This window comes from Ambystoma mexicanum, chromosome 8 (genome assembly GCF_040938575.1).
Source record: "Ambystoma mexicanum isolate Mex_15411 chromosome 8, UKY_AmexF1_1, whole genome shotgun sequence".
Lineage (NCBI taxonomy): Eukaryota > Metazoa > Chordata > Amphibia > Caudata > Ambystomatidae > Ambystoma > Ambystoma mexicanum.
Window position 1 is genome coordinate 510,696,409 of NC_090929.1, and position 72,089 is coordinate 510,768,497.

The window sequence follows — 72,089 nt, forward strand, 5'->3', positions numbered from 1 at the left end:
AGATGAATGGGCCCCCAAGTGGAATGTGAAGCCTCAATTGTGTGCATGTAGTGTCCTCAATCCGTCCCACAGGCCTAATGCTTCTGTGAAAGTCTGAAATTTAGAGGGTATATTGGGATTTTTGCCACAAAAGTGAGTTTGATCTTTGAGCGGGTCTGTGACATTGTTGAAATCTCCACCCAGGATCCAGAGATTCGCTTGGTGACTTATTATCCAGATTTTTATGTTGTTTAATAGTTATAGGGATAGTGGTGGGGGCCATATACAGCAAGGATAATCAAGTTGGCCACCCAGAGCTCTCCCACAAACAAAACAAATCTTCTGCTCGGGTCTTACTGTACCGATAGGATCCTAAGAGGTAAGCATTTATGGATCTGAATAAAAACACTCTTAGAGGAGAACCCGGCATGCACAGAGACCCTGTAGTTTGATCTTTTAAAGAAATTGCATTTCAAACCAGCCAGGTGAGTTTCCAGGAGAAGGGCCATGTCAGGTGAATATCTATTAAGGAGGTCCAAAGCAAGACCACTTTTAATACTAGTACATAACCCATTTACATTCCACATTAAGAACACCACGTTTCCATTTATGACATCAGCCCCTATGGGAGTAAGAAATCCATATGTGTCTAACAACCCCAAACCAGTCTGACATGTCCCTAACTTGTTTTCAAGCTAATGTGATGTGCCCATTTAACGTCCTAGCTAACTAAACATCCTCAACCCCCCCTCCCATACTCCAACCCAACCTGAGGTATCCATTGCCCAAACGTATAACTAGCTCGTTAGTGCTCTTTGAACAGTAGTTTCGTACGCAATTAGCAAGGAAGACCTGTAGAGAAGAGTCAGATAGGGGGATGAACGCTGCCTCCATCAGAGCTCAGTGTTTTGAGCTCTGCTTTAATAGAAAAAAAAACAAATGTGGTGCCCTGTCTTTTCATGAAGCGAGTTGATGAATGTTTGCGGCCCTAGGGTCATCAGCCCTTGCTCCAGGATGTCCATCCATCATCTATCTGTGGGGAAGTTGAGGATATTTGGGGCTTGATTGGATGCAGAGGAAGTGTATGATCACGTGTCAGTGAAGTGATGCCCCCACGCTCTTGTTGGCCAGCGTCCCTTTCCACATGCTTTTCCAGCCATGTCCATGCTGCGTGCGAGTCAGAGAAGGATTGAACCATTACATTCATAAAGATCTTAAATTGTGCCGGAAACAAAAGGGCGTATTTAATGCCTTGTGCCTGGAGCTTCTTCTTAATCGCATTGAATGATTGGCAGGCTTTCTGGATGTCTCTGGTGTATTTGGGGAAGAAAGTAATTTTTACACCGTCATAAGAAATCAGACCTCTCACTCATGACATCTGAAGTAGAATATCCCGTTCGCGATATTGTTCAGGAGTTTGCCGACCACCATATGTGGCAAAGCTCCCGGTGTAGGAGGGCGTGTAGGCATTCGATTTCAATGTTCTCTTTCAATTGAAAATAAATGAGTCTTCGGTTTCATGAGTTCGGCCAATTCAGCCAACATATTTTCTAGGAAATGTTTCATGTTGGGTACCTCAAATTTTTCAGGAAGCCCGAGGATGAGAATATTGTTTCTTGGGGAACGGCGTTAACTCTCCTCGATACAATTTTCAAGGACCTTCATCAGTTGTGTCACAGTTGAGAGTCAGCGCTCCATTGCCCAGAGAGTATCTTCAGAGTCAGAGATACGTTCTTTGGCTTCTCCCGCTTTGGAAGCAAGTACATGTAGATCGTGAAGTAGTAATAGTAACAGGCAGATTAATACATCATTTATAGATACCGCCCCCTCCGCAGCCCAATATATTCCATAGGTGGGAAACGTTACTCACTAAAGCGACCATACCCGCCTTATCCCAGGCAGGTGAAGGAGGAAATTGACCTAATGTAACTAAAGATGGCGAAAATAGGCAAACTCATTGTTAACTGACACACGTGCATGCAATAGACATGAAGCAGATATTCACTCACTATGAAGAAACACAAGGTCAATATGCATTTATACATGAAGAATATTGCTTGCAACACGTATATAGCTCACTAACATAAAAACGCGACAGTAATGGGCAGCCACCTTTTTCAAAATGGAAGCAGGTGCACACATTAAAATGAATGGAAGGCCTTGAGTCTTCATGAAACTCAAACTGTTAAAATAACTTAAAACACAGGAACACAGACCCATGCAGGGGGCAGACAGTAGCTGCGCTGACCAATCCATGGTTACCGAGAAATGAGGGAGAGTTTGGACAGCTTGGAGAGAACACAAGATAATAATTCCCATCGCACAGACATATTTCACTAAGATGAATTAAAAAACAACTAGCATTTGAATGCCAGGTGCAGAATATGTATTAGCTAAAACCTTCATAAGGAACGTATCGACTAAGTCTTTAGGGGTCAGGAAAGTCATAATATTCACACTTATATTAGCTAAAAATCTCAGTAAATGCAGGGTGAAATAATTCAAAACATGGTCCCCTCGCACTTGATCTATAATTCAAGAACATTGTCTATTCATTAGCTCTGGACACAGATAGGCACCTGCCTCGACTCCCATATATTCCCAGACATGCAGTGACATGCAGGGTCAACTACAAAGAGATCGCTCTGGCTCATGCCTGAGGAATAATAAATTGTATCTTTTTTAATTGAAAGCAAAGCAGTTCTAGGCCTCTCACCCCCTACTTCCATCTGGCTCATGTGTTGACGGCCTGTCAATTGCTCAAGGTTGGCCAGTAAGATGCCAACCAATGAAAACCCCCAATGCTAAGCCACTCATTATATATTATGCCAACCAATAGTTTATAGTAGAGGTGACAATTATTAATTATCATCATTTTAGAGGAGGGCTCAGGTGGAGCCATCAGATAGGTAATGACTAATTAGAATACTAACACCTATATAATATATGCAGAGTCAATTCCCTTAACCAATTCCCTCACCTCGTAGTTTTTGTAACTGGAATTGTACTATGACGTCAATGATGATGAAATCTTGCCTTATAATCCGTTGTTTTGTATGAGAACCTTTGAGAGATGTGACTCTATTGCTTGTATGTGGTCTCTTCTTTATATTGGATTGTTAATGTGTGGTATATATTGACCCACTCGGCAGCATTTCCCCACATCACCAAGCTGCATTTGCGCAGAAACAGCCAAATGGCTGCGCTGGCTCCTGTGAGTGCCATGGCTCAAAACTGTGTTTGCAACAACAACAAAAATGGCTGCACCGTCCGGCCAAGAACACATCAAGCAAGATGGAACAAAGGGGGCACATTCAAAGAGATTGCCAGTGTGTGCCGACATAAATACAAGGAAGAAAGTGGAAAAAGCAGCGTTGCTTGCTGCAAAAGCCAAAATCCCCAATGAAAAGAAACACTTTTTCACCTTTAAAAAAAAAATGCGGCTTTGACGCTAATTCCCTCTGTTCCTTAAAACCACTGTGATTAATAAGCCCTACCAAGCCCTGTGTGTCTCACTGTGCCTCAGCAAAACCAGGCATGATTCTGAACTGGCAAGCCCTGTCAAACCAACTCTAAAAAAAAAAAAAAAAAACACAACCAGGAACTTTATTTTGACTTACAAGTGAAACGCGGTCATTTTCTTTGCAAAAGTATCCAAAACTCAGCTGTTTTGAGAGAGACTCTAACTAGCTGAGCCATGTCTGTTTCAATGTATCTGTGCTGCAGACCAACTCCAGCATTCAAGAGAATAACCATAGCTGCAAGACAGTGTGTGAATCTGCTGGTGATGAAAAGTTGTATTTAAGAAGGAAGGCCAGCTGCATCACGTGTAAAGAAAATGGGCCTTTGCAAAATTAGAGAAAAACAAATGCCCATGTGTTGGAACAGTACACTGGTGAATGGAAGCCTGCCAGTCTTTAGCAATATGAAGGGGGTTGTTGCCGGTGAGACTCTATAACATGGGTTATTGTATGTAACAGGCTTGCTTTAATTCTGGATCTAAGATCAGAAAAAAAGGTTTAAAACTATGGTGGCTGGAGTTGCACGTTGAAAAACAGGTTTTCTGCTTGGAGGGGTGTCACCAAAAGGAGGGCTCAGCAGATACTGACAACCCCTTGATAATTACAGGGTTGAACAGACCTTCGTCTCTGCTGGGACCCTGACAATGAAGCTCCCAGGGAAGGAAGTCTGAAGTGTGAAGTGGCAATATAACTTCAATCAAGGGAGAAACCCACACCATGCTTTGAAGGAAATGACAGTTGGCAGCAGTTGAAAATAAAAAATGACCCAGGGACAACGTGACTGCCATTTGGCTCCAAAGACTATTTCAGAATAAACTTTAAAGACTTCTTTCTCTGCAGCAAGACTTTGAAAAATTGTAAAAATGTTACAGTTTAAAAGTGATTTTTTGTGCTTTCTTTTGAGACATGGTAGAACAGACTGACACCTTGGGGACAGAAAGGGCAAAGTATACATAATATGTAACCTGTGTATATAATTTGCTAAGAGATTGCAATTGTATAAATGTATGTTTTTGGCAAAATCGGATTTTAAGTAAAGTAATTGTGGGAGTTTTTGGACATTGTAAAACTCACCCTCATAAATCTGACATCATTCCCTTGGAAATCCAACCAGTTGAGAGCAAGGCGGAGAAGAGCACCCCTGTACAATCCAAGTAGTTTAGAGGCAAGCTTAGTTAACCCTGCTCAGCCTATACTTTGATGATGTCATTATGCATTATAAATAAAGGTCCCTGACAAGACTCTAGACACACACTCCTCCTGATTTCCTGTGCTGCGTTCCTGTACCGGTCATCTTCCAGATCCAGACTCGAACTACAAGGCCAAGCATTGCTGATCCTACTCCAGGACCCACTGCAAAACCGAAACAGCGCTGATCCCATTCCCAGCAAGGCCTCAAATCTATGACCTGTAGTATCCAGTGACCAGAATTGCCCATCCAGTCCTTGCCAGCCGGTGACCAGAACCGCACAGTTGTTTGACAGAAGCCCTGCCATGTAGTGACCAGACCCGGTTGACTGTCCAAAAAGCTCAAACTAAAAAGTGTATTGTGAGTATTTCATCACCCCTTAGAAATCCCTAGTATACCTTGTCTTGTCCTTATCCCATTATATAAGTCCTCCTATCCTTATCCTGATAACTTGTTCAACAGTCAGAATTCTCTGTGCATTTGTCATTAATCTCCAAGCATCCGAGCTACTTTTCTCTTCACTTCTGTCTTGCATAGCCCATATGTCATTAGCAATATTTTGATTAAATAAAGAAAACGGGTACACTGCGTGAAGAGTTACATCTGCAGCGTAACTTAGAGAATTCACGGGTGGCGTTCCTCTTTTCTTAGCCCTTAAATCAGTTTAAAGTAAAACTGTTCTTTTCACAAACCGATTTCCTTTCCAATTTCACCTTTCATTTTACCCAAAGCGTGCCTCCATCTATAGTGCATAACTCTTTTAATTTACCAGCTAGAAACGTACTTTTAATTCCCTTTTGTACCTGTGATATACATCTATTCCCCAATATAAAACCTGCACTCCAAATCAGTGTATTTCACCCATTTTTATTAATAACCGTTTGGGTAATTTTAGGAGGGAATTGCAAAAGTGTATGCTTTTGGTAATCCATTCTTTGTGATTGTTAGTATCTTTGCATTGCTGCTTTAGTAAGGAATCGTATTTGCTTCAAGGTTTTTAACACACATTCATTATTGATTTATCAATTTCAGAGTGTCATTTTACCACATTGCAAGGGGTTTAAAATCCGCTTTCTCTCTGATTTGGGGAGGGAAGGTCAGATTTAGTTTCTTATTCCTGAGTACCTGCTGCCTCTTTGCATCCACTCAGAATTGATTATTAGTGGTTTGAGTGAACAATGCGGGGGAAATTCTAACTTGGGTGTTATCTGTCCTCAATCAAAAAGTGCTCCTATTCTGCTGTGCTGTGTATGCTCCATTAAAAAGTCAGACCCAGTGCATTGCTCACATTCACATCGTCATTCATCACCCCATTGGCGATTGCTGCCCCATATTAAAAAGTGTGTGTTTTCTTTTGATTTTTAAATAAATAAATAAATATTGCATTTGACCAACCAGCTTGGTTCATGGTCCATTGTGGCCCGGGGTATTTGAAAAGGGGGTGTGATATTATTGGTGTATCATCCCAAAATTGAATCCACATAAATAAGGAGAAAAACTCCTCAGTTAGGTGCTACATACTAGGCCGAGACCAAGGTGTGCATGTCGCCTGATTGAAATCCTTAACAATAAACGCGGTTTTGCTTTTTACTTTGTCAATTTCCGTTTTTGAGTGCAGGATTTCCCAGCCTCATATATCTGCTTAAACTGGGGGTTTCCATGCCATCTTAACATATGGTAGCAGAGGATGGTTTGGTCAGAGCACTCAGATTGCCGAAGTTCCCTGACGTGGCTCAAAAGAACACAAGGTGACCTGTGGAGACCGGTATAACGCGTCAACTGAGAGAGGTTGACAGGAGCACCCAAGGAGAAATTCCTGTCTGATGCCCGTGGGGCAGAAGGCGGCTGGCTGATTGGAGGAAGTTCGATACCGCAGGTCCTCGGCTGATCCACGAATTTAAGTATATAGCATCGGCCTGGTAAAATGGAAACGGGGGAGGGAATTTGTTGTATATTGGGGAATTGTGGTAAATTAAATTATTGATTAAGGTGTACAGCCTTCGGCAAGGCCGCAGGGGATTATGCAATCCACCTTGTGATGAGGTAATAATGGTGATGAGATACCCTCAGACAAGATTGCGTTGTACACCTCATTTGGAGGTGATATTGATGACAGATTACCTCACCAGTAGCTGGGAAGACGGCCGTATTGTATTTGTGGTATATTCATTTGTGTAGTGATTGCTGGTACCAGCAGTAGGTTGTAAGATGGTTTAGTTTTGTGAAAAGTTAATTTTTGTGGATATTGTGGAGGAAGGGAAGCTGTGTGTTGGACCAAAGGGTGTGGTCTGGAGCATGGGTGGCATTTGTGGTGCTTACCCGGGCTGTTGTTGTGAAGTGGAAGGTGTGGTGTTGGGGGGAAACGTAGAAGCGTTGGCAGTAAAGAGAACTATTGTTGGGAGGAGAGTGTGAAGGAGGGTTAAAGAAGGAGTACGTTTGAATTATAATCAAGGTTTGGTAAGTATCGACAGACTAAATTGTGACGTGCTATCATGGAAGACACTCTCCTTATTCATTTATGTAAAGCATCACTCCGGTACAAGGTAAACATTATCAAGTACCACGCCCAGTGGGTGAAAGGCACTGCAGGCAAGATGTTTATGCTTTGGATGCATAAAGGTACTCTTTCGAGATCAGTACTGCAACACGTGATAACATATTTGCATGCTGCATACAAAAGGAAATAAGTTAGAAAAATGATTAGCCATTCTAGAAGTGAGAAAGATTTATGGGGATGAGACGAAAGAGCCATCTGCAGAAGAGTGGATGCTTTATCAGTATGAAGGGGAGGGCACAACGCCCTCGACTCCTCCTCCCTAGGGCACCAATCCAACTCCTGACACACATGGACTATACCCGCTACAAGAATTAAAGGAATGGCAGTATACACTAACCCCACATATGCACGCCCCCGTTATAGAATAAAAATAAATAAACACAATTCAGTGTCTGCATGCAATGAATATAGTGAACCTTGTGAGCTACAGGTAAAATTGACAGAGGCTGAGGAGGAGATCCAGAGACCGAGAGGCAGGCAGGGCAATAGGGAGGAGACACTGATTGCCCCGAACGAATGGGTGGGAAGACAAATAATGCTTACATTAGACAGAAAGAGTATGGATGACTTTACAAAAAGAGAAAGGGAAGTTTGAGAAAGACAGGAGGAGGAAGAGAAAAGAGAACAAGAGAAAAGAGATAGGAGAAAAAAGAGAGAATGGGAAAGAATATATGAAGAAGAGAAGGAAAGGAAAAAAAAGCGAGAGGCAGACAGAGAGAAGGAGAGAGAAAAAGAAGAGGAAAAGGAATAAAAAAGGCAAAGAGATGCGGAAAGGGAAAAAGAAAGGCAAAGAAAGAGACCATTAGAAATAGAAAGAAGCAAAGAAAGAAGACAAAAGGAGAAAGATGAGATTTTCAGGGGTTGTATGGTCACGGATAACGAGAGAGCCAAAGCGCAGGAATTGAAAGACAAAGGAGTTGGGAAAGACACAAAAAGGAAGTGGATGAGATACTCAAAAGCATACCCTTCCAGATGAAGGTGAGGGAGAAGCCATGCGAAGGAGGATTGGTAATTTGTAGAGCAGGAGAAGGGATGAGGTAGGTAACATAGCAAAGACAAGAGGAGGGTGTCTGCAAGGCGATGGAAGGAGCACATTGGAAGAGGTAATGAGCAGGACATATGTAACAAGTCCCCTAGGAGACTAGATTTTGAAGACAGGGAGGACGATGAAGGAGGTGAAAGTGATGAGACAATGTTTATAGATGAAGAGGAAGAAAAAGAGGAAAGTGCCACACGAGCCTACTCTACAAGCGCAATAACACTGAAAGAGACAGCGTGGTCAGATTTGGAAGACCCAGAAAGAAGAAATCCAGAACCCATAGAATATCCAAGACATCCAAAAGTGTGATCAAGCAGTTTGGAAGAGAGAACTCCATATGTGAATAGGTTGAGAACTTTTGCTGGGGCGAAAGAAAGTCAGCATGACAGATGCAGGTATAAAGATGAAGGCTGTGGCTGCACTCAAACAAGGGGTAGAATTGACACAATTCCAATTATTGAAGAAAGGGGGAGGACAGCCGCAATATGTTCCATGGCCATAGATGGACAAGAACAATTTAGTCGATAAGCAACCAACGCTGACAGGAGTGGGCAAGTGGATTCATGAATTAGAAAGAATGACAGCAGGGATGACGTTAGCAGTGGGTGGCATTAAAAGCTGACTTGCTGCCTTAATTGGGGAGAGGGCAGACGACATTTGGAAATGAGCAGGCTATCCTGGAGTGACGGCTCAGAACACCAATCATAACGGAGCACCTTTTAACAATTGTTAAGGCTGATTTATGGAGAGCACTTAGAGTACATAATCCAGATTAGTCATGCATGAGTGCAATCATGACACATAAGATGTGTGATGATGAAGATCCGGCTGCCGTGGTGTCTGTGGGACAAAACTATTTTATTTAATCACAGATCATGAAAAGGGCTGCCTGAGGCAGTGCATAGACAATTGAAAAAGATAGTAGGAATGGAAGCAAATCCATGGCCAGTGATTCAGTTGACTATAGTTCACCACTGTGGGCTAAAGCAAGAGAAAGATAAACATTTGAGGAAAGGAAACTGGAGGAAGCAAAATTAGTTCAGAGAAAGCTATCAACATTTTCAGTGCAAGGAGCAGTGTTAACCAGTGAAAAGGGGGTGGTCACAAAGGAAGCAGAAAAGGTGTAGCCGAAAACATCTCTGTGCACACTTGTACCATCTTTTATTCTTTATCTCGATTGTGCCACTTTCACACTTGTTTCATTCTTTCGTGCACTCTTGCACGGATAACTTTTTTTGGGTCACTTGCATCCCTTTTTATACTGTCCTTTCCTTCTGTGCCTCTTGCACCCTTTTCACAGCCTTCTGGTCCTCTTCAGTTCATTTGCACCCTCTTTTATACTGTCCTTTCTCTTCCGTGCCTCTTGCACCTTTTCGGCCTTCTGGCCCTCTTCCATTTATATCATTTCATAGTCCAATACACACGCGCCTCTCGTGATTGCACTGTTACTTGCATCTTTGAAGACTTCTCGTTACCTTGTACCTGTAATGTGCTCTTCACTACCCGGCTCTGCAACGCTCTCAGACTCAACGGGCTGACTCCTGTGCTGCCTATTCACACTGGCTCTTCATTCCAAGGTCAGGGTCCCACCACCTGCCCCTCAGCCACTCCTGGGCTGTCTCACCAGCCTAGGGGAACGAGCATCCACATACGGAGGTTCTGCAGGAAACCAGCACGCGTCTCGATTCCTACACACAACACCTTCTTGGCTCCCTGGAGACACGGCTCCCTCACCATGCGCCTGCCCTTTTACACACCAGTTCCTCAGCGTCTCGGTGTCCCAGTCTCTGGCCTCTGGTCACGAGTACCTCTGGCATCTCTTTTCTCCTCACAACTTGCTTCCTACTGGATTTCTTCCTCACTCTCCTACTCGCTCATACACATCTTTTATAGTAAGAAGACCAGTGAAGTGTAGTCAGGCGTGAATAGTTACTATTGAATGCCTGCCCCTGCCTGACTCTATTACTGGGAAAACTAGAGTTATTTCTATGGTAGGTATCCCTTTCTGACCACAAAAGTGATGGGTGGAAGGTTTCGAATGAATCTAAACCTACAGAAAACCAAGCAACCCCAGACATGTTTCGGCCTTGTTGGACCTCCTCAGTGAGGTGCAGCCTGGTTCCCTGTGGCGCAGCGAGCAAGGGACCCACGTCTGGGCATACCCTCTCTCACAAGGAGAAACAAACTGACCACAAAAGTGATGGGTGGAAGGTTTCGAATGAATCTAAACCCTTTCCCCATGTCATTCCTATGGGTAATCTTTACTGATCTTAGTTGCCACTTCCTCGTCTCAGTATTTGGTGGAAATGGATAGGGGGAGATGGGTTGAGACTGGAGATACCCCAGAAAGGATGAGGGAGAGTAGGTTGGGGTATTTTGGGTGCCGAGGAAATACCATAGGCATCCTTCTTCCAATCCCTTGTGACCCTCCACTCAGGTAATCCTCACACGCTTGTCCACCTCCAGGGTCAAAAGTAATGACCCTTCCCTGGCCACCTGAATGGAAGATCCCGAGGGAGTGGGTGGGAGAACACCTTCAGGTTTCTCAAAGAGGATAAATAGGGCATATTTCCCGGGTGTGTAAAAGCAGGGGAGGGATGCAAAAGTATCGGCCAGGTCAAAGAGGGGGGACAGCATATCCCCCACCTTATAGCACAGAATTGCCTGAATATTATGTCCAAGATCACACGCAGTATTAGACACAAGCACCACAAATGCAACCTACACAGCAAGGAAGGCCAATGCAAACATAACAGGCACTAATTCAAGCATAGCAAGCCCCTTGCAGACACTGAAGATACCGATACAAACGTAAGCACTTGTACAGCAGACTACAATGGCACCATGGAACACAAACATATTGACACAGACACCGACACCTAGGATATGGGGTGTCACAGTAGTGGGGGGACCCTTTCACTTTCACAGGAATGAACGTATACCCGCAATAGGACAGCCCACAGAGAGATTTGATGTATTCCATCCTATCAGTCAGACCAGATTCACAAGAGTAACCAAGACTAGGGCTAACCATAGGTGACAAAACATTTTTCTTCCTTGTAGACACAGGAACGACTCGATCTTGTGTTCGAGAGGGAAAATATCCAATATCAGGGATTGCCATGAATGCACAAGGTTTTCTGGGTTGACAAGCATGGTTCCTTTCACTGACAACTTACCTATTGCTATAGGAGAACACAATCTTTTCATACCATTATTGTATTCCCATCAACATACTGGGGAGACATTTGATGAGCAAACTGAACAGGACAATATAATTTACTGATCAGGGAATAATATGTTCCACTCCAGGGATCCATTATGAAATGCACAAGAATTCATATCAGCATTGTATGGCCAGAAAAAACAAAGATGAGTCCCATTAGACCCTGAAGTATTCCATTACGGAGTACACATAATGTTAGCATGGCTTCCAAGAATAAGGGGAAGACTATTGCGATTACCAGTTTTTGTTCATACCAGAAGTGATTATCGATGAGGAAGAAGGGCAATTAATAACAATACAGCTAGCAGCAGCAATAGTGAGGGAAGTGAGGGAAGACAGAGTAATTTTGCATGGAGTTGATGATGAGGGAATAAACTGGAGGACAGTGATAGTTCTTGATGAGAGGCACAGACTGACTGATTTGACAGATGAAGACTTGTTTACAGACAATGACTCAGATGATGAAGTCATGTTTCACATAAGCCTACCTATCAGCTAAAAATGGAGAACAGAGAAGTGCTGCAGAGAATGGCATTGGTAGACACCGGACCTCATTCAGACCCTGCCGGTCCAGAAACAAGGGTGCCAGTAAGCTTAACAGCACAGTTGTTTCCAGCAATATCTACAGGTAGTCCCGGCATGGTGACCGCCGGACCCGTAATGAGCCCCACCCTCTTTTCTCCAGGAAATTTTGGCACAAGTACCAAGCATATTGTGGACCAGTAGTCCATATGATGTTGCGCTATTAAAAGGAGTAGGAGCAGTCCAAATTAAATTGAAGTCAGGAGCTATTTTACTGAGGGTGAGACAGTACCCAATGTCAAAAGATGCAGAATAAGGCATTTATGATACCATGAACGCACTAGTGAAACAAGGGATATTAGTGCCATCAGAATCTCCATGTAACACGGCTATGTACCCAGTAAAAAAGGCAACGGGCAGTGGAGATTTATTCAGGATCAATGCCCCCGGAACAATATTGTGGAAGCATAGTTTCCATTGGTCCCAAACCCAGCCACCAAATTGTGCAATATTATGTCCAAAGCTAAATATTTCACAGTGATTGATTGAAAGAATTGATTTTTTTCAATACCCCTCCATGAAGAGTCCCAAGATTTGACCATGTTTTCTTGTCATGGAAAATCAAGTAGAAACATACTTGTTTACCTCAGGGATACTGTGAGTCCCCCTCAATCTTCAATCGGGTACTCCAGATGGCCTATGAAATGTACTCCTGGACAGTACAGTGATAACATATGTAGACGACATTATGGCGTGCAGTGAGACTGAAGAACAGTGCAAAAGAGACCCAGGGCAGTTGATAATAGTCTTGGCAGAAAAGGGGTACAAGGTAGACAAGGAATAGATGCAATCTTGCCAGGAAGAAGTCCTGTCTACAGATCAGATACTATCCCAAGAAGAAAAGAAAGTGACCCCTGAGAGAGCAGAAGCAATTATGGAAACAGTCAGACCAAAACAGTAAAGGAATTGCAGCAGTTTTTGGGCCTTTGCAATTACTGCAGTGGATGGGCCTTTGACTATAGTACGTATTTCAGACAGCTTCTAAATGAACTTAAGGAAGCACAGACGGACAACAGTGACATAGCCTGGACAGATGAAATGATCGAGGTCTTTGACAAATTAAAAATGGCAATAAGCACAGCATCTGTGTTAGGGATCCTTGATTACAGTGCAGAATTGGCTGTGCAGTAACATTATATGTCGAGCATGCCCATTTTGCAATTCTTGAAAAGCCTAAAAGCACATTAACCACATAGAGAGGCTCCGGCTAGAAGGTGATTATATAAAACACATTGATTCAAATTTTCAGATGCAGAGTAGTGAATTCAGCATGATTCATAGCAGAGCCAGTAGAACACAGAGCCAATGTGCATGATTGCACCAAGTACACTGAATATCATGACAAGATACCACACGTTAAAGAAAATTCCCTAGGAGAGGGGAAACTTCTCTTAATTGACGGATCCTTGTAAATTGATCAAAGCATGGCTGAAAGGCACACCGAGATCACAGAAGTAAAAGCAAGACTAAATGGCAGCTTTGAGGCCAAGGCAAGCGCAAGTTTGTTCGGCACAGGCAGCAGAATTGGTAGCACTCATTTTGGCACTTGAAACGCATGAAGAGGTGGCGGTAATGGTGTATTCCGACTCCGGCTACGTGATGTCAACAGCGCAGGCAGGACTGTCACGTTGGAAGAGGCGTGTCTTTTTAAACGCAGACAGCATGCCAGTGCAACATCCGCAATTATTGGACAGGCTCATAAACACATTTCAACTTACATCGGCTATCGCTGTGGTGAAGTGCGCAGCCCACACTAAAGGTACAGATTTCATTTTTTGCAGCAATGGGGCCTCCAATGTAGAAGCAAAACGAGCAGCATATTTTCCTGAAATGTCTGAATTTGATACTGCACCAAATAAATACACAAGTGCATGAAATATGGTAATGAAGGAATGTTTCAAAACACTACCCATAGCCCAAATTACTGAATTGCAGGGAAGAGCCCCACTGGAAAAACAAGAATTGTGGAAATTAAGGGGTGCTCATTATACCGCAAAGATACTATGTGGCGGCAGGACAGCACCAGGAAACCAGTTGTAACCTTGGGAATACTTAAAGTAGAATTAGATCAACTACATCAGTGCACACAGCAAAAGAGTGTCTGACAAGACTGGTTTGTACCCAACCTGGCAGAGCATGTTGCTGAATGTATTGTAAACTGTTAAACTTGCCAACAATTTACTGCTGGACACATGCTGCGAACAGTGAGAGGAGCAATACACCATCCTACTGGACCCTTCCAGCATTTGCATATAGACTATGTAGATATGCTCCTAATTTGTAACGGCTACAGGTATATGCTAGGGGTCATATGTCTGTTTTCCCAATGGATTGAAGCAGGTCTATCCACACATTCTGATGCCACACATGCTGCGAAGTTCTTTGTACGCGAGTTCTCCCCGAGGTGGGCAGTGTGCAAAGTGTTCCAGTCTGACAAGGGACTGCATTTTGTAAACAAAATCTTCGAGCACATCACAATTCTATTGGGAATTAAGCACACATTCTATTCTGCTTAACACCCACAAGCAAACAATATTTGTGATCACTTCAATGGCCTCTTCAAGGAATGTATTGCCAAAATAAAAGTGACCCTGAAAAAAGGATGGCTCCTTTGCCTACCCTTAGCCCTATTTGCATTATGTAATCAGCCTGGCTCAGACCATCACCTGACTCCTCATGAGCTGGTGACAGGACACTGTATGTGTGTACCTCTTGCTCCTCCCACTTAAGCGCAAGCTGATGACCGTAGGGTTTCAAATGTATTGGGAACTGGAATGCATAATTATTTGACTGCTATGCTTTGTGCACTGAGGGGAGGTTGAAGAAGATTGATGGAGACAACAAACAAATTGACACTAAAACAATTTTGAAACCACTTGTGTTATACCCACAGAACAAAATCATCTGCAGGAGCTTTACCAGGCACTGGCACAAGCTGCTCTTTGAAGGACCTTTCGTTCTGGAAGAAGTAACACTAACAGCGGTGAAGGTGCACGGGAGATGGGCATGGCTGCACCTCGGTAACATCAAACCCTATAAAGGTGAGCCCCCCCCTGCCGCAACTTACTGAATCTAAAGATGAAGAAGAGATGAGACGCATACAAACAAGATCAGTCAGTAAAGCAAACTGCCATCCATAACCATAAAGAGACAGTGGTCCTTTTGTTTACATACAGCAACAGAGGAGACTTAGTGAATACATTTTCCAAACAATACCTGTACAAGACGAAGAGTAGCACTTTAAAGAAAAAAAGAATATAGAAACGTAATGCTTCCTCTAACAATTCTATTTCTTATGACTTGATCTTATTCAGTGTATATGTATCTGGCTTTAGGAGTGAGAAATATAACCCTTGCTGTTCTTCTAGTGAACCTCAAGGTGTACCTTATTTTTAAAGGAGTTTTCTTGCAATATTAATGCAAGTTTTCCAGTGAACACTGCCATTTTGAAGAAACAAAAAGACTACTTTTGGGAGGAAAGAAAAATTGGACTTTTCAATTTTGTTAGATATTCTCTTTTAGTTCATAAACATAATAATGCACATGGTTATTTGCAAAGAGTTGATACATTAGGAATAATACTTTTAGCAACTTTTTGCATTTTGCAGTCCCTATTTTATTATTCTCATTGCAGTAAGAGGTCCTTTATAATGTATTGTGAGACAGGCATGGTATCAAGAGAAACACAATCTCAAATATACATTTTAAAAACCTTTATTTCTTAAAGTTCCACGGTCGGTATAATGCCTAACTGGCCCTAACACTAAAGGGATGATTTCCTTAACTGATGTTTCTAAGGGCCGTCGAAGTCTAAAAAAAAATAGGAAACTAGGATTGGTTTCAGGTGGTCTTCTCACTAGATGTAGGTTGGTCAGCTTCAAAAAGATGAGTTTAATCAAAAGGGACTGTTCATAGGATCCTCTCCATAGTTCAAACAATGTCATTTATTTAATGGCTGGGGGTTCCCTTCCCCAAGCCTCAGTTCTTTCTGTAACACACCATAATCAAAATTCTACTTTGATAGGCCTCATAGGGTTCCCTTCTCCAATCTTAGGCCTCTTGCAAGTTCAAACACAAATACACTTCTCGGGCCTCTCAGGGTTCCCTTCCTCAAACTCAGACATCTTTCAAGTTCAACTTAAGTTTAACACAGTGACCAGATGTGCCATACCCTATAATTCTCATTAAATACAAAACAGAGGCACTGTTTTGAAATTAAAGACAAGAATTTCTTTCTTTTAATTTATTGATGCCAATTGATTGATGCCAACGAGAGTTTCGACCTTTGATATCAGGTCTTCTTCAGGACGTTGTTATTATAGAGCTGGCTTATAATATCACTAGTTAAAAAGCATCAGCATCCTGTTTTATTCTTTGGCATTTCAATTATTTTCCATGCCTTTATAAGTTAAGTTTAATATCAGGCGGCAAATGCTGCGCAAACTATGAAGCCTTTCACTGCGGACCTGATTACACTATTGCTGTGTCGTCGTGTTGTGCAGAAAGTCAGGAGCACAGGCTGCAGAAGGGCATGGAAAACAGAGAAAGGTTTTTAAAAAGAAAATTGTATATGAAAAAGGTTTCCTCTGATAGCTGCATCTCAGGAGATATTTCTTGTTCATCAGTCATGCCCAACTTAGAGCCTCTAACCGTGGGAGAAATATATTACGGACTCTAAAAGCAATTCACTAAAAAAGGACTGAAATTATGAATGCTTTTGCAAGACACATCCAGTCCTTTGTCCAATCACTGCTAATAAATAAGGAGGCCATTGGTGCCAAGCCATTATAACCACACTGTACCTCTAAAGGGGGCTTTGAGTCACTGCATTATGCATATATAAAAGACGGCAGAGGAGAGGACAATGACTGCCACTCTAAAGTGGAGGCTCAGCATCTTCATGCATTGGGATTTGTAGACCTAATTGACCAAATATTGTCAAAGCCAAGACACTGGTGCACAACTTTCAGTATAACAAAGGTGCCAAACGCCACCTTTGGAAGTGATGCTTCAGAATCAAGAACACCCCTGCTGTGGTGCTAGTCAGTAGTTGTTGATGTTCCAGTGGCAGCTGTTGTTGATTAATATCAAAAACCCAATTAGACTCCAGCAAAAAAGGGCTCATTTTGCCTCTTAATTGTGGTAATTAATGATCATATCCTACTTTAGAGCACACCAAAGCAATGTCCTCCCAATGAGGAAATGCTCTTCGATCATAAATTAAAGAATTACATGTTCTTCCCAATAAGTTGTAACAATTAAAGAGAGTCTGTAAGGGCTCTCTTCCTCAGTTCGAGTCACTCGCGATAATTCTTTTTTTTTGGTACAAATGATTGCAACTGAATAGCAATAAATGGGTGTAAAAGTGCTGCCAAAGGAGCAGTTGGAATGGAAATAGTGATAGATTTGAATGCTTCTGCACATAAGCATACCTAAACAGATTACCTACTTTGTGCACAAGCGAGGGAAAGCCCTATTAGACCGCCAGGATGAAAATGTACTTATCCCCCCCAGACCCACGCAATAACATTGGAAGATGAATATTTTGCAAGCCAGATTGGGAGTTCTGCTATATGACCTGGAGTGTAGATGCGCACATAAAACGTGCAAGCAATCTGAGAGGGGTGACTAAGATATGGACCCCCAAGATAACCTATGTGGGGGAGGGCACGATATGGGGCATGGTTGAGGACCAGAGGGGGGGAATGACAGGCAGATGAATACGTCATTCATAGATACTGCCCCTCCCCCACCACAATATTGCATAGGTGGGAAACGTTACTCACTAAAGCAACTATACTAACCTTATCCCAGGCAGGTACAGGAGGAAATGGACCCAAAGTAATTCAAGATGACAAGAATAAGCAAACTCACTGTTAACTGACACACGTGAATGCAATAGACATGAAGCACATATGCACTCACCATGAAAAAACACAGATACTAGGGGCCTCATTATGACCCAGGTGCTAAGTGTTTAACGGCGCCGTTAAACACTATGGCGCCTAATTACGAGGTCCCTTTGCGGGACCCGACCTTAACGGCTGGTTTTACCAGCCGTTAAAGTAGGGACCCGCAAAGGGACCTTGGTTCTAATTACGTTACCGCAATTTGCAGTACCGTAATTAGCGCCTTCCCCATTGAGCCCTATGGGGCAAAAATGGGAATGGGGAAGGGCCATCGCGGCATGGGGAATTACCGCCCCACCAACCTCGGAATTGGGTGGTAATTCCCCATTCCGCCATGGCGGACTCCGGCATGGACCATGGTTTAGCGCCGGAGTCCTAAGGAGGCCCTAGGTCAATATGCATTTATACATGAAGAATATTGCTTGCAACCATGAAGACACAAAGACCATAACATAAGCAATGTATAATCTTAAATGCAACACAAATGATACACTTATAATTCCCATGGCACAAGACATATTTTTCTAAGATTAATTAAAGAACAACTAGCCTTTGAATGCCAAGTGCAGAATAGTTATAAGCTAAAACCTTCAAATGGAACATGTCAAATAAATCCCTAGTGTTCAGGAAAGTAATAACATTCGCACGTATATTAGCTAAAACTCTCAGTAAATGCAGGGTGAAATAATTCAAAACAGTCCTCGCACACGTGACCCATAATTAAAGAACACTATTCATTAGCTCTGGACACAGATAGGCACCTGCCTCGACTCCCCACATATTCTTAGACATGTGACGCCGTGCAAGGACAACTACAAAGAGGTTGCTCTGGCTCATGGACCAGGAACAAGGCCTAGTACCTATTTTAATGGAAATGAAAGCAGTCCTTGGTCCCTCTTCCCCTACTCCAGTCTGGCTCATGGGTTGACGACCTGTCAATTGCTCACAGTTGGTCAGTAAGATGCCAACCAATGAAAACCCCCAATGCTAGGCTGCCCATCATGTATTATGCCCACCAATAGTTTAATGTAGAGATGACATGTATTCATTATTATCATTTTAGAGGTGGTCGCAGGTGGAGCCATCAGCTAGATAATGACCAATTAGAAGACTAATGTTTAAAGATGTGAAGGCAGGCGCTCTGTTACTAGTCTTTAGCATCTCCTCCTAACGCACGTTTTCATGACTTCATCAATCTTCAGGGAGGCTGAGTTTCTGTGTTTTTTCAGGCGGGCCTGCATTTCTGTTTCAGGTGTAACACATTAATTAGCTCTGAAGATTCTGGTACTTGTAGTTTTCGCACTTCATTTTGCTGGCAGGTGACTGGAAACAACTCCCTCCATAGCACAAATCTTCCCCTTGATGGGGGGAGGGGGAAAGCCATGGTTGTGGCTCTCCAATGTAAGGCATGATGGCCCTGCTGCACTGCCTTGTGAGCCCGGGACTCCTGGAACAATGTTTAAAGATGTGAAGGCAGGCGCTCTGTTACCAGTCTTTAGCATCTCCTCCTAACGCACGTTTTCATGATTTCATCAATCTTAAGGAAGCTAAGTTTATGGGTTTTTTCAGGCGGGTCTGCATTTCTGTTTCAGGTGTAACAAATTAATTAGCTCTGAGGATTCTGGTACTTGTATTTTTCGCACTTGATTTTGCTGGCAGGTGACTGGAAACAACTCCCTCCATAGCACAAATCTTCCCCTTGATGGGGGGAGGGGGAAAGCCATGGTTGTGGATCTCCAAAGTAAGGCATGATGGCCCTAAGACTAACCCCTATATAATGTATACATAGTGAATGACCTTAACCAATCCCCTGGGTTTTGTAAATGAGATTGTAGTATGACGTCAGTGATGATGAAATCTTCCCTTTTAATTTGTATGAGAATATTTGAGTACAAAAAAGAAGGTGGGTGAGGCGCGCACTCCCGGTCCTGGTCAATTGAACCTGTTGCAAAAAATAAGTAGCTGGGTCACATCCCAAAATGGACAAATATTCACAGGGTTAGATCCCTTCTGCTGCAAATCAGGTACTCAGTAATAACAGGGTTAGATCCCTCAGCTGAGAATATTTGAGAGCTGCGACTCTATTGCTTGTATGTTGTCCCTGCTTTATGTTGGATTGTTAATAAAGTGGGTTTTGCCTTTCACCTTGTCTATTTCCGTTACTGAGTGTGGGATTTCACAGCCTCCCATTTCTGCTTAAACTGGGGTTTTCCCATGTCATCCTAACAGTAGTGAGATGTCTGAGCTGAGCCCGTCTATCTTCTTCCTATTCTGCGATGGCACTCATCACATCCACCAGGGAGAGAGTAGCTGATAGGGTCTCCTTATCTTGCATGTCTGTAGCAGAGAGGGCTTGAGGGACGCAAGGGGGTACACAGTGTACTGGTCCATCTTGTTTTGTGTCCCTTGCCTCTATGTTTTGTCTTTGACCATGATGAGGAACCCAGAAACAACGAGGAGACAAGGAATCGGCAAGTATATCTACCAGTGAGTAGAATCTGCAGAAATATTGTTCTCCTACTTGTAAAATTCACTCCAAATAAGAAAAAGTGAGGCAGGGGTCTCTGCCCAAGAGTGAAATATATCACTGTATACTGAACTGGTTGGCACCCCAGTGAGTTATTGTGCTGCTCCTGGACTATATTTAATATTCTGTCTCAGAGGTCAAGAGTACATCGCATCCCGAGGCAGGAAGGTTGCAATGATGCTGCCCCGCGAGTTTGAGAAAGCCGCTGCTCTCAGCACTGTGAAGATGACACTTTAGTTCAGCCATCCAATCCACGCAATCCAAAGGGAATTTAACCACTGGTGCCCGTCACTGATGGAGACAAGTCAATCTGCCTGCGGGGGTACCGTAAACCGAAAAAGATAATATCCCTCACATGGAGGAGAGTGACGCCCGACAGGGATTCGAGCTTCACAGCCTCTTAAGGAAGGATGTGGGCGAGGCGTGCTCTGGGGCTCCTTGCAGCTGCTTCTCGTGATGCCTCCTCCTCACCTTTGGTAAGCGCCATGACTCCCCAGCTCGTCGCTCCCTTTGCGGGCTCCTGGTCTGATTAGCATTTTCACGTGTCAGCTTTCAGGCGCCTTAGCGGGCAGGTGGCTCCAAAGTGGATAGAGCCCAGACAGGCACCCCAGCCACAAATGCTTCCCAAAGATGGCACTCTTTGTCCAGAAGCATCCGGCAATGCTTCCAGTTGTCTCCTGCCTGCCGGCACTGTTTCTTGTGGTGATAGAATCGGTTGTGTCAGAAAAGCTTCCCCTCTGCACCCAATCCTAAATTTGCAGTTAAATCCTGTTAAAACAGGATTAATTTTTACCATTCACGTCCTGATAGGCTTGCTGCTCGACAGCTCCCCCATCCCTCTCCTTAAGGAGCCTGGTCTAGATCCTAACTGTTCTGCCGACCTTCACCCTGTATTCTACCACAATGTTCCAAAATTCTAGAGGTAATAGTATTCAATCGACTCACTGTGTTCCTTGATACTCACAGCCTCCCGAACCCTCTTCAATCTGGCTTCCAACATCTGCATACTACTGAGACAGCTCTCCTCAAGGTCAGCAAGGTCATCTCTTCTGCTTGTCATACAAACCCTTCATCTATTCTTTTTCTACTCAACTTCTCTGCGGCCTTCGATACGGTCGACCATTTTGACCTTCTCTCTACATTAACTCTCCTTGGCATAAGAGATAAGGCCCTCGCTTGGTTTGCTTCATACCTTGTCTTCAGACACTTTCAGTTTTCCTGGAACAGCCTCACCTCCCCACTTACCCCCTTACTGTTGGAGTTCCACAGGGCTCTGTCCTTTGTCTACTTCTTTTCACTCTCTATACTTCTGTACCCTGATCTCCTCTTACGGCTTCTCCTATCAACTCTTCAATGATGCCACTCAGCTCGTCTTCTCCTTTCCCTCCTTATTCGACCAGCAGTTTTCAAAAATCTCAGACTCTCCACCATCTAATACTGGATGGCGTCTCACTCGCTTATGCTCAACTGCCACTAAGACTGAAGTTCTCTATTCTCCAGCCACAAAGGCTATCTCTTCCATCCTCTTCTTCTCTTCTCTCCTCACTACCTTCCTTACTCTGCTTCTGCTCGTCACCTTGGCGTCATCTTTGAACCATCACACAGCTTCTTGCTCTTCTTCTCCAAATCTACCACTGCAGCCAGAGTCAATCGCCTCAATATCAGAAAAATCTGTCATCTTCCTTTCAATACTGCTAAACAGGTAATCTCCTCATTAGTACGTTCTAGATCTGACGGGATAACTTCAAACCTTGTGGTGCCGTGCACTGTGTGCAATTTCCGTCTCCTATCGCCCCTTCTCCCGGAAAGCACATTAGCACCTTCCGTTTACACTTGGTGTTGGAAAAATAGAAAAGGCCCGGCATCGGGCGATTCAAAGAGTCCTTTACAGTGTATTCCTATGGAATCTGCCTGCTTTTTGGAGGTGTAGAAAGCAGTCATATTCCACGGTATTCCATTGGTTTAACCGAAGTATACAAATGTAGCTGACCTTGGACCATGTGTTGTTTTGAGATGGAGCAGCAATGCATAAGGGGCACAGTCTGGTAACTGCCCCGGGTCTGCCTCAAAACAAAAAGAAAATTCAGCTAGTTCAGAAAAAAACGTGCAAAGAGAGGTTTTAACCTGTAACATCCCTTTGCTGGCCTTCTAGCATCAGAAAACCCATAGCCTGATGAAGGCCAAAAATCCAAGGTGGAAAATCCTCCAGCTTGGAAGTAAACCTGTTTCTTCCAAGAGCCACAGATAAGAGAGTGAGCACGGACTGGGTTTCTCCTTACATACTGTAACTCTAAGGAGATGGCTAAAGTGAGCCCACCAATCACAAGAGGGGGCTTCGGACAAAGGGATCAGGTGGCAAACAATCCTTCGAACTGCCATTCAACCCAGTGTTATAAGAGGCGTCACGAGATCGCTGGTTACCTTTTCTTCCTGGGGAGCGAGGGGATGAGGCTGCCAGTCTGTCGATGGATCTTCGCAAAGATGAAAGAGCAACGCGGGGAACCGACCCAACACCCTCCTGACAGTAAATGACAGGATCGAGCTGAACCAGCTCCCAACGTCACGGGTAGCACTTCTCTGTATTTGCGTGACGTCAGGACAGTGTAAACACTGACAGAGAAGGCCAGGTGAAGTCCACTTCGGTACCAGCAGTTCGAGGGACAGATCTTTGGTAATTCCTCGGTGGTAGTAATGGCACAGATACCGGCAGGGCACAAGACCAGCAGAAGGAAATGGGGAGGCAGACCATTCAAGTAGGAAAGGAAGAGTAGGGGAAGAGAACGAACACCCCAGGACTGGACCCCTTCCCAACCAAGGAACGGTGCAGGGCTAGAGAGGAACCCAGGCAGGGAACCCCCAAAGACTAAGTACCAGACTGGAACCCAAAAGGGCAAGTAATAAGGCAGGGCAGGGCAAAAGGAACAAGGCAAGGATAAGGAGCACTGGGCTAGCACGTGGTAGAAATAGGAACAGGACAGGAGCAGAACAGAGATTCAGGCAAGTAGGGCTCCTGGAGCGCAACCACGGAACAAACCGCGTTGAGACGCGTTGTTTCCGGGTCTGCAACGGCTATTTATAGCCCGGGATCAAAGTGAGGCTTGGAACGCAAGCCGCTGTCACTGCGCATGCGCGAAACGTCGGATACTGATGTTCCGCGCATGCGCAGGACATTCAAGATGGCCGCGCCCAGGGAGCCGGGAGCCCGGACCGCGGTACGCCGAAGAGAAAGGCGCCAACGCGGACACAATCTCCAGGAGGGAGATCGCCGTGGCCGAGGACCCCGACCCCCAGAACAGGCGAGTGGCGCGTGCCGCGTGACACCATACCCCCTCCCGGACAACCCCGGGGCACCAGGTTTCCAGGGATAGCGACGGAAGAAGTCCCGAACCAAGCGCGGGGCATGCACAAAGGAGCAAGGCTCCCAAGTGCGGTCACAAGCCGGATAGCCTTTCCAACTGACCAAATACTGAAGCACCCCACGCCTAATCCGTGAATCACAAATCTCCCCTACCTCAAACTCAGGGACCCCCTGGACCAACACCGGGGCAGGACGGGAACATGGACGGCCAAGAACATCGGGCACACAGGGTTTCAAAAGGGAGACATGAAAAACAGGATGAATCCGCCAAGAGCGAGGCAAAGACAAACGAAAGGCAACAGGGGAAATGCGTTGAAGAACGCGAAAGGGCCCAAAAAATCGGGGAGCCAATTTCACGGGCAAATTGCGAGCAGGCAGATTCTTGGAAGATAGCCAAACCATATCGCCAACCTGAAGGTCGGGCTCAGGACTCCGCCGTTTATCGGCCTGAACCTTCATACGTGCTTGTGCCACTGCCAAGGTACTGGCCGCCAGGCGATGTTGATCGCGGATGAGAGCCACCATGGCATCAGCCGACGGAACAGCACTAGGAGGCATCGGACGAAGAGGCAGCAGCTTGGGGTGCAGACCAACAGAACAAACGAAGGGACTGAGTCCGGTAGCAGAATGAACAGCATTGTTGTAAGCCACCTCCGCGGTGTCCAACCAATCTGACCAATTGTCCTGAGTGGCATTGGCGTAACATCGCAGGTACTGTTCTAGGGATTGGTTAGTACGCTCGGTTTGCCCATTGGTTTGGGGATGGTAACCGGAACTCAGAGCGCGCTGAATGTCCAAATGACGACACAGTTGATCCCAGAAAGAAGAAACAAACTGCGAACCACGATCCGACAGAATCTTCTCAGGAAGGCCGTGAAGACGATACACCTCATGTAAGAAACGACGAGCCATCTGGGAGGCAGTGGGCAGCTTTGGAAAAGGTATGAAGTGAGCCAATTTGGAAAAACAATCCACCACCACCATGATACACGTATTCCCACCAGAGGGTGGTAATTCAACAATGAAGTCCGTGGCGATAGTATGCCATGGGTACGGTGGCGTGGACGTAGGTCGCAGTAGACCAAGGGGTTTCTTGCGTGGAACCTTCACTTGAGCACAAACAGGGCAAGAATCCACATATTGCTTAACTTGTTTGGCCCATCCTGGCCACCAGAATTGTCGTGCAACCAATTCTTGGGTGGTATTGACCCCACGATGACCACAGACAACGGAATCATGACAATTCTGTAGGACAGTCCTTCGAAGATTCAGAGTGGGGACGTACAGGCGATCCTTGAAGAAAAGCAATCCGTCGCGTTCACAGATGTCGTAATGTCGTAACACCAGGGATCTGGAGGGATCCGCCCGAGTCGCTTCTAAGAGTTGCTGAAGTTGAGGAGTCAACATCGATAGGAAATGCTTCGAAGCAATCAAGGGTTCCTTGGTCTTGGCTCGGTCTATGTCGTCCTCCAAGGATCGGGACAGGGCATCGGCCTTTATGTTCTGAGAGCAAGGTATGTAAGTCACCACAAAATCGAACTGAGAAAAGAAAAAGGCCCAACGTGCATGCCGTGAGGTTCTGCATTGCAAGGAACGTAAAAATTGAAGGTTACGGTGGTCTGTGCGCACTTCCACTGGATATTTACCACCCAGCAAGTGATGTCGCCATTCTTCGAAGGCTGCTTTTATGGCCAAAAGTTCCTTCTCGATCACAGCGTAGTTTCTTTCGCTGGGTGACAGCTTCCGCGAATAGTAGGCCACAGGATGTTCTATTTCTGTAACTGGATCACGCTGCAATAGGACTGCACCAACTGCATAGTCCGAGACATCCGTTTCAACTAAGAATGGTTCTTTGTCATCCGGATGATTCAAAATAGGAGCTGACATAAAGGCTTTTTTTAATTCCTGAAATGCCACTTTGGCCTGAGAATCCCAAAAGAAAAGAATCTTGTTGCTGGTCAGACGAGTCAACATGGCAGTTAAGTGAGAAAATTGTGGAATGAAACGTCGGTAGAAATTAGCGAAGCCCAAGAACCGTTGCAGTGACTTAACATCATGGGGCTGTTTCCATTCCCGTATGGCTTGCAGTTTCATGGGGTCCATCCGCACTCCTGTGCTGCTGATTACATAGCCTAGGAATTCCACACTTTCCAGATGAAATTGGCATTTCTCAGCTTTGGCATACAAATGATTGGCAGATAATCTACGGAGGACTTCCTGAACATGTTCAACATGAGCCATGCGAGTAGAAGAAAAAATCAAGATGTCGTCCAGATATACCCATACTGACACTCCTACAAGATCTGAAAAGACAACATCCATGAACCGTTGGAAGACGGCCGGGGCATTGCAAAGTCCAAACGGCATTACCCTATACTCGTAATGCCCAAAAGGTGTTTTGAAGGCCGTTTTCCACTCATCACCATCCTTAATCCGCACTAAGTGGTAGGCTCCTCTTAAATCCAACTTGGTGAAGATCCGAGCAGATTTCAAGGATTCAATGATGTCCCGGATGAGTGGCAGGGGGGTATCGGTCCTTGCACGTGATTTCATTCAACCGGCGATAATCAATACATGGGCGCAAAGTACCCTCCTTCTTTTTGACGAAGAAAAGCGGAAATCCCGCGGGGGATTTAGATGGTACAATGTAGCCCTTATCAAGGCAATCCTCGATGTACTCCTGCAGGACACCCTTTTCTAATTGCGTCAAAGAATAAACCTTGCCATGAGGAATGACTGCGTCAGGCAGGATATCAATGGAGCAGTCGAACTGTCTGTGAGGAGGCAATGGAATGTCTTCTGGTTTGGAAAATACCTTGAGAAATTCAGCATATTCCTGAGGTATGGACTGAGTAACACATAGGCGGACAGAGGTGTTTCCAGGAGTGGGTAGCCCCAAACCAGACTTTGCCGGAAGGGTATCACGAAGACGACATTCCTGAGAACAACGTACAGAAGAAAAGACCATGGTTCGGGAAGTCCAATTGACCTGTGGATTGTGGTAAAGCAGCCAAGGCAAGCCGAGCACTACCGGGAAGGAGGGAGACTTGATCACATCCAACGAAATCCGTTCAAGATGTTCTTCCACTGATAGCCATAACTGACCGGAATGTTGGCACACAGGACCCGAGGACAAAGGTGTACCATCGATTACCTCAACCACTGCTGAATGTTCCTTGCGATACAGGTGGATCCCATTGGAAACCGCAAACGAGGCATCAATGTAATTGCCCGATGCTCCACAGTCCAGAAGAGCCCTGGTCGTAATGCATTTTCCTTGCCATGCAATACCGACTTCCAAGACCAACAAGGGCACCGAGTGCATGGGATGAAGGACTGAAACAGAAAAACGGCCCACCGCTGCCTTCTCACCACACAGCGGGCCCGTTAGTTTTCCGATTTCTTCAAGGGACGTAGAGGACAGGTACCTAGATAATGTCCAGTCCCTCCACAATACAGACATAGGTTTTGTTGACGTCTTCTCTTCTTCTCAGCCTCAGATAATGGTCCGCGAATAGCTCCCAGTTGCATGGGCTCAGGACCCGCGTCAGTTGGGGTTGTAGATCCCGAAGGGTGTACTGAGAGTCCCGGATGGTATCTTTCCATTCGACGGCGTTCACTTCTCCTTTCAGCCAGTCGGTGGTCGATACGGAGGACCTGATCCAACAATGCGGGTAGGGTTTCTGGTTCAGGAATATGCAGCAATTCATCCTTGTATTCGTCTCGTAACCCACGACGGAATAAAGTCTTCTGAGTGATTTCGGGCCATTGGGAATCAGTTGCAAGCTGCCGAAACCGACTAATGTAGTTAATGATGTCACCAGATCCCTGTTTGATTTCCATCAGCTGGTTCTGGGCCACGGCAGCCAGGTTGGGTGGTTTGAAGATATCCAGAAAGGCTTTTTCAAAAGCAGCAAAATCACTCAACAAGGGACTATCGGCGGAAACCAGGGGAGCCGCCCAAGCTAGAGCGTTGCTGGTCAAGTTACCAAGGATGTACCCTATCTTGACTTTGTCTTGATTGAAATGGCTAGATCGAAACTGAAAATGAATCCGGCAATGGGTACAAAACTCAGCCACTCGACGTGGATCACCATCGAACTTCATAGGAGTTGTGTGGGCCATAGAATTCTCAGGTAGTGGAGCAATATTCAATCCTCGACCCATTGCTTGCCGAAGAGTGTCATTCTCCTGGCGAAGGGTGGTCATCTCGAGACGCAGGGCTCGTACTTCCTCACGTAATTCTTGCATGTCTGCCATGTCGGAGCTGGAGGAAAGGCGTCTCAATCTGTTATAAGAGGCGTCACGAGATCGCTGGTTACCTTTTCTTCCTGGGGAGCGAGGGGATGAGGCTGCCAGTCTGTCGATGGATCTTCGCAAAGATGAAAGAGCAACGCGGGGAACCGACCCAACACCCTCCTGACAGTAAATGACAGGATCGAGCTGAACCAGCTCCCAACGTCACGGGTAGCACTTCTCTGTATTTGCGTGACGTCAGGACAGTGTAAACACTGACAGAGAAGGCCAGGTGAAGTCCACTTCGGTACCAGCAGTTCGAGGGACAGATCTTCGGTAATTCCTCGGTGGTAGTAATGGCACAGATACCGGCAGGGCACAAGACCAGCAGAAGGAAATGGGGAGGCAGACCATTCAAGTAGGAAAGGAAGAGTAGGGGAAGAGAACGAACACCCCAGGACTGGACCCCTTCCCAACCAAGGAACGGTGCAGGGCTAGAGAGGAACCCAGGCAGGGAACCCCCAAAGACTAAGTACCAGACTGGAACCCAAAAGGGCAAGTAATAAGGCAGGGCAGGGCAAAAGGAACAAGGCAAGGATAAGGAGCACTGGGCTAGCACGTGGTAGAAATAGGAACAGGACAGGAGCAGAACAGAGATTCAGGCAAGTAGGGCTCCTGGAGCGCAACCACGGAACAAACCGCGTTGAGACGCGTTGTTTCCGGGTCTGCAACGGCTATTTATAGCCCGGGATCAAAGTGAGGCTTGGAACGCAAGCCGCTGTCACTGCGCATGCGCGAAACGTCGGATACTGACGTTCCGCGCATGCGCAGGACATTCAAGATGGCCGCGCCCAGGGAGCCGGGAGCCCGGACCGCGGTACGCCGAAGAGAAAGGCGCCAACGCGGATACAATCTCCAGGAGGGAGATCGCCGTGGCCGAGGACCCCGACCCCCAGAACAGGCGAGTGGCGCGCGCCGCGTGACACCCAGGCCATCCCAAAAGGATCTGAGAGGCAGAGCCCACGGAGGTCTAAACCAGTAAAAACCAAGATGGTGACTGGCCTGTAGGCTCACAAAGAGCCCGCATGTACAGAATGGCCATTGTAAGACCCTCTAGTAGTTACCTTATACAAAGGAAGTCCTAAAATATAAGATGGCCTCCAAAAATGTGAATTGGGCTACCAATATGGTAAAAATACCCCTAAAATACAGCTGCCACTATTCTACTTCCTAAAACCAATGTAGGTTTGTAGGGCACAAATGGGGTGCTAAGGAAGCTTCTCTGGAACGGGGGCATTATGGGTGACCCAGCACCCTATACTCTAGAAGAGTAAAAAAGGGTTGCAATGACAGAGTAACTTAATGGAAGTCCCTCTGGCCATCAAAAATAGGTCAGTGATTCAGAAAATCACTCAACTCAAGGCACCTTCCCACCGACTCTAAAGACAAGCCAAATCCTCCCTCTACTAAAGAAAACCACTCTGAATGTTGACAACCTAAGCTACTATCACCCCCATCACCCATCTTCCCTTCCTAGGTAAGATCATCAAGAAAGCAGTAGCCACGCATCTGGAGCTACACATCGACACCAACAATCTCCAAACCTATCAATCCGGGTTCAGACCCAGGTGCAGCACAGAGATGGCAACCATACAGGTGGTCGACTACGCCTTCAATATCCTTGATGATGGCCGCCCCTGTCTCCTGGTTATACTCGACCTTTCAGCTGATTTTGACACAGTAGACCGCCAGGACGCTCACGGGTCCCCTACATTGGTGCATGGGGATCAGCGACCTTGTCCTACACTGGTTGAAGTCCTACCTCGCCAACCACCTCAGATGGACTCCTCTAGATCGCCAATGATACTTGTCACTTGTGGAGTCGCGCAGGGTTCCATCCTCTACCCAATGATCTTCAATCTATACATCGAGCCGCTGGGAGCCCTCCTATCCAGACACAGCATCCACATCCACAAATATGCAAACACACAGCTATACCTCAAGATCGACTCCATCAAGGACATGTACAGGCCCAAAACCTGCCTCTCGCTGATCCAATCGTGGATGTCCAGTGCATACTTGAAGCTCAACCCCTCCAAGACCGAATTCCTAGTCCTCACTAACAACACCGAACACCCAGACATACAGACCTGGCTCTCAACAATAAACTCAGAGGGCTTCACTTCCTGCACCAAGTCCCTCGGGTTCCACATCGACGAACACCTCTCCTTCAAGACACACATACCTAAGAATACTCAGACAGCTTGGTATCAGCTTTCCTGTCCACAGAAAATCAAGCCTTCCTCCCTCCAGAACGCTTTAGATCCACTGCCCAAGCACTAGTCCTATCACATCTGGATGGGGGCAATGCCCTCCTTGAAGGCCTCCCGTCATCCTCCCTGGTGGCCCTGAGAAGTGTCCTACATGCGGCCCCACACCTCATCAAGGGTCTACACAGATACAACCACAACACCCCGGCCCTCATCGAACTTCACTGGCCCCCACTGCATGCACAAATCACTGCCAAGTCTTGCTGCCTCATCTATAAGGCAGTCGCCATCAAGTCATCCAGCTATCTCGCTGAAAAACTCAGCCTCTCTGGTGGACAGCGCACCACCAGAAGCTAGGACATGTGCAGACTTGAAATCCACCACTGCAAAAAGGAAAGGACCACCAGAAAACAAGCCTTCTCTGCCTACACCCCAAGTCTATAAAACCTCCTCCACATCAGCATCAAACTTGCACCCACGCTCCTATAATTGAGAAAAGAGCTCAAGACCCACCTCTTCAAGGAGTTGCTCCTCCTCAACACCTATGCCATCACATCGCCCCGTGTCACCTGAATTGCTAGACGCTGTCGGCTCCTCGCCGCCCTTGTACAGTTGTACGCCCTTCTCTGTCCCTCTGTATCCTACCCCCGCTGTACATCTGTTCTTTTGTGACCTCTGATAAGCGCTGCGTTATGCATCTCTACTGTTGTATACCTCTGCAAAGCCCTCCATTGCTTCTTGAAGCGAGGTCTGTGCTCAATAAATACCATAATATTATTATTATTAATAATAATAATAATAATAATAATAAAGGGAGATAGGAAAAAGCAAAACGTTGGGGGGTCAGGGGGCAGGCTAAAAAGTTGCCCCAGAATCTCAGAAATAGGATTTCTATATATGTTAACCCTCAGCTTTTGCCAACATATGTTAAAGATAGGGACATCCTATACCCAGGTGAAAACACCATGTGCTAGCTATTGCCGTCACATTCCATAGTACTAGTACAAGTTGCCAGGTATTGGCCATCCATCCTCAGGTATGGCAAGTATCACCATCATGAAGCAGACAGTGCCATCCTATGGCAAGGGACTCATCATATTTCAATGTATAGACCTCATATTTCTATAATCTCACTCCATTTGATAGGCATTGCCTTTCTTTGGCTGTAAACTCACACATTATGCCAAGTATGTGGTATAATTTGCCCAGGTACGCACGCTATTGACTAGCTAGTGCCATCAAATGCCTTTGAACTCACATTCCGCATACATGCCAGGTTGTGCAGTTACATTCTAAGGTTCTCACACCATTTTCTAGGCAGTGCCCACATCATGTGCCAAAAAGCCATACAATATACCAGATATTCGCATTATATATGAACATGTCGCGGGAGGATAGCTCAGCGGAAACGTGCGCGCCCTGGAAGCAAGAGGACGCGAAGCAACACAGGCACGATCCCTGGGTCTGCGCTCAGAATCCTCTGGGTCTATAAATATGCAAATAGAAAAATTCTTGTAACAGCGCCTCGATGCCCAAGGGCTGTGTGAGCGCTTTAAACATGCAATAAATAAATAAATGTACTCATCCATTAGGCGGGTATTTATCTATTACGCCCAGGTGCACCTTTGCCAGTTTGCCAAATAGTATGCTTATTCCACGTGCTCATAATGTGTTCTAGGTAGAGTGATGTTTTGCCCTGCTACGAACATTCTTTGCCAGATGAAGAGGAGTGTTGCATCAGGGTTCTGCCTATGCCCTGACCAGCAGCAACGCAGAACCATTTGCAACAATCAACTATGAGCACACATTCCAGGAAATCTCTGTTAAAAAACCATTTATTGACATCCACAAAGAACATGACTGTTCAGTGGACGCAGCTGACACAAAGGGAAGTGCTGTTTATTGCCAAGAACAAATTGTAAGATGGAACATCTATTTTAGGAGATCGAAGCACATTCAATTATAAGAGAAACTGCTCAAATCAAAGCGATGCACACTGAAGTTCACACACTGACCTTTGGCAGTGTCATTGATGGTTGCCATGTCATTAGAGTGCTAGCTTTGCTTCACTTCCTTTCTGCCACACTGTGATAAGAGTGACCTGCTCCATTGCAGTAAGCAGGTGATGTTGACGTCCACTACATCTTCATTTGCCAAAGTGTCTTAAAAGAAGAGATAGGCATTAGCCAATCAGCAACTACATTGTTTGTAGCAACGAGGTTAACGGAAAATACCAATGTGTGATGTACTATTTGGCAGGAGACATGGCAGAAGCAAAGCAGCGTGCAACATGTCTACATTTTTCCTATGTACATTGAAAGGCTGTCAGCAAATTTAAATGTTCATCCATGAAACATAACAATGTATTTTCTCAAATTATTTGTATTTGTATTTTTATTGTTTTATATAGCGCCTTAATCCAAGGCGCTTTACAAATAACAACCAGTAATACAAAAAAACATGGAACTCTAGAAGCAAAACAGTAAACATGAATCAAACCATAAAATCGGCATTTAGAAAAATTTGCAACTAAGAAGGGAGAGGAGGGAGGGTAGGGAAGCATCAAGATGGAGAGAGTAATAAGTGAAGTGAGCAAGGAAGGAGGGGGATCACAGAAGAGACAAGAAAAGATAAAGATAAGGAGCGCAGATAGAGGATAAAAGAGGGAGGGAGGGATAGAGAGAAATTCCAGTTTTAAAAAGAGGACTACCACACATTTTGGCATATCAATTACCCTCGTGTATATATATATATATATCATATGTAATCCACGCTGCACCATTGCATTTTTGTTGCATAACTGCAGTCCACCTGGTACATAATGGTTATGAAGACCAGTAATAACTTGTACTAACCATATCTCTATTTTTCCAATGCGAACGCCTAGCTAAAAACCTTTAACAAAGTGAGCTCTTGCAAACTCCCTGGCTTCCATAGAGAACAATATACAGGACAACGGAGGACATGTTACAATTGTCATTAATTCTTAATCGTTGACTTGCCAACCAATAATGGTGTTGACTCCCACAAATGCACAGAATCTGGTTAATGCCGCACGTGTCATCTGGGCCTTCGTGTTGACAAAAATAAGTTCGGATCTAGCCAGAGATGAGTGACAAGATTACTGGTTTGATACACTTAAATGATCCTGCACACACTCCCATTGTGTCAACAATTTGTCGAATCGTTCAATGACATAACAAGTTCTGAGCTCCAAGATAGGGTACAGTGGGGGCGAGTGGGGTTTGGCACTGAGGGCAGGTAACTCAGGTCTTTAACATCAACAAAGGATCAGGCAAGAGTGTTCTTGCTCCAACTCTATTGAATAATGCTTCATTGAGGGTGATAAAGGGCTTTAAGGGATAAAAGCGGATGCGCCTTACATGACCGAAATAAGCTTTCCTCTTCTTTTTGTCAAAAAGGCCATACACTATCTCAGACAAACTTGGTGCAATTAGGTTGATAAGCCTTTGAGGGGTACTGTTCTTTGGAATGATTGAAAATAAATGGGAAAGGAACTAACGTCTTGAGAATCGATTACTGGTAGCTGTTAAGACACAAAATCATAAAGGATGGGGCGGTTTTGGAAGTAGTGTCATAGTCCAACTACCTGGGCCTTCTGATTGGGGATTCAAGTGCATGGCCATTCAAGGTTAAGAAGCATTTTAACTCTAAATAAGGTGAATGGGGGGTTTGTGGGGTGGGGGGTAGAAAGGTCAACCATCAATCTGATAACTGCTCTTCGAGGCCACCCTGGAACGAGTAAAAGCATTCTCTAGTGCCCTACATGGAGATGAGCTTTGCCATCAAGTTTGACGCGGCTTCTTGTGGGTTGCTTTAAATGTGGGGTTAAAGTCATTGTCAAGGGTCTTGGTGTCCACCTTAACTATCTTGTCGCACAAAGAGGTGGGTGTGAAGAGTACAGCGGCTGAGGTGGTTTGGGGGCTGTTGTGGCTATGACTAAGAGCGTGGGCCAGGCCAGGTCCTTCCCTATACAAGGCTCATAGCCGATAATTTAGGACTACGAAGACAGGCCTATCGTTGTCTTGGTTTCAGCCTAGAGACTCTCTGATAGAATTAAGCTGCTTCATCTTTGACACTACCCTGAGCCCATTACTCATTCAGATATTGGTCTGATGAAGAACGCATATTAGGGCCATGAGAAGACATGTATATTGGCTCAGGAAGTCACAGATCCTAGACAACAGTCCGTTTTGACCTTGACATTGGCTTTGGAGCATATTTGGAAGTGAGGTTTCAACTTTTAATGCCTTTGTGCCCCTTGTTATGGAGGGCGGGATGAGGTTCGGCATAGGTTGACATGAGTGTTCTTGAAGGTGTGATGGGAAATCGGCTGTGACATTAATCGAATGTTAGTTGTTTGTTGGGGGACCAAGGGTAAAATGACTGAAGTGCCAAAATGAAAGAAGCATCCATCTTGGATGCTGTAGAAGAATAGCATATGAGTGCTTCTGTCGCTGATGCAGTTGCAGTTTTAGATTTTATATATATATATATATATATATATATATATATATATATATATATACACATTTGACCTGAATTCGAATGGAGTATGCTTAAATGTACACATAAATAGTTTAGGGGACAGTAATTACAGTGAATAACACCTCTTCCCCTGAGATTAACTAAGTGTAATGGGTATTTGTATAATGTTCTTATAACTATTGTATTTGTATTGTATATGTATTTTTCTTTGCAGTCATGAACGAGATTTTACCGTGGAAGTAAACGTGCCACTGTTCATGCTATGACCTTTGAAACATTACTTGTGTGTGTTCTTGTAATGACTGGAAGCTGAACAGTATATATTTAGTACTATTACTACTGTTACTACATGACTTGATATTAGAAATCATTTGAAACAGTTGCCGTTGTTTTTCGAGGCAACCAGTGGTGTCGCTTAGAGCCAGCCAATTGCAGAGTTCTTGTGTATTGATGACTACTACACCCATCAGCAGTGCACTGGCTAATCAAAATGGGGAGCAGCATAAATCAGGATTGCAATATTTCACAGATATATTCCAAGACATAATTGGGAAATGAGTGGCATTCCCTTTTTAAGGCTAGACACATCAGACTTGGCAACTCAATTATTCATTCATTCATTCACCAGGCCTTCAGACCCCTGGTAGGAACGATTCTGAATTTCGAGAAGGGCGAGAATGATTGAGGGAATAGGAAAGCTAAAGGGACCCCCAACTAAGAGAGGGGGGGGAGAGAGAGAGAGAGAGAGAGAGAAAAGAGAGAGAGACAAAGACACAGAGATACAGAGAGAGAGAGAGAGAGAGAGAGAGAGAGACAGAAAGAGAAACAGAGGGAGAAACAGACAGAGAGACAGAGAGAGACAAAGACACAGAGAGAGAGACAGAGAGAGAGAGAGAAACAGAGAGAGAGACAGAGAAACAGAAACAGAGAGAGAGAGAGAGAGAGAGAGAGAGAGAGAGAGCGCCAGAGAGAGACCCCTGAGCTAATGGGGTAATATGAGTCCAGCAATGCATGCAATGACTTCCCAAGGCCTGACTGTTGAGTGCATAATCTAGCACGTTCAGCGATGCTCCCACACACAGCCATTCTCTTAGAATTAAGTAACCCAATAGTGTCCAAAGGGGGTATTTTATTCATAAGACAATAACCTAGAAGATAATCCCATCTTGTAAAATAACGTTATGGAATTTCCACGACACTCTTCGAATGAGTCCTATTTGCTTCTCACACAAGGCATAAGGAGTGATAGGATAGTGATGACGGATGACAAATGATCGACAAAGAATAGTTGGCTGCCTAAAAGAGCGGGTACAAAGGAACGCTATTGTCCATATTGTGTCATCATCTGTTGAAGTGTTGTTCTTTCAAGAGTCGAGTCTTCGGCTCCTTCTTGAAATGCGATTGGAATGAAGGGAGTGAACCTGGCCTTAAAAGGTATGTCATCCCAGGATGTAGGACCTTATATGGGTAATGTTTTCTTTCTAATCTTCTCCTTCTTGCATTTCTTAGATGGCAGTCGGAGACTTCTTGGCCCCTGGTCTTTAGCTCGTAGTCTGCGATCGTGGGTTTCTCAGCTACGTACACTGGATTCTTGGTCATTGGTACTTTGTATTTGATTCAGGCTATTTCGATGCTGATGTAGGCTTAGAAGGTTAGCCAGCGAATCCCTTGAGTATGTGCGCAGGTTCTGGTGAAATTTACACAGTACTGCACAGAGTCATGCAGCAGCAAAGAGGACAGCTGTCAGCTGGGCAAGGGTTGGGGGTGGCTCACCTGTGAGGAGGGTGTGGACATCTTCTTGGTGGCATAGCACCACAGCTTGGATGACAGTCCTGAATTCTGAGATGAGGATGAAGGGTTTGAATCTGGAGAGGACCAAGAGTTGGTACAAGTTGAATTGTGTCTTTAATTAAAGGTGTTTTGAAGGAGGGTGTCACGGAATTCCCCCTTTCTCACCTGGGAGCGATCCTTGCAGGATTTCTTGGGCGGTGTCTTCTTACGCACGGACCTGGTCTTGTATAAGCCCGCGCAAGCCTCTTCTGGCTCCAGCGTGCGTTCAGAGCTCCAGCATTCAGACACTCCGGGATCCAGGAACGAAGAGGGTAAGCACACAGCACACAAGTCCGGGAAACAAGGAGGAAGGAAGAGGGTAATGGGAATGGAATTAGGAGGTCCAGGAACAAGGACAACAGTGTAGCAAACTACGGAGCACACATCTAGTTGCTGCTTGCAGTAGCATTGAGACCCTCGGGCCCACGGGGGCGCAGCCTATTTGTAAATACGCTACGTCTGACGTAAGTACAAGGAAGATGTTGCACGTTAGACGGCCATGTTGGGAGTATCAAGGAGTGCAAGCCCCGTTGTGACAAGGACCATGAGGTCCAAAAGGGGCGTATTCTGCGGATCATGACAGCATGCCCCCTCCGAAGACTCGTTCCACCGGGTTTGCCCGGGTGTATGAGATGGTATCTTCTGAGTAATCGAGGGGTACTCAGGTTAGAAGCTGGTTCCCAGGTTCTTTCACTTGGAGGATATCCTTTCCATTCAAGCAGGTATTGAAGCTGACCCCGTTTATACCTGGAATCGCATATTCGGGACACTTCATATTCCACTTGGTTGTCCACCACCAACGGAGGGGGTCTTCAAGATTTCCAGGAAGATCGGATGTAGGGTTTTAATAAAGAAGTGTGAAAAACTGGGTGAATCTTCTTCCAGGAGTCGGGTAGCTTGAGTCGGTATGAGACATTATTTAGGATTTCCTTGACGGGAAATGGACCATAGTACCGGGGGGCCAGTTTGTTTGGCTGTAAGTGTCGGGGTAGTAGCTTCGAGGACAACCAGACTTGATCACCAACTGCATATGAAGGCCCTGGTCTTCTTTTATAATCAGCATTTTGTTTAGTTCGTATTCTGGCCTTCTCTAAGTGTTCTTTGGCTTCCTTGTGTCTTGTATGAGTGTTTCCATCCAGGAGTCAACGGTAGGAACAGGTGTGGGATGTGGAAGAACAGAGGGTAACACTGATGGATGGAATCATTGACTGCAATAAAAGGGGCTGGTGTTGATTGCCGAATGATCGGAATTGTTGTACGCAAACTCAGCCACGGGTATTAGGAGCGACCAGTCATCCTGAACCTTAGTGGCGAAACAGCGAAGGCATTGTTCCAGGGTCTGGTTTACACGTTCCGTAGCTCCATTGGTTTGTGGATGATAACCTGATGAGAGAGCGCGTTGGATTCCCAGAATGCGACAGAGATGTTTCCAGAATTGTGAGACTTATTGAGGTCCTCGGTCTTATATGATCTTGGAAGGAAGTCCATGTAGGCGGAAAATGTGTTCCAGGAAGATTCCAGCTAGCTCTGATGAGGACGGTAGTTTATGCAGGGGTGTAAAGTGAGCCATGTGAGTGAACAAGTCAATGGTAACCATGATAGTCGTGTATCCCCTGGAAGGTGGCAATTCCACAATGAAGTCTGTAGCGATGAATTCCCATGGTCTTGTTGGTAGAGTAGGATGTAGTAGGAGACCTGCTGGTCTCTTGTTATCACGTTTCTTCTGACTACAAATAGAACAGGCTTGGATGTACAGTTGTACGTCCTTCTTCATTCTAGGCCACCAAAATTGTCTTTGTATAAATGCTACAATGTCCAGAATGAAGGGTATCGTGGCAGAGGTTGATTATCCTTTGTTGTAATTTCTGTGTGGGGATGATTAGAGCATTATCCTTGAACAAGTATCCATCCTTGATTCTTAGATTCCATTGATTCTTCCTTGAACTATCCTTCCAAAGTTCAGAGCATTGGGTTTGTATCCGAAGTTCTTCGAGGAGACCGACTGCTTGAGCTACAAAAATCGTGTGGGGAAACATCTTGGGATAGGTCCGGTCTTCAATTGTTTCGTAGTCAGGATGTCGGGATAATGCATCAGCAATTATGTTCTGTGATCCGGGGACATGATGTATGTGGAACTGGTACTGGGCAAAGCAGAAGGCCCAACAGGCCTGACGACTGTTCCTACATTCCAAGGATTGCAGAACTTGAAGATTCCGATGGTCCGTGCGGACCTGGACTGGATGTCTCGCTCTCTGGAGTAGGTGTCGCCATTCGGTGAAGGCTTGACGAATGGCTAACAGTTCCTTTTCCAGGACAGAGGAATGTGTCTCAATGGGAGTCAGAGTTCTTGAAAGATAAGCAATGAGGTGTTCCATCTTGTCCTCGAACTCTTGCTTCAGCACTGCTCCTATGGCGTAGTTAGAGGCATCCGTCTCCACTATGAATGGTCGATTTATGTTGGGTTGGGCTAGGATGGGGGCTTGAGTAAACTCTGTCTTTAAACGTTGGAATGCCTTGTCTTGAGGTGTAGACCAGAGAAAGGGAGCGTCTTTCTTCAAGAGTGCAATGATCGGCTGAACAATCTCAGAAAAGGTGGGTATGAACTTCCGGTAGAAATTGGCTAGCCCCAGGAAGGATTGAACTTGTTTCACAGAAGTGGGAGCCGGCCAGGATAATATGGCTCTTACCTTTGACTGATCCATCCCAATTCCTTCTGGACAAAGGACAAATCCTAGGTAATGAACAGAGGTCACATTAAACAGGCATTTCTCGGGTTTGGCTAGGGGTCTATGTTCACGTAGTCATTGTAAGACATCCTTAACATGTTCTTCATGCCTTAGAAGGTCCTTGGAATAGATCAGGATATCGTCCAGGTAGACGATGACAAAGATGAACAGCATATCGGAGTACACCCTATCCATGAAACGTTGAAAGACGGCAGGGGCATTAGCAAGTCCAAAGTTCGAAGTGTCCAAAGGGTGTTCGAAAGGCTGTTTTCCATTCGTCTCCTTCCCTGATACAGATCAGATGATAGGCACCCCTGAGATCCAGTTTCGTGAAGATTACAGCTCCTCTCACCGCTACCAGGATATTCAAGATCAAGGGTAAAGGGTAGCGGTCCTTGAGGGTGCATTGATTTAATCCACAATAATCGAGGCAAGGTCTAAGTTCCTTGGTGTCCTTCTTGGAAACAAAAAACAGTGAGGCTCCAGCTGGGGATTTCGATGGTCTTATGGTGCCATTTTCAAGGTTGGTATCCAAGTATTCTCGTAGGGCTCTCTTTTCAGGTTTGGATAGGATGAACATCCTCCCAAAGGGAATCACTGCTGAGGCTTCTATGTCTATGTCGCAGTCTTCAGGTCTGTGAGGGGGTAGAGCCTGGACTATGGCAGTTGAGAACACATCAGCATAACTCTGATAGGCCTTTGGAACCGATACAATATTGGAAACCATGAGTGGAGCTTGCTGATCTATTGATGGTTCTTTGGAAGGTATCATGAATGATTCCAGGAATAGACAGTGAGACATACAAAACTCAGATCCAAGAAATAGGGATCCTGCTGCCCAGTTGATATAAGGATTATGCTTCTGTAACCAGGGCATACCCAGGACCATGGGATAATGAGCAGACTCAATGATGTCAAATCTGATGATCAGCTCTTGGTGATGGTTTATTGAAAGTTGGATCTCTTTAGTCTGCAGGCTTATAGGCCCTGAAGTGAGGGGTCTTCCATCGATCGCTTCCACCGATTGCATGGTACTTCATGTCTCGTATGGAATGTGGTGACATGTAACCCAATCTTGATCAACGAATACTCGCATAGCTCTGCAGTCAACCAAGGCCAAAATGGAGTAGGTCTTATTCTTGGATGGCGATAGAAGGGCCTGTACAATCACTAGGCTGTTTTGTCCAGTAGAGTTCAAGGATGGAATAGACGTGGAGCAAACATCTCTCTCCCGAAGCCTTGCTCCATCTAGGATCGGGAGCTGGCGTTTCCCGAACGCCGAGGAGGGGTTAGAGGGCATTCTCTAACCAGGTGTTTATCCAAGGCACAGTACATGCACAGCCCCATATGTATCCTTCTCATTCTTTCTTGCGGGGATATGGGTCCACGGAAGGCTCTTTTCTGCATAGGTTCTGGTTCAGCAGCTGGCCCTGGATTTGTGTCAGTCTTGGAGGTAATCTCGAAGGATTCCTTCGGGGGGGGGGTTACTTTGGATTTCCTTTTTTCTGCCTTTCTTTCCTGGATACGAAAATCTATTTGCATGGCAAGGTCCAAAAGAGCCTGGAACTAGCTTAGGCGAGCCACTCTGGCCAACTCATCTTTGATCTCCTCATTCAGTCCCGTTCTGAAAAGTGTAAAACTTGCTTCAGGAGACCAGTGAGCTTCCTTGGTCAATTGCTTGATTCAGGTTACATACGTAAGCATATCCTGGGATCCTTGATGAAAGTCTAGTCGGCGCTCCTGGACACTATAGACCTGCTCAGGGCGGTCAAACATGTTTTTAAGGGCTTGTATGAAACCGTCAGTCATCCAGGAGGGCATCACCAGAATTGACTAAGGGTGTAGCCCAAGTTAGAGCATTTCCGGAAAGGTGTGAAATTATGAAGCCAACCTTAGCCCTAGGGGTTGAAAAGTAGTAGGGCTTAAAAGTAAAGTGAACCAAACAAGAATCAAGGAATCCACGAAGGGTTTTTGCCGACCCATCGTATTTGTCAACAATGCCGCCCAGCAATACGCTTTCCTTTGTGGCAGAATCACGGTATAGAACTAATTCTTTGAGAGCGGCGTTTTCCGCCTTTAAATTTTGTACCCCGGTCATTAGATCTTGCATGCCACGCATGAGATCATGAACAGCCGCTTCCATGTCGGCTTCGACTTCGGTCGTTGGGCGTCTCAAACTGTCACGGAATTCCCCCTTTCTCACTTGGGAGCAATCCTTGCAGGATTTCTTGGGCGGTGTCTTCTTACGCATGGACCTGGTCTTGTATAAGCCCGCGCGAGCCTCTTCTGGCTCCAGCGTGCGTTCAGAGCTCCAGGATTCAGACACTCCGGGATCCAGGAACGAAGAGGGTAAGCACACAGCACATGAGTCCGGGAAACAAGGAGGAAGGAAGAGGGTAATGGGAATGGAATTAGGAGGTCCAGGAACAAGGACAACAGTGTAGCAAACTACGGAGCACACGTCTAGTCGCTGCTTGCAGTAGCATTGAGACGCACGGGCCCGCGGGGGTGCGGCCTATTTGTAAATACGCTACGTCTGACGTAAGGACAAGGAAGATGTTGCACATTAGACGGCCATGTTGGGAGTATCAAGGAGTGCAAGCCCCGTTGTGACAAGGACCACGAGGTCCAAAAGGGCCGTGTTCTGCGGATCATGACAGCAGGGCCTTGAGCTGGGGGAGTAGCAGGGAGAAGCTACTGGTTTCTAGCTCTCTCTGCAAGATTTGTAAGTGGGTGCACTTGGTGTCACATCCAAGTAGGGTGAACTCTGCTCTCATTAAGATGAGTATCAGGCAGGCATTCAACTTCCAGGCATGAGTAAGACGTGGGTTTGTGTTTCAATTGCTGATGCCATTGAGGCGGTTGACTTTCTGTGCTATCAGCATCCTTGTGGATGTTGGTCAGCGGAGAGAGACCCTGGTGTCTGCATGTTGAGACTTATGATAGCTGGGAGAGGACAAGCCCTTGTGACACTCCAAAGTTTACCTGTATCCTGAGGACCTGCAGCAGCCCATCTAGACGAGCTGATGTTGATTGGGGATTTAAATGTCAAACTAGCGAAGGACAGACACCCAATTTATTTATTTATTTATTGTGTGCTTGTTAGGTGCTTATACAATAAGAATATACTGTTTCAAAGCGCCCATGCAGGAGGAAAGGATCTAGTGCCATGTGATCATCCGTGTCCAATGAGGGTTTACGTGGGGCCGCAAGTAGACAGATTGCCTTGTCGACGATGAGGTATGCAACATTATTGAACTAGATGGTGTCAGTCTCGGTTCTGTATCTTGGTTGGAAGCCGAACTGGTAAACTTGAAGGGAAATGTACTGGATGATTGTTGGTGTAGAATCTAGTAAATTATGTCTGTCAACACTATGTTCATTACATTACAGTGGTCAATGGTATTGGATACACTGGGCATTGTAGAGGGTTAATGCACAGTTGAATAACACTGACGAGGGCTCTGCTCATGTTGTGGGAGTCGGCTACGGCTTCTGTAAAATTACGTTATTTGGATGTGGTGATGAGGGTTCTACTGTGATTTTCTCCAGAACATTTCTTGTTTGTGGATGGTACATTTGCTGTCAATTAGTGGTTATATATACCAAAATGCTAATGGCTTTATTTTGTTAGTTTGTAGTTCCAATGGTGGGTGGGTGTGGGGGTGTCAGTCAAGCTGATTAAGCAAGGTGTTTTGACGTTGGATGATGGGGTGAAAGTAGTTATCACGATGATGAGGTCTATTTGCAGAGTATCCCACAGGCCATTTCGGAAGGAGCAGCAAGATGTCTTGATTGGGGGGGGGGCAACATGTAAATGCATGACCGCATGGTCATTACAGTCTTGCTGTGTAGGGAACATTGATATCTGGTGTGCAGTGGATATCAGTTGTAGAGTGTTGCCTCTACGATCAGTGATGAGCTGTGTGATATTGAAGGTACTCATTCAATAGAAAAGAGCTTATTTTATTTTATTTTTGGCTTGGTTTCAAGGCGGATTGAGGCCTCCTTGAAAGATAATGGAGTGGTTGGAGGCTGCTGTCATGGTGAGGTCAGTGATTTCTTTGAGAAAGGCTTTGTTGATCTTTGACAGGCAGTAAATTAGATTTCAGATGGAAGTGTGGAAACAACAGGTCATGAGGTCCATAGATTTGGGTGATGATTGATCCAGGAAGGTGTACATCCATGAGGGCGTGTGAATGACAGTGAAGCCCACGCCTGCCATCTCCATGCAGTCGAGGTTGTGGATGCTGCAGCAAGTGGTGACGAGGACATCAAGCATGCAGGAGGAAAAGGGGTTAGTCTCGTTTCTGTAATGAATAGGGCTTGAATTATGTGTGATGATGAGCTTTGGAATGTCTACTGCATGTTAAATCAGTGAGTTTGCATTAAAAAGCATGGCGGGATTCAGTAATATTTGCAGTGGATGGGACTAGGTCACCTGGAGGTGCTCAGCAGTAGCATGGACTATGAGGGGGCGAGGGGGAAACACGTGGGCTTCATGTAGGGATTGGCAATTGGAGCAGGAGGCTGGACTAACATTTTTCAGTGTGTCATTGAGCGTTAAGCACTCATTGCAAGGGCTGGAATGGCTGGGGCCCTTGCAAAAGGAGCTAAACGCTATTCGCACCCGTCCCATGGGCTGGGGCGTGGCTATCTGGAAAGTATTTTCTTTTCTGTGAGTGGGTCAGCTCGCGGCATCCTGTTCACGGAAAGAAAATACTATACAAAGATGGCTGCCATGGAATAGGAAGGTGGGAGGTGGGGCTCTGTACAGGGACGGAAGCAGCAAGAGCTGCGGCCCGCTGCTGCAGCAATCCGGGAAGTGAGGATTGGGAGTGGCAAAATTATTGCTGGGTCGGTGATGGGAAGATGGCTGGCTTGGAACTTGGGCTAGATTGGCAATATCAGCCCGTGTTCCTAGCCTCCTGATTGGTTTGCTTCCCCTGCAGGGTACTAATTAAAGGTAGATTACCAAACCAAATTGATCTACCTCCCCATGGTAGAATATTGATCAGATGAAAGGTTCCATGGCATGCTTTCTCCTAAGGAGGAGAAAAGACTTGCCCCTTCTTAGGGCAGACAGAGTAAATGAATCCAGAGGTTTGTAAGTCACAGTTTAGCTTTGTTAGTGCCACCTATGCCACTTACCTACTAAGTCAATATCACTTGGTGATAATAGTCCATTTATTATAGAAGAATAATGTAAAAAGGCTATACAAGAAGAAGTGTTTGTTTCGATCAGAACACACTGAAAATTAAGCCATCACTTGGAGCAAAAGTATTTCTAGCTGTACATCCAATTTCTGAACACTGGAATAAGGGTTGGCTTTCTTTGCACAAACATATATTTGTCTGCTTCAGTGTTACTGAAGAGGATTTATATCATTGCTTTGTGTCAAATGGATCAATTTCACTTGTTCAAAAATCAAATGATATTTGCAGATGTAGTCTGCTTTGTGCTGAGCTAGGGACAAGCATAGGAGAACTGGTCAATGCAGCACATAAACGTTTCTATACTCTTATCATCCTTGCCCGCTCTCTTACCTGGCTTGCTGGTCCTGATGTCTGAGGGCCGCCCAGGGACTGTACTATGGAAGGATGGAAGATAGGTGCAGGAAAGCAGGGTAGCTGGATGATAAAGTGCAGGAAAGTGTGCAAACTGCTCTAAATCCAAATGAGTGCAACATTAGCATACTATAAAAAGATAGTATACACACACACACGCACGATAACCCGACAATGAAAACAACGACTTTTTTCTGGTGTTCTTCTTATTTTCTTAGGATTTCAGTGTATAGTCTCCAGGTTTGCCCCAGAGGGAATTTGGTCAAAATCTCTCTAAAAGCACAATTGTCTTATTTTTTGTGTAAAATACAGGATATCACTCAAACAAGTCTTGAACCTATCTAATCTATCACTATAAAAAAATAAAATGTAACACAATCTAAGCAGCTGCATACAAAAGATATAGCAAATTTATGAAGTGCACACTTTAATCGGGAAAAGAGTTATTAAGCATTTTACCATGACATATGGCAGTCTGGCCAGGGCTGCCTTATGTCCTGTGCCAACTGTTCCTTTATTTTTTTTTTTTTTTATATATAATGTTTTGGTTTACTTTCAAACCTCTCATCTTGTTTCCTTTAACTCTACTTGGCCTTCTTATAAGTTGTGCTGGATGTTTTGCCTTTGTGCTGGCTGTCGTTAGCTTTCCTTTGTGCTTTTGTCCTTAACTTTGGCTTGATTTTCTTTAGCCTGTTTGTTTTAAGTTCATTATGTTGTTCCAAAATGATGATATAGTGAAGATTAGTTGTTTTTCGTTTCCTGCTATCATCATTGCCCAACGATCTTCTGGGGTGTGTGCCTTTGTCGACTTCATGAACCATTCTCTGGATAGCTGTCTTTTTTCTTTGAGAGCAGGGCAGATCATGATTATATGGTGTAGGGTCTCTGTTGTTTTTTTTAGTTTTTGCAGAATCTGCAGTACATTTTTGTTTTGGGGATTTGTTTTCTTGCTGCCATTATTTCTCGTGTTGGGAGGATGTTTAGGCGCAGTCTCATGAACGTGTCTCTTATTTTTGAAGAGGGGAAAATTGTCAAATACGCCGGTAACTGGTTAATTCTTCTGGCATGGAGGGCGCAGTGCATATGGTGTTTGGTGTTAGTACTTAAATTTGTCTTGTTTAGTCTTCATCCAATCATTCCCTTATTTTGGTTTTTGCTTTTTGAGGTCTTTCTAGCAGTATTTCCAGTGAGATATCTTGTTCTTTTCTTTTGGCTTCTATTGCTGTTTTACATATTGCAAGGGTGTCTCCTGTGTTATTGCTTTTATCAAATCTGAGTATTTCAAGTGGTGGCGCATAGCTTGGGCTCATGATTTTTCTGTATAAGTCGAGTTGCTTCCATTTGCAATGGATTCAAGTGATTGTAGAGCGAGTTCTGCTCATATGCGTGTAGCAGGCAGGGACATTGGTAGGTTTAGGACTTTTCTCCCAAATTTTCCTTCCAGTTGCGTCCATATGGATTTATCGATGTTTATCATCGCTTCTGCTCCATAAGTCAATACTGCTGTTACTTTTTGCTTGTAGAAGGTGACTATTGGAGTGAAGGAACATTTTCTGTATCTTCGATGTAGTATTGTAGCCTGTCTCGCTAGTGAGGCTGTCTTCTCTTTTAGTAGCTGCATCCAATCTTCTTCTGTGGGGGATTGGGTTATCCATACTCCTAGATATTTTATTGCTTTTACTTGCTCCACTCTGTCTTTTCCTATGTGGAAGGAGAGCATTTTTCCATTTATTCTCGTTTCTTTCTTCAATGTCATGATTTTCGTTTTTTCTGTGTTAATTTCCAGCTGGTTCTTTCTCATATATTCTTCTAGTTTTTCCAATGCAATCTGCAGTCCTCTGGGTGTTTTTGCTAGCAGCACTATGTCATTGGCATATATGATGCACGGTATTGCAGTGTTGTGTATTTTTGGCGGGTTCATTTGGGGAGTATAGATGTTTTCCTCGAGGTCTGCCATGTAGAGGTGGAAAAGTGTGGTGGCCAATAGCCATCCTGGTTTCAGCCCATTCCATGTTCTTATTTGTTCTGTTAGGCTATCAAAAGATGGCACCCTACGTCTTATATTGGTGTTTTCATACAAGAGTTTGATGGGTTTGATGATGTTGTCTGGGCACTTCCATGCGTTGAGCTTTTTCCACAAGGCGTCTCTGTTCACGGAGTCAAAAGCCAGTCTCAAGTCCACGAAAGCAGCATATATTTGTGATTTCATTCTTCTGGCTTCATGTTTCAGTATGTTTAATATCAGGAGGTTGATGTTAGTGCCGATCGTTTTCACGAACCCTGTTTGTCTAGTAGCATATTTTTTTCTTTTGTTGCCCATCTGTTTAAGTTTTCTAGTAGACGTTTGGCAAAGATTTTCCCTAGTGAATAAAGTAATGCTAATGGATGGTAGTTTTGTGGGTCCTTTGTGGTACCATGTTTGAATATAGGTATTATCGTTGCTTGCCTCCATGTTTTGGGAATTGTTTTGGTGCTTTGTATCAATTTGAAGATGCTCTCGCATATTGCTCCCCATACTTGGGGATTTTGTTTTATGATCGTATTTGACAGGCCATCCGGTCCTGGGGCCCTCGATGTATTTAGCAATCTAATTGCCTTTTGTATATCTTCGAGGTCTCATTCCCATTGCCATGCGAGTATTTCTCTTCGCGTCCTTTTTGTTTCCATATATTTCTGTGAAGTATGCTGTCCAGTTTGCTTCAGGTACATCACTGATCATTGCATTTTGTGTTTGAGTTTGGCCATGTAGTAGTGCCCATAGTGGTCTTGTGTTGTTTTTGTTGATGGTTTGAAGCATCTTCTCGGCGTCCTCTTGCATTATTGTGGCTCTGTTGTTCTTTATCCAATTTCTGTATTGTTGTTTCGCCGCTGTTAGTTGTTTTGTTTTCTCAATTGTATTTTGTTTCAATATCTTTTTTATCTTGTTTCTCAGTTCCTTTTTTTGTTTTTATTTTCTCGTTGAAATCATGAGCATGCTTTTTAACTGTATTTCCTTCATCCAGTGATCTGTTCTGGGTCTTATAGGGCAATAGTAGCCATTCATAGTTAATCTTTTCATTGTCTATTAAGGTTGATTTGTTCATTATCTTCGGAAGTTCCTCTATCATTTTTTGTCATAGTCTTAATCTGCTTCTTCCGTTGTTTATCTCTAACTCTATTGGTTCCATTCTTCTATTGATTGGTTTCATTGTGTTCCAGGTTCTTCTCATTATGAAGTGGTCGCTGTTTTTGGTTTGGATGTTTCGTGTTTCACTCAGGTTATCATATATACCCTTGGTCAAGTATATGTAGTCAATTGTGGCAGATGAGTTACCTCTTGCCCAGGTTTCCATCCTTTTTCCTGTTGCACTGTCTACAGTATCAGACCTGCTCAGGTTCCTACATGTTTCTTTATTCCAGTTCTTGACTCCCATCAGCAGGTGGTTTTTATCTATTTCTTTCCTTTCTTTGTCAAATAAATGTATGTTTAGGTCTACGCAAATTATGCATTCGGTGGTTTGATGTTTCTCTTTAGCGTTGTCCAGAGCCGTGAATACTGCATCTATGAATTTCTCATTGGATATACTCGCTGGGTTCCAGTAAAGGTTAACTAGACACCCCTTTTTCTCTATCGTGATTTTTCTAATTGATGGTTCTTTCGTCATTTCTTCTGTTTTGCATTTTAGTATTGTTAATTGAATCCATGGGTTTATGTTTTCAAATTCTATTAGATCAAGGTTCTTTCCGTTTTTGATTAGCGTTATGAGACCAGATGATGGACGGTCCTTTTTCTTCAGTATTGCTGGATTCATTAGTACTGTGAATCCATCGCATATTGGCTGTTCTGTAATCCAAGTTTCTTGGAGGCAGATTATATCAGCCAATATTAGTGTAGGGTTTTTTCCTTGCAATAGATGACTGTATCCCCGGTGTTCCATGAGCATAACATGGTGGTGCTCGAGTTGCCGTTTTTTGATTGTTATCTTCTTTGGTTGTTTCTTTCTTCGGTTTCCCATGCTGTGTTCTCTTGTTGTCTCCATATTCCATATTTTCGGTACAGCTCATGCCGGTTCTGGAGTTCTTAATAGTCGTTTTCTTTTTCCTTTTTCTAGTCTCTTACTTGCTCTTGGTCAGGTGTTTTGCTCTGGTAGTTTGTCTGTTCGTTAAATGTGTTATCGTTGTTCTCAAATTCACTTCCAGACCAGTGGTGAAGGTTTTTTTTTTAAACTCGCTATTTTCCATTTCTTCAATCAGAGAAACTTCGAAACCCAATTGTTTGAAGACCGCTTTGTTCGCTATCATTTAGTTTGTTGTTTTTTCTGTTGTGAATGTGAACTTCACTTGTTCAGTTGTTATTTCATTGCAGAATTCCACGGCATGTATGTCTTTCGTTGATATCTTTTTCATGCTTGGGATTGCGTGGATTAGTCTCAGTACATTAGTACGGTTCATGACGAGGTTGTCATTTTTGGTCATTGTTCTTTTTAGTTCTATTTTCGTTTCTTTTTTCTTGGTTTGCTTACTGAGAGGGTTAATGAATGTGGGCAATTTTATCTCGTTTTTCATGTGACTTTTCTTTGTATCATTCTTGTCTTTGTTCGTTTCGTCAGTCTTTGCAGGTTGAAGTTCGTCATTCGACTCTGGGAATGGTTCTTCGTCATCTTCCCAATCTGCTTTGGATATTTCATCTAAGCTGATTTCATAGGTTGAACTTTCCTGAGTTTGGTTTCCTTCTGATTGCTCCTCTTCGTATTCATCTATTATAATCATAGAAGCCTCTGTGATTTGAATTTGGGCTTCTTCTGATTGGTCGATCAGTTCTTCTGTATATGTTGATAGGTTAATTAGTTCTTCTATTTCAGGATCTTTGTTTTTGCAATCTGTTGGACACACATTATCTTCAGTTGTATTGTTTTCATGGTTTTTCCATTGAGGCGTTTTTTTGTTGCCCTGTTTGTTGTTCTCGTTTTGCTTGGGGTTCTTTGGGGGATTTGTCAGGTTTCTTAGGAAGGCGCGGGATCCTTTTTGAATTTTTGTCTTTGGGGTTGTTCATTTTTTATTGAAATCTTTGTTCCCGGCAATCTTATTTCCTTTGGAGAACATTTCATAAGTTTCTGTGTTTTTTAATTTTTGTGTTACATTACTGTCTTCGTTTGGCTCAGGTGTGTCTTCTATCACGCTTGCGGTTGGACAGTTTATTTCCATTACTGAGTTTGGTTCTTCACTCAGGTCAATCAGGTTTGTTTCGCTGCTGGTTGTCGATGTTTTTTCTTCTGGTTTCTCTGCATTTTTTACGGGTTCATTCTTGTCAGTTTTTTCCCACTGTTGTCTTTCTTCAGTAGATCTTGTTTTGTTTGTTGTGTCTGATTTGCATGGTTTTTCTTTGTTGATTGTTGTCATTATTGTAATTAATGTTTGTGTCAAGTCCTTTTTTTCTGCTCTATCACTGCGTGTGATATGAAATAGTCATGTTTGCCGTATATGGCTAATTTGGGCTTCTCTTTCCAGTCTTTCAGTTATCTTATTCATGCATTGTTCCAAGTAGCTCTGTTTAGAGTGGATTAATGCAGTAAGAGTTGTTTGATCTTTTATTGAGTCTGTTAGGGCTTCTTGTAGCTTCACATATGGTAACAGCGATTGTGTGGTGGTTGTTATGAGCATATTCTGCAGGTCTAGCATTGATGTTGGTATGGACGCTATCTTTTGCTCTTCAGAGATATAGCAGTTGCATTTGTTGTATGCTATACCTTGGTTTTTGGTTGAACTTTCTGTGGGCGTTGTTCGTTGATCTTTTATTTGTTGTGGGGGTCTCCCGTTGTGTGTGTTTTTTTTGTTCATTTGTTAGTTTCCCCATTCCTGTTGTCGGGTTTTCCAGCATAATGCTTATTTCGTTTTTTGTTGCTGGTGGGGATAGTCTCCCAAATATCTCTCTCTTTTTTTTGTGGTTCCTCATGAGGTTTTCGATTTCAGTTATATCGAGTGAGAGTCTGGCAGCGTTTTGGGTTGTTTGGTCGTTTCTCCTTATATGTAGTAGTTGTGAGTGTCTGCGGCTATCGTATAAAGCCTGCCATTTCTTTTGGGCTTTCAAAGCCTTTTCTCATTGTGTTGGAGTGCTTGTCTTCTTTTCTTCATTGTCTTCTCGTCGATTTGGATGAATAGTTTCTTTTTCTCTTTCTTTTTTTCCTTCGTTTGTTTCCTTTTGTGTATTTTCCTCCAGTGCCATCTTTCGTTGTTTATGCAGGTCTTCTTTCAGGGCCTCCGAGTTTGCTGGGTTTATATCAGCAGTGGTTCCTATTGTTCCTTGTTGTTTGGGAGGATTTGTTGGCTGTGGTTCGTGTGCTGCTCCTGTGTGGGTCCCGTTGGACTCAATTATCTGCTGTACAGGGTCTTTTATGTTTTTGTCTTCTTTTTCTCTTGTTTTGTCTGTTTTTTCGGACAAATTTGGTTTCTCTATTTCTTTTTTGTTTATTTCATTAGCTGTCCATGCACTCTCCCCTTTGTTGGTATCGTCTCTGGTGGGTTCATTTGGTTAATTCTCGCTTTGGTTCTTAGATGCGTGTTGTTCGTCAGGGTTCGCCACAGTCTTCTTCCTCAATGTCATGCGTGAGAGGGAAATCTCTGTTTTTGCTCTTCTTTGTTGTGCGTGTCATGGATTATTTTTGCAGGGTTCTTACGTGTATTAGTTGACCACTCTTTGAATCGATTTTTATCTGGTTGGTGAGAGTGGTGTTTTGACACTTGCTTGGGGCTTTCCTGCGACTTGGGTGAGTTTAGTTGTGTCTTTATGCATGTTATTGGTCTCCGGTAACTGGGTGGATCAAAGGCCTGCGGGCCGCAATCTCCACTTTCAGTTTATAGCTTTGTGTTCTATCGCTGTTTTCAGCGCAATCCTTCGGTTCCTTGCGCTCGCGCCAAAGCCACCAAACAGCCTAACAGCACCAGCCCTTCTGCCACCAGGGCTTACGCCGCGAGGGTGGCAATACGGCCCTTTTCTAGGCGCCGGCGTTGTCACGTGACATGATCATGTGCTCCTGCTTAGCTCCATCTCCCTCAATGCGGCAAGAGCAGCTCGCTCGCAATGCTGCTGGAGGGGGGAGCAAGGTAGGTGTTCAGGTCAAATCAGGCACAGTAAAAGGGGCACCTGCAGGTCCTTAGCAATTCGAGGTCTGTTCTGCTGCAATATCTGTTCCTTTATGATAGGATATGGCATTTATAACGCGCCTGTACACAAGTGTTTCTAGATGACACTTGGCAGTGGATAAACCAGAAAGAGTGCTGGGAGGAAGGTGTGATGAGGAAGCCCCTACTTGGCTTTATGTGGTCGGCAGTAGTCCTACAAACCAAGGACAGTGTTTGCCAACTGTGGTCGGGGATGTTGTGGGAGCAGTGGAGGGCTGCAGCCCAACCTCCAAGACTCTGGCCGTGTGCGCGGAGCAGCCCAGATAAAGATGATGCCCCAAGCCGGCAAGCAGATCAAAGTACTGTGCAAGGTGCACAGGGTGGCCCAGGTGAAGAAAATAGAGCCACAGAGTCAGCAGGTGACCTGGGTGAAGAAGACATTCTGGGGTGCATGTGCGGAACGGCCCAGAAAATTAGCAGCAACAGCGTGGCGAAATGGAGCGACCCACCCCTGTGGACAGGTGGCGCTCTCGTGATTGCTGGGAGCACTGCGGGAATCCACCAACAGTGCTTTAAGTGGCACCGTAAACCAAGCCGGGGCTCTTAAGGGGCAAGGCCAGAAAGGGAGCATGGCCTAATATATGGCAGGCGATCCCCGCCAGGCAGCCCTTTGCAGAAATCATTACCCTCTTCTCCGGGGAGAGGGTGTTGATCCCGGATTCTCTTCGCTAAAAAGTATACCTGTCAGGGGTCAGCAATACCATTTTTCTTCCTTAATGGTGGCACCGACCACTGACAGGCAGCCCTTTTAACTAAGAGGTGATCACTGCAATCCTCAGTTAAAAGGGGTGCCTGGCAGATGCCTGCACCACCATGATTGAAGAAAAAGCAGGCCACTAGAGTCAAATGCCTTTTTTTCTGGCCTCTAGTAGCCTGCTTTTTCTTCCATCATTCTGTCATGGCGGGTGGGGGGTGGCCTGGTGCCAAACTTATGGAAGAAAAGGCATTTTTTACTAAAAGCCTGAAGCTCTCCCATGTGAGCAAGAACTTTAGGATTTAAAAAAGATAAGGCTGCAGCCTCATTGGCTGGAGCTACAGGGACTGTAGGGAGCCCGGGCAGTGCCCTGCCTCAAAATAAATTTCCGAGACTTTCAGGGCTCTGATCCGGATAGTCACGTCCGATTTAATGTCCTGTCCACCAGGTACTTTTGTCTAAGAGCACGGACCCGTAGTGGGGGCCTCTGTCCCCGGAACGGAGCGCTGGCATCATGGCCCTCACGAGTAAGGTCGGCAACCGCAATCCGTTCCGGAGCTTCTGTACTCCCCACAGTGTTTATTTTAAAAAATGTTCACGATCAGAGATAGAAGTGTACCAACAAAATTGCGGAACCATGAGCCAAGTTGGGGGACAAAGTGGGAAGGAAAGGAGCAAAGTGCAACACATTTTTCAAGGGTTCAGTCATGCTGGTTGACAGCCAATTGAGTTGAAATAGATTTCAGTTTAGCTGAAACTGATATCCAGTGGTAAAGTGGAGAAGTGTGTTTTAACTTCATAAAGAACAGTTCTGAAATAGTGGAAAAAAGTAGTGGAGCTGTTAACAGTAAAAAATAAAAGTAGTCAACACCATTCCCGACCGTTCCCGCTCACTTCGACCACTGTTCACAATTGACCCACATGCTACAGGGGGCAAAATAATCTGTATAACGTGGGGGCCACTGGGCTGTCATATATCCAAAAGAAAACAGTTCAAAAAACAACTTTACAGCTTTTCACATTCTATGAATACAGATGTGGTGTCACTGATTCATGTCACTTGGGGAAGGACACGGGGCAGCGGGAAGAGGAGGGGTGAACGACGGAAAGAAAGTTCAGTTCTAGTTTGAATTTGATCGAATAAAGACGTATTGTACTCCACCTCCAGCCTCCGCCTCTTTGTGTGTGAATGTAGCACGTGGCAGGCCCTGGGGGCTAGGGTGGTCCACAAGAATATTACAACAGATTTGCACATTTGCTGAAATAGTCAGCTTCTCTTCATGACTGTTTGACATCAGTCGGCATTTGGATGGACCAAAACTGGCTCAAGCTTAACGGCGACAAAACTGAGGTGATGTTGGTGGGTTGTCCCCCCCGCCCATCACTTTGGACCCCCGCTTTCTGGCCCACCTCACTGGGCTCCCTGCCTTGTCCAGTGGACAAAGTAAAGAACCTAGGAGTTATTCTCTCCACTTCCTTGTCCATGTCAAACCAGGTCTCTACGGTCTGCCAATCTGCCCATCACCAGATCAGGATACTCAAGAGGGTCCTCCCTATGATCCCAGAGGCAATGCGTCCTCCTGTGGTAGCCGCATTAGTCCTCTCACGGTTGGACTATTGCAACTCCTTATACCTTGCCCAGCCAATGGGCCTTCTCCAACGTCTCCAGCGCATACAGAACCTGGCAGCCAGACTGGCCACAGGTTCCCCCTATGGAGCTCACATCTCGCCAGTGCTTCGCCAACTTCACTGGCTCCCGGTGGCCCAGCGAGTTAAGTTCAAGTCACTATGCATTGTCCACCGGGCAATCCAGGGCCTAGGTGCTGAGTTTCTCCAAACTAAATTTGTCCGTTATATACCAGAACGCAACCTTCGCTCCCTGAACACCAACCTTTTGGTGGTTCCTAAGTACAATCGGGAAAGACTCGGCGGCAGAGCCTTTTCCATTGCTGCGGCAAGGCTGTGGAACGCCCTCCCACTGCCACTCAAGTCTATCTCCAACCATCTGGCTTTCAGGAAAGCCCTGAAAACTACCTTATTCTAGCCCCCCGACTATTACTGCTCTTCCTGTGTGACAGTTTCCTCATCAGCGCCATGATGCCCCCGGGCGACCGTGCGCTCTACAAATTTAGGTAACATAACATTTATGGGGATGGGGTAACGCAAATCTATTACATTAATATCTCGTATATATTGACGAGTCAAAAAGGAGAGGAACTATTCATAAACATTGTTTACATCAATGTTCATAATTTTCACTATTCTGCTCCCCCATTCCCGCTCAATGTACTGCTAGTGGTCCTGGCAGTGCCTCACCTCTTGTCTCTATCCAAATGTCATACAAAAAGGGGTGGCTTTTGACAACCGAATCTGTTTTTGCACGGCTTATACAGGACCAAAAAAATAAAACGTAATTTATTGAACCAACATGTTTTCGTTGTTGTTTTGGATTACCATAAATCCATGTAATTCCTCACACCTGTTTTATAAAACCAAAGTATCATTCTTAATGTACGAGATCTGTTTACATTTGAGCTCATAAAATTTAAAGAGGCAGACATCCTGTTCCTGTTCCTCAGCTTAAGCATTTTTAAGGTAATCTTCAGCCATGAGCTTTGTTCATGGGCTGATTAAGAAATAGATTGCAGCAATGGGGCCACATGCAAAAAACATTCCCCGCTCCTCCTTAAATTGTACTGTTTCCAATTGCACAAAAATGTAAGAAAACATTACAGAGGGTTGCAATTTTACTGAGTATGCGTTGCATGACTAAGACCAAACCAGCAGAGCAGGGGCCTGCAGCCTACGGCCTTACAGATGTTTTGGGCAACAACTCCCATGACACTTCTTCACTGACTTTCATGCTAGGGATGTCGTTGTGGTTAAACAAATATCTGGAGAGCTAAAGAGTGCAGACCCTGCAACAAAAACCTAATCTGCATGTTTCAGTATGAAAGGACTGCACACATATTTCCCAAAAATATGGCACTCAGTTAAACTGCATTGTATGACCACGCGTGCATTGTTTAAAACTCAAACCATTGTGTACTAAGCCTAATACCAGTAATATATTTCGAGCATTGTGTTCTGCACCTCATTATTAGGAAGGCAGTCTGTATAAAGAACTTGACCAATTATTGTTTACTGCAAAAATACATGTGAGGCAATCTTATATTGATGATTACATGACCTATTTGCAGAAAATGGGCAGCTCCTAAGCACTTTTGAAAATGTACAAAAGTGCACATAAGCTGGTGATATAATGAGTTCACTTTCCATGAAACACCAATAGCTTTAAAAACAATGGGCCTCATTTCGGGTCTGGCGATAACCCTGCCGCTGCTATGGTGGGTTGCCGCCAGACCCGTAATAATTTACTGGCGCCAGACTTCTCAGTGCCACCGGGCTATTACAAGTACGGCGGCCGGGAAGTCAGGGGCTGGTACATTTGTTAACCCCCATTCCCATATGGGAGTGGTGACACTGGAGCACCGGCACCACTGTGGCCGCTGTGCCCTGCAGGGTCAGACCTGTCAGGCACAGCGTTCCCGGCAGACAGACTTGTAGTTTGCCACTCCGGAAGCAAGGGTGCCAGGGACCTTACCGGCACCCTTGTTTCCGGACCGGCAACATTGTAATGAAGCCCAATGTTTCAGAACAAGTCATTTTTGCAGTCATGTCTTTTGCAATAAATAGAACATCATTACCACACATACATTATAAATCAACTAGGGGCAGTCTACCACGTATGTCCACATCAGACTATTTGCCACAAAAACACATAATTCCTCATCACTGTTGTGTCCCTTCAGAATTTTAGTATTACAATCAATGATGTACTCTTTTTGTCACAAGTGCTTCTCTATATTACCACCGCAAGGCTTTTCAGGGACACAATAAATGGCAAAACAAATGTCAGCAAGGAAACGTTCCCACCAGGTTTCGCTTCAAAATGTTTGGCCAGAAGATAAGCAAAGACACTTGCTTTCAATATACCATTTGATGCAATCACATTTCAGGACATATATAGCCAATCTACTTTCATATGTAATCAATTTTTTTATTTCCAGCTGACATCCTGTTTGTGTAATAATATATGTTTTAGTATTCACTCCGAAGCTACATGCTTTGCATTTGTGACATTTAACAGCCATATTGTAGTCAATCATCTCCAGCCAACATAAGGAGCCTTTTTTCAAAAATCTCCAAGCATCATATTCCGAAGAGAGGAGTATTTTCTGGAACTCATAGAAATTTGACCATTAATTGAACATTTCAAATCATCATCCACTGTCAAAAGACAGCAATGTCGATTAAAAGTATTTTTTTATGGCATTAGCATTGTTATTATAAGTGAAATAAATCAAATGGTGTTATTCTCCTTATCTTCTCTTTCAGCATCATCAATTTTAAACTGCTAGCAAAATCCCCTGTCTTAACTTTTTTTGTGACTAAAGGATTCCCTCTCCTCAGTTGACTGGCTTTGTTGAATGCCTCATTAATAACATTCTTGGAGTATTTGCGTGATAAAAATCTCTCAGCTATAGCACAAGAGTGATTCAGAAACCCTTTGTCATCAGAGCAATCACTCGTGACCCGCAGAAACTCTCATAATGGAATACTCCATTTAAAATTCTTTGGATGCGAGATCTCTGCTTGTACACAGAGTTGGAAATGGTTTCTTTCCTGTATAGTTCAGTTTGCAACATACCATGTCCTATATTCACAATAACACATGATTTCTTTATCTGCAAAGTAAATAGCATATGTGTTGTTAGTAGTGTTAAGAATTTGAGTAAACTTGAATAGTTCTTTAATTGACACCACAAAAGTGATGGGTGGAAGGTTTCAAATTAATCTGTACCACTGGCGTTGCTCTGGGCAACCTTCCACACCACCGTTTTTAGCCCATCTACGCCATTGCAAAAGGGGTCTAGCCATATGCAAATCAGTCTGGTACTGCCACCAATGGTAGCAGCCCAGCCCGAACTGCTAGGCCAGGTCCCCTCTGCACGGAAACACAAGCAACCCCAGACATGTTTCGGCCTTGTTGGGCCTCCTCACTGAGGTGCAGCTTGGTTCCCTGTGGCGCAGCGAGCAAGGGACCCACGTTTGGGCATACCCTCTCTCACATAGTGAGAGAAACTGGCCACAAAAGTGATGGGTGGAAGGTTGTGAATGAATCTGTACCACTTGCGTTGCTCTGGGCAACCTTCCACACCACCATTTTTTAGCCTGTCTGCGCCATTGCAAAAGGGGTCCAGCCATATGCAAATCAGTCTGGTACTGCCACCAATGGTAGCAGCCCAGCCCGAACTGCTAGGCCAGGTCCCCTCTGCACGGAAACACAAGCAACTCCAGACATGTTTCGGCCTTGTTGGGCCTCCTCAGTGAGGTGCAGCTTGGTTCCCTATGGCGCAGCGAGCAAGGGACCCACGTCTGGGCATACCCTCTCTCACATAGTGACACAAACTGTGTAATTTATCAGTGTAAATGTGTAACTCTGTTGAATGAAGGATTTTGTAATGGTTCAGTTAAATGTGCCAGTATCATCTTCTGCCCCTCGCCCTTCTCATTGCTCTAACCATTAGAACAAGTATAAACAGGCCCAGCCACCCCGTGAGCCTAGGTGTGAGAAATGATACCGGCTGAGGTAGCCCTACTGCCCTATGAGTATAGGGGTGAAAAACGAGACAAACTAAAACAAATTAATATTTTAAACAATCAATGTATACCCTTCTGCTATAAAGAATTAGGTTTTTCTACACTAGTAGGGATCAAAGTTATGTAGCAGAAAGCGCAAATAGTGTGCTGTGTACAGCATAGAAGGGAGGAAGATTCAGGAATACCAAGAGAGGGACTCAGTACACTGATAGGGCAGATGAAATCATAGGCATGCAAGATGCAGCATACACAGGCACGAAACCAATGTATGGCAGATGCACAGTGTGAATGTAGCATGACCAGAGACAAATACAGGCTGCCAATATGGAGGTGAGAAGGTGCAGTAGTACAGCCATTTTTCCAGCACAGAGACCCCATCAGGCCTAGAAGTGAGCAAGACTTCAGATCAGATGCTAAATACATAAAAACACATTTATTTTAGAAACGTTTGAAGCTGCACAGATAGCAGTGCATAGTGAGCACCAAGGTCAGAACACCAGCAAGGGAGTAGTAGACAAGCAGAACCTAGAAGGAAGATAACAGTTCCCAGAGGGCAAAACAGCAGCCTCCCAAGTTAATCAAATGAATATGAGCACCGACAGCCACTGATGTCCAGGTGCATGAGAATAGTATGCCAAAAGATGTTAAAGAGAATAGACAAAGTGTCCCAAGTGGCGACAAGAAATACAACATACACTAGAATTAGCCAAAAAGTTCAATAAATATAGAGAAATTAACTCTCCAACACGGTCCTCTAACACATGACCTAGGCACTGGCTATTCATTATGAAACATGCACAGATTTGACACCTGCTGAACTCTTTAGCACATAGACTGACACAAGACGATAAACAAGGCCATGTGCAAATAGAAGGGAAGGCCTCCAACTGGGAATGATGGTGAGTACTTTTAATTGGAATAATTGCAGACCATTGACATCACTCTCCCAACTGTATGTCTCCCTCATATCTTAACGCCTCATCAAAGTGTTCAGGGTTGGTGATTAAATGTCCAACCAATGGAAATCCCTCTTGCCATGCCGCCTATAATGAACAGAGCCAACTAATCAAGTGTAATTGTAATCATGAACTGAAAGCAGTATCAGTAATGGGCTGGGGCCAGGAAGAGCCATCTAGTATGTCTAAACCAATCACAGAACTAACACCTAATTACTCTAAATGTAGTTTACAATGTTAACCAAAAATACCCATACATTTTGTAGTCAAAATTATATTATGATGATTTGGGGGACATGGCTTTTATTTAAAAACCACTCACACCAATTGTAACCCTGAGAGCTGATTGTATGCTGTCCTGGCCGAGATAGATGCTTTGAATGAAGTTGGGTTTTTCTGTGCACTTTGAGTACTCCATTATTGATTATTGTTTTTATTAGTGCGATAAATTGGGCCCTTATTTACATTTTGGTAGCAGAGAATGGTTCCTTAGGAGTTTTGCAGACTATCAAGGATTCTTCACTGCGCCCCCCTTGGACGGCGAGGGCGGCCTTCAGGAGAGTTGAGTAACGCGCACCTGAGAAGAGAGGTCCGCAGGAGCCCCCGTTGGCAAAAAGTGTTGCCAGTATTGCAGGCCACCCCTGCTGGGTGCAGAGGGCAGACTAGGCAGATAGAGGAGGCTCAATGCCAAAGATCCTCTGGGGATCCTTGGATGGGAGTATAAACTGTGCACGCCAAAACTGGGGATTTGACTTTTGTATATTACTGATTTTACATGCACTTTCTTATTGGGATATGACATAGGATACTAAAAGTGTTTTCGTGTTGGTAGAAGAGGGAAATAGTCTTGTTGATAGTAGACAGTGGTTTAGAATGTGAGCAGTGTTCTCTGGTATTGTTAGGACAAAGATTTTGTGGCACATGGGACCTGAGTTTTGAAGAAAGGGGTGAGTGGGTTAACATTGGGAAGGAGTGTGAAAGGAGACAGAGTGAGCGAGCAGTTTATATCGACAGTTGGTGAGTTTTATTTTATATCATCATGTCGGACAGCAGTATTTTCCATTTCTGTAAGTCACTACCTAGATATAAAGACAAAATGGTTTCTCAAATCACTTCTACACTGATGACACACAGCTCTTTCTTTCCTTTCCACACTTTACTGATCACATCCACCATAAACCTAGCGCCTGACTTCTCGCTATTCAGTCGTGGATGTCAGACAACCTTTTAGTACTTAATGCCGCAAAAACTCAGGTTATTTTCATCGCTCTATCTACTATTTCTCCTTCTCCGTCCCCTCCATTCATATAATGTCCTCCTTCTCAGTTACCTATCCCTTTCGTGGCCCATAATTTAGGTTTCTATCTTGATTCAGATCTTTCTTTCAGTCACCATATTTCCTTAGCTGCCCGTTCCTGTCAATCTCATCTGTACAATATTCAAAAAGCGTGTCCTTTCATTACTTTTAAAGCCACTAAGTTATTGGTGTCTGCTCTATTTGTTTGCAGCTTTTTATACTGTTCTTCTGCACTCTTTCGACTCCCTTTATCTGGTCTAGCTCCATTGAAATCTGTATTTAATGCTTCTATTCGTGTTCTCCGTTTGCTTGCTCCTCGTGATTCTATTTCAACTTCTTTGACTGATCTAGGATGGCTCTCTTTCCATCACTGTTCAAAATAAAATGTTCTAGGTCTAGTTTTTAAATCTCTCCATGGTCTTGCTCCTCCCTATCTTTCTTCTCTTATTGCATTCTATTCTCACTCTCGTCCACTTCGTTCGGCTTATCATCTCGTCATAGTTCCTCGTCCCCCCTGTGCTCAATCTCGTTTTCACTCTCTCTCTTCTCGCACCCTTGGACTGGAATACTCTCCCACTCTTTCTTCATTCTATCTCTGTTTATTTATCTTTTTGGGTCTCTCAGCGATCCTACCTCTTCTCGACTGCTTAATGAAGGTTACTGCAATCACAGATATGTGCTGTTTTTTAAATTTTAATTTCATTTTTTGAAATGTGCTTGTTGTTATGTTCAGTGCATTGGTGTAAGGTGCTATATGAAATCAAATACAAAATACAAGATAATGAAATACCACGTTCACTGGGTTAAAAATGTTTATGCAATGGCCTGAAGACGGTACTCATTCAAAAGAGGTGCTGCAACACATGTACACATATGTACATGCCACACACAAGGGGAAACAATCACAGAACAGATTAAGTATACGCCTACTTTCCATAACACTGGTTGCGAGATGAGAAGCAGAGCAGCTGCAGTGGAAAGCAGAAGTTCTTTTACCAGAGCCGTCTCGAGAAATCCAGAAAGAGAGGATTTGCTACATGCAGACTGACAGCACGGAAGGCTATTGAGCGAAGGTCCAGGCACGGCAAATGCTATGGGACAGACGAGATGGCCACTGAAGGAGACGCTGCCCTGCTGGAGAGGTAGAGAAGTGCAGAGAATGCCAAAGCAGCCAAGCAATACCGGTGAGCCCAGGGAAGGGATGTGGGATACCGGGAAGCTTTGCTGTGTGTACCGCACACCAAGAGAAGGCAAAGACACTTACCAGTGTGAGAAGCGGAGGGTATCCTCACTCCTACTTCCCATGGATCCTCTTCTCATGTGGCCAGGGAAAGGCCATCGTTTTTGGATCCCAACCCTAGGGGTGGAGAAGCGAGGGAGAATCACCTGGGTGGAGGATGCTCGGGGATTGGGAGTGGGTTGCCCACAGATGAGACTTGCTATCCCCCTTTTCCTATTGAACACCAGCCTAGCCCTCCCTAGCCTTTATGAGCTATTGTAAAATCTCTCCCCTTTGTTCCCCACCTTTTACCTCTGACAGTACTGGGAAGAGGAAGAAGTGACTAAGAGTGAAGAATACTAACACCTCATTGCACCACACTAGTACTTGTACGAAGAAGATGCCTATGGAGTATTTTAAAGGTCAGGCATGTCCTTTTAATTATGGTCAGGTGAGCCCAATTGAAAGTCCACACCTGCAACCTGTCAAAGGGTAGCAGGTGTATAAAGGGAGACCAAAAGTGAAGCGAATAGAGCAACAGGGCGGCCTATGTGGCAGAGACCAACAGGGGACCCATATCGTAAGGAGGCAGCCGTGGTGGGACCTGTGAGAAGGCCAGTATGCCTGCTGGTGTCCCAGAGACCTGTGTTAGCAAGGGCAAGTTGGGCTGTTGAGGCACCACAGGTGGGAGCCTCCATGTTGGAGAGTGAGAGCAGCTGAAGCTGCGACCAAAGCAGGAAGAAGAAAGGACACCGTCTGCATTCGTGCCAGAGCAGCAGAGGTGCCGGCGTGTGGAGGACCACCTCTGGGATGCAAGCGGGGCTCGCCGAGGCTGGGCTGCCACCCAGAGAAGCAGAAGAGGAGAAGCAGAGCCCTAAAGTGGAACGCCAGGACCGGCGAGTGTCGTGGGTAAAGTCACTCAGCACTGGGGCGCTCCTCCCGGGCTACGCATAGGGAATAAAGTGCTGCATGTATTTATTGAATACCGAACGAAATCGAGCTTTGTAAACAAAGCTGAAATATGTATATTAACGTGTTTAATGAATGCTGAACTGAGTGAAACTTTGAAACACAAATGAATCACGTATATTAACTATCGAACTGAACGAAAACCTTGAGACTGAGCTAAAGTAAGCTTAATATGTACAGAGCTGAATAAAACATTGTGGGCAAAGATAACCAAGTATGACAACCAAAAGGGAACGTGCCCATTTGTAAGCAACTTACTGAAAAGAGGGCAAGTGTGAAAGAAATACAGTAGAAAGGTGGGAGGTGAGAAAGACCACCACAAAGTACATTTTATGGATGACACAGTGCAGCAAGACCAAAGACTGACAAGAAGTGTGTAACATGCTGTGGAAAGACCAAGAGGCTAACCAGGAGAAACCAAGAGGGTGTGAGAGTGTGCACAGAACCAAGAGGCCGACAAAGAGAAACAAGTGGGGGGTTCCTGGTTGCGTGACCTGTGATGGGTGGACCATGTGGTCTGACAACTGCGCTGAGATCAGTGAGCCCTAAATGGTGAATGTCAAAGCCATTGTGAAATAACCCAAGAAGAAGCACTGTGGGTTAATCGAGAGAGCAAACTAGAAGGAAGGTCAAGTAGACCAAATTTTGTGTTGAACTTTGAAAGATTGAAATCCATGCAAGTTGCTACGTTGAAATCTTGGGGAAGGGAACCCTGAGATTTGATGATGTACAAATTCTGTCTTGAGGACGGAGCCTCACAACCCCTTTTCATATGAACTGTATTGCATTGACCTTGGGGAGGGAACCCAGAAGATTGTGTTAAGCTGTATTGCCTTGAACTGGAAAAAGGTAATCTTGAGACTTTTGTGAAACTTTATCGTACTTGGGGAAGGAGAGCTGGAGAGGAGGCTGAGAGCTGGAAGAAACTCAGAACTTTGTATTGATCACCATTTCTTTCATTATTGACATCCCTACACATTGTTTAGCTTTGGTTGTGAGGGCAAGGATAGGTTTTAGACACAGACAGACTTTTAGGTTGAACTCTTTAACTCAGACTTTCCTTAGTTTCGTTCAGGTAGGGAAATCCCACCTTAGCATAGGGCAAGTTAGGCCTTACACCATCCTGACATTTAAGTTAATAATTATCTTTTGTTTGAACTTTAAGTCTGTTGTCTGTGTTCTTCTTCACAAGGCCTTCACACCATGCAAAGCCAAGTTGGGGAGCTGGGACACCTGGAGTCTTTGAGAGAAACACAAGTAAAAGGGGGTCCAGAGCTCAATGTTTGAGAAACCCAAATTGTTAATCTGAGAAAGTCCTGGCAGGAGGGTACACCAGGTAGCCGATGCAAGTCTAGAGATCTGCACCCAAACAGAAAGAGAACACCGAGAATAAGTCCTAGCAGGAGAGTACACAAGGCAGTGTGCTACAAGTCTGGAGACCTGCACCCAAAGAGAAAGAGAACACTGAGTCCTGGCAGGAGAGTATAACAGGCAGCGTGTTGCGAATCTAGGGGCTTGCACCCAAAACATAAAGAGAAGCAGCCCTGGCAGGAGAGAAGACGAGGCCTAAGTGATTGCGAGTCTGGAGATCTGCCTGCAGAAGTGAAGTTGAATGTTCTGAAGTCCTGGCAAGGAAGTACACCAGGCAAGGGGGTTATGAGTCAAGGACCTGCATCCTATCATAAATAAAGACACTCAAGACAGCCTCTTGAAAGTGTGTGAACACCCAGGAGAAGGGAACCATACCTCATTGGGATGGAAAAGTGATTGAACCTTGGTGAAATAAGTGAATCAAGGGGTAAAGAAGTATGTGAGTCTATGGGAAAGGAGCCATACCCCCTGCATAGGAAAGTTGCCTTTTACCAAGGAAAGTAACCATGGTTGAGAGCTGAGCTGAGGAGAAGCTGAAACCTCAAGGGAAGGGTAGACCTTCCCCCATCATGCTGAGAGTTGTGAAACCTTGGGGAACTTTAATTATAATTCTCATTTCAGCATCTTTTGGAACTTTATGTTGAAACATTGAAGAACACTACAGATGGCCAGTTGAAAGACTTTATCTTAACATTTTATTAGGTTTAGCTTGTAAGGAGCAGGACAGGATTTTGGACACAGGACTGGACATCCTTTAGTTTTGTTGAGGCTGCGAAACCCCTCAAAGAGTTAGGGTGAGATTCGTCTTTCTCCAACCCTTCTTTTACATTAATAAAAGTCTGTAGCAATCATCACAATGCCTCTGTGTCTGAGCCTTAGTCCCGATTCATTACAATTCTTTGGCCACAAACGGACAAAAATAATTTCATATATAAATTTCCTTTGCTTACAGCAGGCACAGGAAAATGGATTTATGAGTAACGTGGGGCAGGACATTGGCGGCAAGGGACATGAAAATCGTGTTTTCTGCTATTTTGGGAGAACAATCAGAAGACATTTGGAAAAGGGCAGTGTAGCACAAAATACAAGACATGACGGACAGTCTTTTAATAATTGCTGAGCAGATGTTTGAAAGGCACTCAGAACACAATTCCCAGACACGTCAGATATGGGTGATAATGATACAAAAAATGGGTCCAGATGAGGACCCAGCTGCATATATATAAGAGATACAGCAGAAATGGTGTTTGGAAACTAGGGAAGCTTGGGACAAAAATGTAACCATTTTTTGTCACATTTTATATCAGGGACTCCCAGAGGAAGTACAAAAGCAATTAATTTAATTGTGGGGATTGAGGCAAAACCATGCTCTGAGATACAATTGAACATTTTTCATCATTTTTGATTAAAACGAGAGAAAGACAGAAAGAAGGTTGAGGAAAGAAAGACAGAGGAAGTGGAGCTGGTACAAAGGAAATTGTCAAAATTGGCAGTGGAAGGAGCAGTATTAACAAATGTGGGGGAGAACAACAATGTGCAGGAAGGACAACAAATGAAGCCAGGTTTGCATGGAAATTTTGCCAGAAGAGAAGAAAATAAATACTATCCCCAGGGGGGAGGGTTTGTACCATGAGGAAGAGAGGGTTTGGATTCCAAGCACCACACCAAGGAGGGTTTAATGGAGGACAACCACAATTTTGGAGAGTAGGAGCACAGTGTTGAACCTGTGGAAAACCCAGACACATTGCAAGGGTTTGCAGAATTAGGGGAGGAATGCAACAAAATTGGCAGCAATTTAGCCCCAGAAGGGGTCAACATTTCCATTGCCATATAGCGCTATACAGCAAGATTACAATGCCCAAGATTACACACAGTATCAACCAATGCAGGTGCAGAAAATGCTGCAGACACAACAGGCCTTACAGCTTCAGATACAATAAACGCGAGCGCAAACACCAGTAGCAACACCGGTACCCCAAAATACATTGACACAATGGGACACAAACATATTGCTGCAGACAAATACACTTAGAGTAGGGTGTGTGAAAGTAGTTGGAGGAAATCCTTACACTGGAACAAGACTGAACATGTACCCGCAATAGGACATCACACAGAGTGACTTGATGTGCCTGATTCTATCAATTACCCCAGACCCACAAGAGGAACCGAGGGTGGGAGTGACCATAGGTGACAAGACTTTCTCCTCTTTGGTTGACATTGGGGCGACGAGATCCTGTGTTACAAAGAGGAAGTTCCCAATGTCAGGAATATCAATGGATGCACAAGGATTCTCTGGGGCTAAGACAATGGTTCCTCTTACAGACAGATTGCCTATAACAATAGGAGAACACAATATTTCTATGCCATTATTGTATTCCCGGAAAACACCAGTTAACATATTGGGGAGAGATATGATGACCAAACTAAACATGACAGTTTCATTCAATGAGGAGGGAAAAATAAGTTCAACAGCAGGTATTCATTAGGTGAATGCGTCTGAGTTTGTGAGAGCATTCTATGGTCAGAAGGTACAGAGAGGGGTGCCGTTAAACCCAGTGATATTCCTTTATGGGACATAGGTGCTATGATATGATAAGATATTTTATTTATATTGTGCTCATACACAGGTGTTTCAGAGCGCAACCAGGCAAAGGGAGGGGAACAGGGGAGAGAACAAACACAATGATCTTACTAGGCCCTGTGACATTGAGAACACGCAAATGCATGGGGAAGGGAAAAGGGGGAAGTGCATGGGAGGGGGGAGAAATTGAAAAGTGCAGAGCATAAGAGAGGACAAGATAAAAATAAATAAATACAGTGATCCAAAACAGTGGTGGTGCACCCTGTGAGGGCCAAGTGCAGGGTTAGTCAGATAGGGAGTGGGGGGGCCTGTATGGGTACATATACAGGCCCCAGTGCAAGGGGTGCCCAGGGGGCAGTGCCGGAGGGTGGCCGGGTGAGCAGATACCTGGGCCCGATGGGCAGAGGGTGGCCAGGTGCAGCATTGCTGAGAGAGAAAGCAGATCAGCAGGGGAGAAGAGGGGCAAAGGCAGAGGCGAAGAGGAAGGTCTTGAGGAGCTTCCGGAATCGCATGGCTTCCAAGGGTACAGGACAAATTGTTAAATTACCCACAAAATTTGTGTTTAGACCAGAGGTACCCACGCATGGGGTAGAAGGGCAAGTTATTAAATTGAATTAGAGGCAGCAGTAGTGAGAGAAGACAGAGTGATTTTGCATGGAACTGATGACAAGGATGTAAATTGGCACACAGTAATAGCACCTGATTCAGCACATAGGCTTACTGACTTGACTGATGACGAACTGTTTCAAGATGCATACCATTTGCAAATAGGATATAGAGAGATCCCCAAGGTCATTGTGGAACACCAATCCATATGATGTCGGTTTTCTAAAAGGGGTAGGAGCAGTGAAAATAAAACTGAAGGAAGGTGCTATTTTACCATGAGTGAAACAGTATCCCATGTTCAAAGAAGCTGCCAAGGATATCTATGAAACTGTTGCCACCTTGGTGCGACAAGGATTATTTGGTGCCTTCAGAATCACCATGTAATAGGGCAGTCTACTCAATGAAAAAGAAAAAAGGAGGGTCTTGGAGATTCATACAAAATGTATGCCCTTTGAATAACATTGTTGAAGCTGAATTCCCATTAGTGCCAAATCCAGTGACGATATTAATATACTGCCTACAGCCCAACATTTTACAGTAATTGATTTGAAAAATGCCCTTTTCTCCATTTCCCTGAAGATTCACAATATTTGACCATGTTTAGCTATCACAGAATTATATTGCAGCACAGTCGCCCCCCACAGGGGTACTGCGAGTCCCCCAATGTGTTCAATAGGGTCTTGCAGATAGATTTGGGAAATGTGTAAACTGACAGCACAATCATACCGTATGTTGGCCTACTAGTTTTCAGTGCCACGAAGGAAGAGTGCAGCAAAGGCTCAGTGAAATGATTGCCATTATTGCCTGAAAAAAAGGGTACAAGGTAGGCAAAGAGAAACTGCAATATTGTCAGGAAGAAGTATTTGGGCCAGATAATATCAAAGGAAGATGACACCCGAGAGAGCAGAAGCTATCACCAATACGCCCCGGCCAAATAAAGGAGCTACAACAGTTTTTAGGACTTTGCAACGATTGTTGGGTATGGGTATTTTACTACAACACACATGTTCAGCCCCTTTTCGAGGGAATGCAAGAAGCACAAAAAGTGAAAAGTGAAATTGCATGGACAGGTCAGATGACTGATGCCTTTCATGAATTAAAACAAGCACAGCTCCCCTGTTAGGGATCCCAGATTATGGTAGAGATGTATTCTTGTTCTCCCATTCAAATGGAGCTGCGATGGCGGCTCTCCTCATACAGAAAACCTCCATGGGACACAAGCCAATGGCATTTTACAGTGTGATCTTGGATCCAGTAATGAGAGGCCATTGTCCATGTGAGAAAGCATTGGCTGTAGCAGCTTTTGCAATTGAGAAATCATCCAATATATAAATGGGCTGTTCAGTTAAACTGTATGTCGAACATACTCGTTTTGCCATCCTTGAAAAGCCCAAAATCACCTTGACTACCCAGAGGGAATCTGGTTATGAGGTTATAATATCAAATCCATCAATTTAAATTGTATCACAGTGCAGGAAGGAGAAAATGTACATGATTGTGCTACCTACAGTGATTATTATGATGATGTGCCCGATGTAAAGGAAAATGCCAGAGGAGGGGGTATAATAATCTGAGTAGAGGGTTTCTCGACGATTGGTCAAAGTTCTGACTTGAGACATAGTGGGATGGCAGTAGTAAAGGCAGAGAATGATGCAGGGTTTGAGGGTGGTGGAAAGTGTAAGATTGCCAGCACATTTTCAGCACAAGCGTCAGAATTGAACACTATGATTTTAGCTCCTGACGCACATAGAGATGAGGTGGTAACTGTGGATTCTGACTCTGCCTACGTGATGACAAAAGTACATTCGGGTCCGTCTCTAGATGGAGAAGGAGAGGCGTGCAGATGGCACACCACTACACCATGCACAATTGTTAGAGATTCCTAGAAGTTCTTGAATGTCCCTCTGCAATAGCAGTTGTGAAGTGTGCAGCGCATATGAGAGGTGCAGACATGATTTCCCACACCAACAAAGCCACAGATGCAGAAACGAAAAAGTAAGCATATTTCCCTGAGCTATCAGACATTACAATTGTTCAAAATAATACACACGTAACATGGTAATGAAAAATGTTTAATACACTGCCAGTAACCCAAATTGCAGAGCTGCAAGGACGTGTGCCATAAGAAGAGCAGGATTTGTGGAAGAGAAGGGGTGCACATAATCCCCTGTCAAATAGATTTAGCAACAAGATATCACAGGGAAACCTGGCATGCCTATTGAGCTACTTACTGTAGCATTAAACAAGTTGCATTATCCAGCACACACCATGACGGGAGTGTCTTGCAGCAATGCTTTCAGAAGATTGGTTTGTCTCAAATTTACAGCGACACGTAACCAATTTTGTTGTCAATTATACAGTGGGCCAAAAGTGTACTGCCAGTCATTCATTAAAAATGGTGAGAGGAGCAATACCTAAACCTACTGGACCATTTCAGCATTTGCATATCGATCATGTGGATATGCTCCAAAATTGTAATGGCTACCAGTATATGATCATGCTAGTCTATCCTTTTTCCCAATGAATAGAAGCAGGACCATGCGCACATCCAAATTCCCTTAGCTCTTTTTGCATTACGCAATCAGCCAGGCTCTGACCATCACCTGTCACTCCACGAGCTGTTGACAGGACATAGGATGAATACCCCAAGTGCTCTTCCCACACTTGGTCAAACAAATGCTGAGAATTCAGCAACAGTGCTTGGTAATAAGATGCATGAATATTTGATGGCTATGACTTAATCACTGAAATGTATCTCCTGATAGGTATAGACAAGACAGGGGGCTCAGCAAGAATCACTGACGACATGAATTGACATTTTGACCCAGTTAGTTTATTCCAGCCTCCCCCATTATTCCCAGGAAATCAGGTCCTTTGTCGGAATTTTACTGGAAAACGGCACAAGCCGAGATTTGAAGGGCCGTATACACCAGAAGTAATAATAATAATATCTAGTTTTATATAGCACTACAAGCCTGCAGGCCTCTGAGCGCTGAGATAACAGTTGATATCATTATTCCACTGCATGGTACTCAATTTATTGAACTCAGAAGGATGAAAGGTTGAGTTGGCGCTGCTGGGATTCAAACCTGCAGCAGCAGGCTACACACAGATGTCAGAAACAGGTGCTCAGCATGTTGTGCTATCTGACCGCTATGTCCTCAGCAGTGAAAATTAGGGGAAAATATGCATGGCTACACATAAGTGATGTGAAAAGGTACTGTGGTGAGGCCCCCGTCAGAAGACATAGAGCTACAAGAAAAAGCAGTCCTCAGACCTCAGACGAGAGCGATGACCAGGATGAACAGGCAACAAAATGAAAAACACAAATAGAGACGGTCTGCGAAGGTTTACCGCTCAAAGAACAATAACAAATATCCCCCAGAGAAATGTTGTCTTTCCTGGTCCTTTCTTTTTTTCTTGAACACTTATCCTTTTTAGGAGCATTGAACATTAGTATGACAGTTTTGTTGTTTAACTGAAAAACATATACTGTTCTAGAAACATATACTGTTCTATTCTTTTTAACTCTGTTTTTCTTGTGAACACTTACAGACATGCCTTTTTGAAGTAGTACCATATATTTTCTCTTATTTCCCAAACAAAGTTATACACAAAGATACAGATACTTGCAAGAGATAGACTATTTGGCCATTATGATTCAGGCATTCTTTTTTGCAATCTGTTGTTTTTATTTTGCTTATAGTATTGCAGTGAAGTGGTATACTGCCAATGTTATAGCAAGGCCAATAATCGTTGGTGATAATACAAGTATAGTTTCTGAAATAATAGCAGTTGACATCCAGAACACCTCCTGAAGTAAGCACACCACGCACAAGAGTACAAATAGTTGTGCAGGGTGGTCAAGACCACATGTCGCAGTATGTTGATAATTCCATCCATGTCACCAACAACATGTGATACAGCAGTATGAGAAAGGTGGGAAGGGAGAAGTCGAACGAGAGCTGTTTTGTTTGTTCTCTCATTCTGTATACCATGAGTGCCTCCAGACTACTCATAGCAACAGAAAAGCCTCCACATAGAGCACATTGCTTGACACATCTATCTCTATGCACAATAAGAGGACAGTTTCTGGGCAAATGGGCCACTATACAGTGGGTGACAAAGCAGATTCACCTCGTAAGGACAGTTTCATAAAGTAAACACTCCTGATGATCAATGTTAGAACACAGCATAAGGTAAAGAAATAAGTACTGTCAGGCACAGTTAGGTGAGATGTGAGAATAGAAGACCATAAACCGCTGCAGTGCACTGATGTCAAAGAAAAAGAAATACCTGGCTGCTGGAACAGACTCCAGTTACACATAATGGGAGATGTATGGTTGTATTTACTGCAGGAGGATGGGGTCATGGAATGAAGGACTGCAATGCACAAGCCATCTTAACAGCTACTACAGGTGTCATGGAGACTGCAACTAGGGTGTGCTTCAAAGAATGGACCTAATATTCTAAATTGCTAACGTGGGTAGAAGATGAAGGAGGACCAGTACCTATAATACAGCTAAAAGAGCCGACCCTGTGTTTCAG